Source organism: Doryrhamphus excisus, chromosome 4 (genome assembly GCF_030265055.1).
Source record: "Doryrhamphus excisus isolate RoL2022-K1 chromosome 4, RoL_Dexc_1.0, whole genome shotgun sequence".
NCBI classification, from domain to species: Eukaryota; Metazoa; Chordata; class Actinopteri; order Syngnathiformes; family Syngnathidae; genus Doryrhamphus; species Doryrhamphus excisus.
In genome coordinates, this window is record NC_080469.1 from 6647915 (window position 1) to 6706179 (window position 58265).

The 58265-nt window shown below is 40.6% G+C and overlaps 4 protein-coding genes across 8 annotated transcripts; 3 read left to right on the forward strand and 1 right to left on the reverse strand.

Moving 5' to 3' along the window:
• Window positions 1-4068: 4068 nt before the first annotated feature.
• asb6 (ankyrin repeat and SOCS box containing 6) lies at window positions 4069-8232 on the forward strand. The gene is made up of 7 exons (XM_058070781.1): window positions 4069-4204; window positions 4420-4539; window positions 4695-4870; window positions 5324-5430; window positions 5533-5641; window positions 5717-5803; window positions 6907-8232. Exons 2-7 carry the CDS (start codon window positions 4430-4432, stop codon window positions 7620-7622), a joined length of 1305 nt encoding a protein of 434 aa, XP_057926764.1. The 5' UTR covers window positions 4069-4204; window positions 4420-4429; the 3' UTR covers window positions 7623-8232.
• Window positions 8233-30738: 22506 nt separating this feature from the next.
• On the forward strand, window positions 30739-31793 carry LOC131128306 (immediate early response gene 5-like protein). Its single transcript, XM_058071020.1, has one exon. The coding sequence runs from the start codon at window positions 30871-30873 to the stop codon at window positions 31735-31737; it is 867 nt and encodes a 288-aa protein (XP_057927003.1). The 5' UTR covers window positions 30739-30870; the 3' UTR covers window positions 31738-31793.
• Window positions 31794-32031: 238 nt separating this feature from the next.
• Window positions 32032-40206, forward strand: LOC131128478 (carnitine O-acetyltransferase-like). 2 transcript variants are annotated; one of them, XM_058071364.1, is made up of 14 exons: window positions 32032-32411; window positions 34789-35058; window positions 35151-35269; window positions 35768-35821; window positions 37283-37448; window positions 37511-37685; window positions 37773-37951; window positions 38032-38132; window positions 38225-38344; window positions 38436-38558; window positions 38630-38765; window positions 38845-38907; window positions 38986-39123; window positions 39713-40206. In XM_058071364.1, exons 1-14 carry the CDS (start codon window positions 32385-32387, stop codon window positions 39926-39928), a joined length of 1887 nt encoding a protein of 628 aa, XP_057927347.1. In that variant the 5' UTR covers window positions 32032-32384; the 3' UTR covers window positions 39929-40206. The 2 variants fall into 2 exon arrangements, with proteins under 2 accessions (XP_057927347.1, XP_057927348.1); XM_058071365.1 differs by lacking the exon at window positions 32032-32411 and adding an exon at window positions 32489-33810.
• adamts13 (ADAM metallopeptidase with thrombospondin type 1 motif, 13) lies at window positions 38976-53546 on the reverse strand. 4 transcript variants are annotated; one of them, XM_058071361.1, is made up of 29 exons: window positions 53344-53545; window positions 53014-53077; window positions 52806-52936; window positions 52023-52106; window positions 51824-51948; window positions 51609-51755; window positions 51386-51520; window positions 50898-51048; window positions 50705-50809; window positions 50479-50630; window positions 48733-48796; window positions 48299-48425; window positions 48070-48218; window positions 47875-47995; window positions 47646-47726; window positions 47393-47574; window positions 46043-46199; window positions 44771-44900; window positions 44507-44686; window positions 44203-44401; window positions 44040-44142; window positions 43833-43962; window positions 43014-43190; window positions 42728-42932; window positions 42285-42612; window positions 42070-42213; window positions 41791-41970; window positions 40546-40721; window positions 38977-40464 (listed from the first exon to the last, which is right to left on the reverse strand). In XM_058071361.1, the coding sequence occupies exons 1-29, from the start codon at window positions 53419-53421 to the stop codon at window positions 40309-40311; spliced, it is 4161 nt and encodes a 1386-aa protein (XP_057927344.1). In that variant the 5' UTR covers window positions 53422-53545; the 3' UTR covers window positions 38977-40308. The 4 variants fall into 4 exon arrangements, 3 of the variants coding, with proteins under 3 accessions (XP_057927345.1, XP_057927344.1, XP_057927346.1); XR_009129645.1 differs by having other exon boundaries at window positions 40317-40464; window positions 40546-40693; window positions 53344-53546; XM_058071362.1 differs by lacking the exon at window positions 52023-52106 and having other exon boundaries at window positions 38976-40464.
• Window positions 53547-58265: the final 4719 nt, after the last annotated feature.

Here is a 58265-nt window from a genome sequence, read left to right on the forward strand (position 1 = left end):
TACCCCAGCTATCTTTGAGCAGACTACACATGAACCAAAGATGTACTCTAACATCTTAACCACCATTTCTCAATTCCGGCCTCTTCATTTGGCTCCATTTTTAACACATCTGTTTAGTGAGTTTACATTCAATTAGTTTCCAACATGAAACCAGGCTCTTTGTGAAATTTGATTATGGAACAAACTTCCCTGTGAAAAGCATTAGACGTGGGGCTAACAAAAAGTGTTGATGGAGGGAAGTCTTATTCCATGTTAGCCATCCAAAAGTTGTTTTTTTCCCCAGTCTGTCACTCAGATAAATCCCTTGAAACCCAGGCCATACTGACATCCACTGAAAAGCTGGAAAGCAAAGACAGCAACACGCAGAGTCCATGATATTGGTTACATGGTCTGTAGCTGGAAGTTGTTAAAATGAGGCGGAACTCCTTTAGGCTCTGCATATGGTAAATACATTTTTCAGGCCAAATTACCGAGAGTAAGGCCACTGTAAAAACACACACCTCATCAATCTCCTGTCCGAGTAGGGCCAAAACAGAGCTTGTATACTTTTGTAGAGGTGCTCTCGTCGGATGTGGCATTTAGACCGGCAGACCTGGCTGAGTCTACATCTTAAGACTTTGAAGTTTGAAGAAAGGTCTGGTCTGTGATGTTTTCATGCTTTCATGTTCACAAATTGAACCAGGACAGAAATACCATACGCATAAGGATGACATATAAGGAGACATATCTTCACACCTTTATATGACAATTCTTAAGTAAAAATTGTCTTTTTATGTGAAAATTCCCATTTGTGTTTGCTTGCCTTATATTATTTGGCAAAAACTCACATAGAACAAAATACTGCAGGGTTAATTTGAAGGTGCTGCATCTCACCCTTTGACCTTCAGTAACTCCCTGGGCTATACTATGCTATATGTCCTATACGTATTCAATCTAATGAATCATTCCATAAGTCTTTTTGGTAGGTATCCTTCATCTATGACCTTAACCAGCTGCAGTAGCTTTTCCTCATGTCATTTGGGGACGTCCCAGATTCATCATAACCTTTTATTCTCCTCCCTCGGTCTATCTGATCTATGATAGCATTAATAATAACTGCGGCGGAATACCCTGTTGCCCTCTGTTCCTTGCCCACCACCATCCAGCACACATCCCTACTGGCCATTCCTATGTCATTAAAACTGTATTTACTTATCGGGCTCTTTGGGGCCATCACTTCGTTTTGCAGCCTGAACCCAGAAGGGAATAAGCGAGTGACCTTCCTCTACCCTATAGTACTGTGAGTCACATGTCAAAATGGCCTGGTCTATCATTTGGTTGCCTTATTTCTTTGGAAAGACAATTGTGTTTACCATCAAATATAAATGTAGATAACAAAAGGATTATTGTCTTTGAATCAATAATTAACATTGTTCCATAAAGAATGCATCATGTCACTAATTGAAAGGAGGCACTTTTAGGTCTAAGTCTAATTTCAGTGATGAGATTATTAATCATTTTCTATGCCGCTTATCCTCACTATGGTTGTGGGTATGCTGGAATCTATCCCAGCTGTTTTCAGGCAGTCCACCCTGGACTGGTCGCCAGTCAATCACAGGGCACACATAGACAAACAGCCATTCACACTCACATTCATACCTATGGACAATTTGGAGTCGCCAGTTAATCTAGCATGTTTTTGGAATGTGGGAGAAAACCGGAGAACATGTAAACTCCACACAGAGATTCAGTCCAAGTTCACTTGGACTGGCACATCTTTACTTGAGACTTGAGATTAAAGACTTGTGACTTACTTGGGACTTGCAAAAAACTGGCTACGTTAACATGCAGTCAAATAACCCTATCATAATATAATAATAACCCGGTTGCGTAGGGCCATATAAACATCAATAACCCTTTTGAAAAACCCTGAATGTGCTCGTACTCCGGTTTAAAAAAAAAAACAAATATTACCCCTGGGTTACTCCTTTTCTAACCTGAAAATTGGGTCATGGATTCGCCTATTCGTGATTTGTGGTCTGTACATGTTCCATTTGAAAATAATCTTGGCGGCAGTATGCAATGAATTTAGGAGGAAACTAACCATCTAATTAATGTGGTGAAAGCCAGAAAAATGTTTCTGCCGTTTATAGACAAGTACTACCAGTCCCAGATTGTACATTATACTCCTGGTTGGTGTTGTTTTTGTACACAGGAAGAAGAAGCGGAAATGACACGCATTGTGCGGTGACGTCCTCCGTGCATTGCTGTTTTGATCCGGATATCCGGGTTGTTTACAATTATCATGTATACAGGAATAACCCTGTTTGCTCAGGCATGTAAACACGTTATTCCGAATGTTATGTTATGAAATCGGAATATTCACTATAATGTCACAATGTAACTGACTTGCACCCAATTCTGGTGTTTGGTGAACCATTGCTATGTTCACTATTAGATTGAGGTTTACTCTCATGTTATAGCATTGATGACAACAGTTTTGCTCTGTGTAACGGCACTGCTGTGTTTCATGAATTTTGTGTTGGAAAAAATATTTTAGAATTATTTTAGAAATGCAACACAAAATGCATTTGTATATCTAGTAATTTAAGTTGTGTATGTTTGTGTTAAGGTCTGACACCAATTCAAACAAACAAAAACAAACAATATATATTTCATGGCTATTTACCAGCATTCAAAGTGTAACTCCTGAGACAAAGTGAACTCTTGTCATTCTTCCCCACAGAGACAGTTATGCCTTATCAGCTAGATGTGCTGTGGTCTACTTTATGTGTCCTTAACTTTCACTGACCTCTAAAAGGTCTGATTATTTCCAGCCACAATCTTCACTCGGCAGATGCCTCCAGCACAAAAGGATATTAGGCCCAGACCTACTGTCTGATAATTCACACTCATAGTATGGAACTGAACCACAATGATCTCTGCTCTATTATCCTTTCGCTACGTCTACCTTCACCCTGCCATCTATTTCTGGCACCGTTTGTCCAAGTGAGCAGTTTTTTCAAAGGTTTCCGGATGTGTTACCGGATTTTACAGGTAGTTTCAATTTGAGGTAATTAAAGTCTTCTATCAGACAGATTACAAAGCATTTCTGCTTTAACTGTAAATCTTTGTGTTGAGGTGTTACTGTGCCTGTATCACCCTTGACAGCACAATTTGATTACAACACAGAGAAACCAAATGGGACCGACAGGTCTAAAGGTTTAAAAGATTCTTATGTGTGTTAATCTGATAAACAGAGTTGGAATGGGTGATATCTATCATCCAGAGAACAAATAAAAGTCTAATTGTGTCCTGCTTACTTCCACCTTGGGAGGAAATGTGAACCAGATAAGTGATGGCCTTGTTTCAAGGGTTGCTCATTCTATTGCCAACCATTTGTGGCCAACAAAGTAATTTTTGAAACTGGTCTTTATATTGATAGATGTGGGCTAAATTTAATAAAGAGTCTATTTACTGGTAAGGGAAATGGAGCACCACCATTTTCTCTTGGTCACATACAGTTAGTTTGCAGGGTGGGAGACAAATAGCAATACATTTAATTCCTCTTTTAGAAAGAAGCCCTTCCACCATATCTGTTGATCCCAGATCCCAGGTTTGTAATGCATACTTATTTCCATACTATTGAAAGACATTACATTATTTATTACAGTCCAAAACCTGAGTAAAATGGCAGGAATACACATTTTAGTAACTATTTAGTACCATATTGCAATGGCAGACGATTTTGTAAAAGTACATTTTCACCAGCATTTAATTCAAGAAAGCTGAATGAGGATAGGTTTCATACTTCTATCATCATCATTAAATCCAAGCTCACAGCAGTATGTTGGGTGTGGGTTGTTGCTGCCACCCAGAGGCCGTCTATGTATATGAAAATATTTCTTACAAACATGTACAGCATTTTTACATACCGATCACAAGAATTACTGACTCACAGCGTATTAAAATAAAATGTTCAATAAAAAGTTTAAAGAAATATTTTATTTCCAAAGACATGTAGTTATTATATACTTCAGTAAAAATTCCCGTCGCAAATAACATAACATACGGGGGAACCTTCTTTCGGGTTTTGGTTCGTTGGGGAACAAAATATGGATGTCGGACATTTCCGACATCAGCGGTTCGTTATTTAAACAGTGCAATCTCGTTGGCCAGTTTTTCATTAGAATACACACGACAGGAAGACGACACGCGGAATAAGGCAAGATTTTACTCATATTTGTTTAGTTAAAATTTGTAACGTATCATTAAACGCTAACATGAATGTAGCTAACTATGAAACGCTCTGCAATGTATGGATAAAGTTGAGCTGGCGTCTGTTTTCGCAAAAATCGAATCTGGTTTGACACTATATGTACTGTTTAGAATGTGGATTTTGACTTTCTATTCTATTACTTTCTATTTTGCTGTGAACAGTGAAGGAGCCATGCCTTTTCTCCATGGTTTCCGAAGAATCATTTATGAGTATCAGCCACTAGTGGATGCTATCATGAGTGTGATCGGGCCAGAAGAAACAGACGCAAGTCAAGAGGATAGGTAATAAGAAAAGACATTTTCAAAAATATAGAAATCATATTCTGGACTGTCCTTTTTTTTAGTATTGACTATAAATAAATAATGAATGAATTTAAATCACACAGAATTTCACATGTACAAATTATACTTTTTCCTCCTTTGGTATCCTGACACAGAAGTCCAGTAGATGAGAGAAGTATGTGCAGTTCTGTAGAAGAGTTGCTTGAGCTTGAGTCCCACTCTGAAGTATTCATGGCAGGGATCAGCTATGCTCTGTTCAAGGTGGCAGAGCGAGGGCTGGTGCATGTCGCTGAAGTCCTTCTACGGTACAGGGCAGATCTTAATTTTGAAGGTGGGTGAAATATGTCAGTTCAAGGTTTTACCTGTGATATCTCAGAAAATTTGACTTCCAACTTTAGCATTTAAATCCAATTTTATGAACAAACATTCACTGATGCATGACAACAACTTAAAGAGTATCCACAAAACAGTCAAAATTAATGTAACGTGTTAATGCATGATCACGGCGTGTATATCAAATCATGCAACGTTGTTAGAGGTTTTTTTTTAGAGGGCTTCATAGTAGGGGTTGTATCCCAATTGCAGCATTGTAAGCTAGCTGATATTAACTTGTTTTCTCTTGTTATAATGCACAGAAAAGGGAAATAAATGTGTTCATGCCCATGTTTGCCCACCATACTCCATAGTGTGCTTCACTATATTAGGATGTCCCTCACTGAGACACTTTTTACAGAAGACAAATTGTTCTGTTCTGTGATTTTTAAATTTTATTATTATTCCCCAGACCCAGTATCTTACTACAATCCACTGCATGTAGCTGTTCTGAAGAACAGATCAGACATGGTGAAACTTCTGGTTGAGCACGGAGCTGACATTGAAAAAAGGGACAGGGTGAGACAAATAAGACCAAATGATTTGTTGTCCTTGTTTATAGTTTACCATGTTTAATTGCTGAATTTTGCACTTACAAATGTTTCATTTCTGACCCGTAAGATCCATGAGAGCAGTCCATTGGATCTTGCAAGCGAAGAGTCAGACCGTCTGCCCTGCCTGCTCACATTGCTTGACCTTGGTGCTGGTGTGAATGCATGGGATAAAAGAGGTATATTTCCTTCCTAAGCAAAGTAATAGAGTTTGACTTTGTTCGGAAAGTGATTGTATTAATCTTGTCTCTAAGGAAAGACCCCTTTGCTGCATGCATTGGCAAGCAGTGATGGCCTCACTGTGAACAACACAGAGAACATCCAGCTGCTACTTGAAAGAGGTATTGACTGTGAAACACTGCTATCAGCACATAGCCTTTTGCTTATTATTAGACCATTTCCCGCTGACACAGGGACATAATATGTAAGCAGGCAGCAATAAACCAATCAGAAAACATTACGTAATTCATATAGCACATACGCTGGCAATGCTAAACCAATCCGAGAAGGTGACATAGCACGTACAGTACGTACGCTTGACTTCTGCCATGCCTCTGGGGCTGCAAAACAAAGAAAGACGGCGAACACAGGCGAGCCGAGTTACGCCATAAAATGTGAATGGATTGTGGATGCTTGGATTAAGGCAGGGGTCAGCATACAGTATGCATGAGGAATGAGAAGTCACCTCTTCCAAATTTTCAATTGAACCCGAGCAACAGGGCGAGTCTCTTAAAGTGGATATCTTAGCCCCAGGAATCCACAATCCATTCACATATGGTGATGTAATTCGTCAGACGCTGCCTTCGTGTTCACCGTCTTTCATCCATGGCTCTCATGCTGCTTGCAGCATCACTTTGAATGCCTTGTTTACACCAATGTCCAGTGGTTGGAGTTCTTTTGTTAATCCTCCTGAAATGATTGCAGGCATACTGTACATATTATATATTGTTCACTGATTGGTTTATCGCTGCAAGTGTAGTATTACATCCCCGTCAGTGGGAAATGTGATACCGAAGTAGTACAACAACATTTCTACAGATTTTGGAACTCAGTGCACACGTAAGATGCACTGATTATAAGGTGTCTCCTCGATTTTTGAGGAAGGCTTTAAGTGCGCCTTATAGTGTGGAAAATAAAAACAGTATAATAAAAGCTTTGGATCGGGACTCTGTATCGCCCAATACTCTAAATCAAATGACTCGGACTCAGTGTCAAAAAACCTGATCGGGGCATCTGTTGTTTTAGTATTTATTTCATGGAACCTTTGTACAAAGACACACAATGGAAGTGACAAACTTCTCTCTGCAAATAAAAAAGGTGATGTAACCTTTTGTTCAAGCAGCTTTGGAGTAGCAAATGTGAGAACAAGATTTAAAGCCTCTGAAGGCTCAATAATTAATAAAAGACAAAAATGTATATGAAAGAATGTGCTGCATCTGTCCAGGTGCTAACATCAAGGCTGCAACAGTAGATGGCGAAACAGTTGAGTCATCATTGGTGTTTCTGGTCAAGGAGGCGCTTGATGCCAACCCAGAGGACGCTGCAGAGATTGGAAAATTCTGCTTGAAGACCACACAGTTACTGCTGGCCCATGGCATGGATCCCAGCTGTGATCTCTCTGATGAGTCCACTCTGACCCAAACGAGCCTGGAGCACTTTGACCTTCTCTTCCCTCTGGCTGTGCTCATAATCCAAAGCGGAGCTTCTTTGGTTTGTGCCTATCACAGCGACTCCTGCTGGTCAGCTTCCAGTATTATTTTCCAGCGGCTCCACTCTGCTCTGGGGCAATGTTCAGATCCAAATCATGCATCAGAGCTCCTTGAGCAAGCTGAAGTTTTGCTGGACTTAATGAGGGTAAACAAACCGACACTGAGCCGGCATTACAGGTTGAAACATACTGTACTTGGGCAGGACCCTCACCCATATGTTCAGGATGTTGAACAGCTGTACAACAGAGTGGTCAAGGTTGATGCTTGCCCTCCTGCTCTGAAATGCCTTTGCAGGGCCTTTTTAAGGAACCACTCCCAGCCCTGGCCCCTCGAAAAAAGAATCAATGATTTGCCATTACCAGACCGACTGAAAGACTTCCTTCTCCCAGAACGCACATTTAAGACAAAGCCTGTTTGGGACTGCTTTAAGCCACAACAAAGCCAACGCTGATCATCTGTGTGATGCTTACAATTGATGCAAAGGCAGCATTTGTGTACCTAAGTGGAATAGAGGCACATTGCCCAGCAGTTATTTTGTTTCTGTGCCATTGTGTTTTTACATTTTCCATAAGACTCAAATGTCAAATATATGCCAGCTACACATTTGTCACTGGATTCACATTAAAAACATGTAATGTGAGGCTTTAGGATGTCATGTGGTTGGTTGTAATTCAATAGAAATGTCACCAGATGGCAGTGTGTACAAAAATAATTTTTTGTACCATGCCACGAAAGGCAAAATTAAATTGTTACAGTGGGACAAAAACAGTATTCAGCCACCAATTGTGCAGTTTCTCCCACTAGATGAGGGAGGTCTCCAACTTCCATCATAGGCATACCTCAACTGTGAGAGACAAAATCAGAAAAAAAAATCCAGAAGATCACTGCCTGATTTTAAAAATAAATAATTTATTTGTAAATGATGGTGGAAAATAAGTATTTGGTCACCTACAAATAAGCTAGATTTCTGGCTCTCAGACCTGTAACAACTTTAACAGGCTCCTCTGTCCTCCACTTTTTTTACCTGTATTAGTGTTTTAAGTCATTTACATATAAAATAAACCTGTCCACAACATCAATCAGTCAGATTCTGAACTCAACTATGGCCAAGACCAAAGAGCTGTCAAAGGACACCAGAAACAACGTTTTAGACCTGTGCCAGTCTGGAAATAGGTAAGCAGCTTGGTGTGCGCTCTGGGGACAATTATTAGAAAAAAGAAGCCATACAAGACCACTGATATAATCTCCCTCAGTCTGGGGCTCCATGCAAAATCCCGGAACCACACAGATCTGTAGAGAGCTGGGACCAAAGTAACAAAGGCTACCATGAGTAACACACTACGCCGCCAGGGACTCAAATCCTGCAGTGTCCTGTAAGTGTTCTCCTCCTTAAAGTCGGTACATATCCAGGATCGTCTGAAGTTTGCTAGAGAGCATTTGGATGATCCAGAAGGATTGGGAGAATGTCATATGGTCAGATGAAAACAAAATAGAACTCAAAGTAAAAACTCAACTTGTCGTGTTTGGAGGAGAAAGAATGCTTTGGAGCTGTTTTTCTGCAAAGGGACCAGGATGACTGATCCGTGTAAAGGAAAGCATGAATGGGGGTATGTATCGAACACACCACCCGGGCAACAAAGGAGTGGCTTCATAAGAAACAGCTCAAGGTCCTGGAGTGGCTTAGTCAGTCTCCAGATCTCAACTCCATAGAAAATCTTTGTAGGGAGTTGAGAGTCTGTGTTGCCCAGCAACAGCCCCAAAACATCACTGCTGTAGAGGAGATCTGCACGGAGGAATGGGCCAAAAGAACTTTTATTATTGACCAAATACTTCCCACCACAATTTACAAAGAAATTCTTTAAATTTTTCATTTTCTGGATTTTTCCCCCTCATTTTGTCTCTCGTAGAAATATACCAATGATGATTTTTTTTTCATCTTTTAAAGTGGGTGAAAGTGCACAATTGGTGGATGACTAAATACTTTTTTGCCCCGCTGTGTAATGGTTTTGAACATGAGTAAAAGAGCAGGCGTATACATTGTATCACATCAACAGCCAGACTGGGCCGGTGCCAGTTTGCGCCAATGCAATTTGCTGTGGCGCCTAGTGTCGCCAATAAGGTGCCTAGTGGCATGTAGTGGCTCAAACTGCCTCCCAACTGGCTCATGGTTGCCCGTAACGGTGGCAAAAATTTTGTTTGGCGGCAAATGTCGCAAATAATCCGCCTATTGGAATCCACTGGAATGTAATGGCACGAGTCAAGTTGCGCCAATGATGCTAGGAGTCCACTAGGCCGGCACCAGTTTGCGCCAAAGATTATATGATTGGCGCGTAGTGGCTCGTTTTGGCGTCGCAACAACAACATGGCACCATGCCGAGCGAACATAATTCGGTGCCACAGCGAGCCACTATGCGCCAATCACATAATCTTTGGTGCATACTGGCACCAACTGGCGTCGGCCCAGTGTACTCTTAGCATTACATTAACAAGTGTGCCCACAAGGCTTAAAAAAATGAGTGACTGATTTGTAAAAGTAGATTTTCATGAGCATGTGGTTTAAAAGAGCAGAGTTGAAGGGAATTACACAGAAACACTTGTACGTTTCGTTTGCGCGCTCCACATTTGTGCTTTCATTTTGGAGTTGCCACGGCAGTCTGAGCGTAGGTGGCACCACAACCTCTCTGCAATTCAGAGCGCTTCTTTTTATACCTGCCTCCTGGAGCTGCTACCATTAGCAAGTGTTAGCAGTAGGGCTGTCTTTGACAAAGGCGTTTCATAGTCAAACCTGATTTGTCAGATTTTGCCCATCTCCGACTAATAATCAAATATTGTTTTTAAGAGCATCAGTAATGGCGATTCCTACAAATAAGCAGACGTTTTCTACCTCAGCTAAAACACACGATAAATAATCGTAGGTGTGCAACAACAGTACCTGTATGTACTCTAGTATGTTTATATTATATTATTTAGTGACAAACAAAGCAGTTCACATAAATGTGATTTGAATGTGATGTGGCCCCATCCACTAAAGGTTGTTTGTCTATATGTGCCCTATGATTGGCTGGCGAACCAGTCCAAGATGTACCCCGCCTCTTGCCCAAAGACAGCTGGGATAGGCCCCAGCATACCCCAAGACCCTTGTTGAGGATAAGCAACATAGAAAATGGATGGATCTGGTTGTGAATGGATTGTGGATTCCTGGGGCTAAGATATCCACTTTTTTTCTTCCTTTTGTTTACGTTCACGACACCTTCACTTCCGCTCGGCTAAGGGGAATGTGTATACCACGGTACTCAGGGAAGAGTATGTGAACACACTTAACATCTTAAGTTAACTTAACTAGTAACTTAACAAGATGTTAAACCAGACCTGATATGAGCAAAATAATAACTACAAAACTGCAAATATGCAAGACATGGGGCTGTCCAGGTGGATATTGTGGTAATGTCCACTTCGTCACATAACCTAAAGTAGGTTTTGAGTTTTGGCCCCCGTGCAATTGAGTTTGACACACCTGCCGTAAAGTGTAATGCGGTTGGTTGTAATTCATTATATATGTCACCAGATGGCAGTGTTTCTCTTTCGCGTGTTATTTAGTGATTCACGTTGCAGTCTATTAAAGTTGTTGTAATACATTTGTGTATTACCGCCCCGAAGTGATTGTGATGTGATGTGAAATTAGTTTTCGTCCCACTTAAACCGAAGCTGGATCAATAAACAAGTCACACAGGCTTTCAGCATATTGCACAAATATGATGCTGATTTAATGTAATGCGGGATACCAAGCCTCACTGGCTTTATATGTTTACTTCCTCGTTAACCAGATATTGTAGTTGATGCTAAAATCATCATAGCCTTCTCTTGTGTTGACCGCAGAGCTACAGAAAGAGCGTTCCTATAGATGTTTGTACTTTAGTTGGTTTTACAGTGACATAATGTAGTTCCACTGGGTGCTGGCATGGAAAGTTTGACCAAGCATGCTTAATGCTTACGTTTGAATTCATAAGACTTTGCGGATGCTTCCTCTTTGCTCTTTCCTTTTATGCACATCTCCGCTTTGAGAACAGCAGTAACACATAGTGTATGTAACATATGTTACATACACTGCATGGCGCTAGCATCTATGCTTGTGACAGGCAAACTAAATAGGACATTGTGTTACACAACTAACCCCTTCCTGACATTGCTGAGGCTGGAGTGGCTCCAAGGCTTGCAGGCGCTCCAGCTCCTCTTGGTTATCTAGGTCACAGCCTCTGAGGAGAAGAGCCTCAGCAGCAGCAGCAGCAGCAGCAGCCCTACATGACACACGCTTCACTCTCCTGTCTGCCTCAATCTCCCTACATACTCTTGACAAAACCTCAACACGGCCCTCATTCGAGGATGGGAGGGGGTGAGGGAAGCAGGATAGTGGAAGAGAAGAAAAAAAAACCCTACATACTTTAAAGATACAGAGATGGTATATGTGGAGGACATATGGAAATAGCTGGACAACATTCTACAGGTATAGGTTATACAAGCTGTAGAAACATAATGCAGCCAATCAAGAATCACAAAGCTGTTTTAATAAATAAATTAAAAAAAAACATCCTCCTTGCCATGTCTCCATGCCAGCTTGAAGAAGGTGATAGAATCGAGATAGTGGGGTGAGGGGGCTAAGCCTGTACTCTCCATCCAGCATTTATTGGAAAACAGTGCGAGTGAAGCTTGGTACTGAAATTAGTTATTGATCTATTCTCTCCCTGAAGCCCATGGGTCTTTCCACCACACCTGCTCATTCTCTCACAGCCTTTTTCTTTCACTGCAGTCCGTGTCGTTCAACCTTTGGTTCAAACTCCTGCGTGTTTTCTACTGCCTTTATTTTCTTCAAATTACAGCTTTTTTTTACTGATGGAGTTTTCTATACCATTAGATCCTAATAATAAGCAAATGGTGTACAGTTTTCTAAGTCAAAGAATAGCCAAAAGACTTGTGCGGAAACGTACATATTTTATTGCCCACAATTCATCAGGGCAAGGTAACCTACACTAAATGTATTTTTTTCTTATCTAGATTCATAATGGCTCTCTGAGAAAAACTTCTAAAGAAAATAGCAGCTTGATTAATAAACGTGTTTCTTGGCATTTTGCTCAATTTAAGGCAATCCCATCCAAATACGATCCAATACAAAATCAAACTGTGCCTTTACAGTTTCCAGTATTTTGCAGCATACTGAGACATTTTTCTAATATCTATCCTATTGAACTACACAAGAGAGGACAGGTTATGATGCAATGCTTCGCTACACCACTCTTAACTAGAATGAAGTAAGTTAACACAACAGTTTTACCTGTATCTTCAACTTTGTCAGCCTCTGCACACATTGCTGCAAAATCTTCAACCAAGTGCGATGGCTATGCTTGTCATGAAGGAAGATGTAGTCACCCATGCAATTCTAACTGTATATGTAAAATATTTTTATGCCACTCTTGTTTTGTTTACGCAGACACGACATAATGAAAATATACTCATCGAGCATCGAGTCGTGCACACACACACAAACATTTAGCATGCTAAACTAAGCTAAACCCTGCCAGCTTCCATTCATGCTCTGAAAGAGGAGATTCAGACAACTTCCGCCAGCGTTTATCACTATTTCAACTAGTTCAGTTCAGGAGGTCCGCAGAATAAATACTTACCCACACGAACGCTCCTTCTCCTCACGATGACAGCATTTCATTCATCTTGCGTACAAACTTTATTCCGGTATACAGATATATAAAAAAATATCGGTCAACCCTAACCTTAAGCTAGTCATACTTTGGCCAAGGTTGAGTGGAAGTTAATTTTTTTGGCGGCTGAGTATTTCTATCTGGTAATAACACAAGAAAATGGTAAAAACACTGTAAAAATGTGTTATTTTATACATGTTGACACAATTATGACATGTTGACACTTTCAACACAAGCATATTCCATCTTTTAAATTTACAAATGAATCGACTGCTAAAGTATAGATGATGGTAGAAGTTGCCAGTATCCTTTCAATAAGTGCAAAAATTGTGTTTACTCACAATTGTCCGAAAGAATCAGCTCCCAAATTTTCAAAATGACACAAAATATTAATTCATTCATTTTCTACCACTTATCCTCACGAAGGTTGCGGGGGTGCTGGAGCCTATCCCAGCTGTCTTCAGGCGAGAGGCGGGGTACACCCTGGACTGGTCGCCAGCCAATCACAGGGCACATATAGACAAACAACCATTCACACTCACATTCGTGCAGCCCTCAATATAAAACAAAAAATGGCAAATATTTCTCAAAGTAAATTGCCACTTGCCCTGTGGTATTCCGAGAAGAAAGATAACTAGCCAACTGAAAGAGCCCTTGAACGTAACTGTATTTAAAAACTATTACAACACAAAATCATGACACACCTGACAACAAAAGTAACTTGTGGTACCAGTGTGTTACGGGGGTGTCCAAAGTGCCGCCCGGGGGCCATTTGGGGCCCGCAGTTCACTTTGTACTGGCCCCTGGCACATTGACGTAATCCTTATAAGGTGTAATGTTTCACTAAAATGTCACCCTACTACCTAATATTTGCTGTGTCACAAAGCCTATTTTTCCTTTAACAATATTACCTCCTTGACCATCTCTGTGTGGAGTTTGCATGTTCTCCCCGTGCATGCGTGGGTTTTCTCCGGGTACTCCAGTTTCCTCCCACATTCCAAAAACATGCTAGGTTAATTGGTGACTCCAAATTGTCCATCGGTATGAATGTGAGTGTGAATGGTTGTTTGTCTATATGTGCCCTGTGATTGGCTGGCGACCAGTCCAGGGTATACCCCGCTTATCGCCCAAAGACAGCTGGGATAGGCTCCAGCACGCCCCTGAATGGCTGAATAAATATTTACCTTTGTTGCATATTTTGACCAACAGTGGATTGCTTTTAGCCTGGTAAATGAAAAATTACCAGAAAAATTAAAGATTGTGGAGACTCCACAATCTTTAATTTTTCTGAGTGTGGCCGTCAGTGGATAAAGTTTGGACACACCTTGTTTATTAGGTAATATGAAATAAATGTTTTTCCAACAAAACCTCCAAATATAGTTTACTTTTGATGGAACTAAAGTGAAATCATGAATCAATGCAAATTCACAATACACTGTCATATAAAACAGAGTTGTGTCTTTACATCGATGCTAACAAGCATATAACCCAACAAATACAAACAATGATATTTGCAACATTTTAATTTCGAATCCCACCGACCTAAAAGTGAACACTGAAATCAGCCTTCTTTTGTTTTTTGTTGGTGTTTTCATGGCAGCATTCATAACCTGACACTGACCCTTTTTTTTTGACCACATCACCAGCTGAAAGACATTGTATGTTTTCCAACCCTGTTCTATAGAGCTGTGCCTGCATCACTAGACGTTGTCTAGACACGGGATAATTGCAGACATCACTGAACACTCAGCTGCTGCCTCAAACCTCATGGGAGTTGAGGTGGACTTTGGGAGAATCGGCCAGTGAAGGGGGTCACACTGCACACACCCCTTCAGCTTGAGTGCTTGTTTGCTTGTACCTTACAAACGTATGCATTTGCTGGTGTGAAGGCAAGTAAAGCTTCAGCCTTGTGTGGGAGAAGGGGGCCGAAGCAAGCGAAAGAGAGCGCAAGAGTTGAAGCACACAGTACTAAGTGTTCATAACCGCAGATGTGGTGACTTCATCAGTAAAAAATGTACCCCGTCGTATTGCTTCTCTGGTGTTGATGGAGCACACTAGAATGAATGGTTGCTAAAACCAAGAGGAAAACATGGACTTTTTTTCCGGATCTCAACACATTCCATACACATGTTCACGTATACGTTATTACTGTTGTCCTGAGATTATTCTGATTATAGGAAGTGGAGCCTGTGACTGTGCGTGCGCTCACTGTGGGGGATGTTGGTTGGTCTCTCAGCTCTGAGAGATGGTTGCAGGTCGACGGGTTCAACCAGGGTATAGGACTAATCTCAGTGGGGGTGGACAGGATGCAGGATGACTAAATCCTGTTGAGGCAGGCCACCTTTCTATTCCGACACAACATTAGGTGTTGGTCTTACCTTGAGTTCCAACATAGATTATAGATAACTACACTACTTTGTAGCAATATAAATATGATTTACAGGTAATAAACACATTATTGGGTTCAGATGCATAATCCAATACAAAATCCACAACTGTGCCAGACCCAATTAGTATTGTTTGTCTGTCTGTACAGTTGCATGCAGTAATATGTAGGAACTGTGCCATTTTTTTCAGGTATATCATTTGTCAAATGGCAACTAATCTCTCAAATAAAACAGAGAATATACAGAGCGCTGTGATTTGGGTTGTTTGTTTGTTCATTTACTATATAGCAGACTGCTTTTTGGTTAAAGGCGAAACTGTTCTACACTACATACAGCACTAAATTAATGCATAAATAAATTAATTGATTTAATTAATGAAATGATTAATACAGAACAGATTTTTTTGTGTGCAGGACCTCATGGTCGCAGTTTTACAGTAGAATATGTTAAATATGTGGGTAAAACATAACCAATTAAGATGGCAGGGTTCCTCCTAGGATTTTTTTGAAGCTGTGGTGGTGGGCTGCATGGGAGGCGGACTGCCGCCACTGTGTCATGCCACTGCTGCGTAGCTGTGGCAGCAATTATTTTTTTTAATATTTAATTTTAAAATTTAAGTTTACTGTCAGTATTTAATGTCAACATTAGGGTCTCTCCTTTCTTCCTCAGCTTATCTGTCAAGTGCCAACAGGGCAGTCAGGCAATTTCCGGTGCACATTTTTCAATATACAGCATATGAAAAGCATATGACATGTTTTTATGATATTTGATATTTTATTTCCGACAATTTGTAGTCAATGTGTAAATAATAGGCTATACATGTATCTGCAGGGGTGCTCATGCTTTTTCAGCCATTGGGTGACTTTTAAAATTACAATGTCCCAAAGTTGTACCTTGTACTATAAACACAGAGAAAATATATACTGTATTTAATATTTTTATGAATACAGTATTTGTGATTTTTTTTCCTTTATATATGTATATTGAGTATTTATGTACATTGTGCATGTATATCAGGGGTGCACACAATCAAAATGATTACTTGGTCTATAAAACTTGGCAACTACTACACTAAATACTTATACTTAGTATTGCATATTTACAGTTTGAATGTTTCCAGGTTGAAATCTTAATTAATGTCGACATCTGAAAAGTGACAGTTATGGTATGGGTGATGTGTGGCCCACACAACCATAAAGGGCCCCCATGATATGGCATATATGTACATTCATACACTATATTACTTACATTGTTTTCACGTAAAAATAAAACAAATTTCTAAGGTATGGCAGTTTTTATTTTACTGTGGCAGTGAACCACGAACCATTACACGTAGCAGAAAACCTGGATGGCTAAACCATAGATGACACGAATGCTTCATTAGATGTCAACATTCTAAGTACATTCTAAGTACATTCATACTTGTTTCTTCCATGGCCGATGTGAGGTAATAATAATTTAGGAAATGTATTCAATGCATTCCCAGATGTTGCGGCGGTACTATTCCGAGCCAATCAGCAAATGATGCAAAGTAGTTGATACACCCATAAGAATGTCTATTTTTAATGCAAGGCTCGCTCCCTCTAAACCCTTCTACTTGCAAAATATTGACATTCTCCTCCAATTTTGATCAACATTTTCAATAAAAGTGACTGATGGAAACATTAGATTAGATTTAGCTCCAAAACCCTCTCTTCATTTGCCATTGTTAACAAGCTAAAAGCTAAATGCGCAATCAAGGTTCAAGCCCTAAATATGCCTCACACTTATATAAATATAATATTAGCGGCATCTCTGTGTGGAGTGTGCATGTTCTACCCGTGCATGCGTGGGTTTTCCCTGGGTACTCCGGTTCCCTCCCACATTCCAAAAACATGCTAGGTTAATTGGTGACTCCAAATTGTCCATAGGTATGAATGTGAGTGTGAATGGTTGTTTGTCTATTTGTGCCCTGCGACCAACCCAGGGTGTGCCTGGACAGCTGGGATAGGCTCCAGCATGCCCCCGCTACCCTAGTAAGGATAAGCGGCATAGAAAATGGATGGAATTGTAATGGAGTCAAATTCACTGGCTGGATGTACAACCGTGCTTAAACCTGTTGTGGGGCCGCCTCCACCTCACGCTAAAGAGGCTCGCTGAGGTTGTTGGGTTGTCCCAGCTAGCTGCAGGAAAAGGCATTTCTTCAATCCACGTTTATATAATTACTTCTAGAAACAACTTACAATCATATACACACCTGATCCAAATTTTAAGAGCAGTTTGCACTGTTTGATCTTAAGGAGGTCATAAGCAGAACTTCAAAATGCAAAAGAAGGAATGGGAGTGAGTCAAAAACAAGCAATTAAGCAATTTATTACAAACAACTATTAAAGTGAAATAGGCACAGCCTTTAAAAGCAAAAATCTGTTTGTCAATAAACGTGACGATCCTTGGCCCAATTAAAGATTGTTACTGGTGCAGAATGCTGATTTCCATCAGAGTGCATGTGAAAGAGAACGGTCTTAAGAAGAAAAACATCTACAAAGGCCTTGTCTCCAAAGCCACACAACTGCCCGTACAGGAGCACCAAACATGGGACATTGAAGGGTGGAAGAAAGTTTTAGTCTATGATGAGAAAAAATGTCATCAAGCATGCACAAACCATTTTTAAGGTGGTTAACAGCCATGGTGCAGCTACTCATTACTGGGTCCTTTTTTCAATATTTTATTTCTATTTTAGGGTTGTTGTTTTTTTTTAGCTTGATGGACTGCCTGTTTCAGTTGAATGGTGGTTTGCAAAAAAAAAAAAGTTCTCACTCCAATTTCTTATTGTGTTAATAACACACTGTGTGAGTCCAACTGTGTTTTTATGTATTTTCTCAACACAAAACATCCTTGTTAGAATCATTTTAGGTTGCAAACAAAATAGCAACCTGAACCGAAAGTCTGCACAGTCATCCGTCTATGATGTCACCAGCGGTTGACTCTCAAAACACGTTTTTATAGTTGCACATGCATACAACAATTCTTCATTCATATAAATAGCAAATAAAAGAGATTAATGAACATTTAAAGGGGACCTGTAATGCTTTTTCCACTTTTATGACCGATAAATGTAGTTACAATGTTGTATTCTTGTGTTAAACAATGCTAAAGTTTCAGATAAGATAGATAGATCTGTCAACAGCATTTCACACGAGGACTGTTTTTGTGAACATGAATGTGAAATATTCGCCAAATTGTTGCTGCAGCAAGAAGCAGCTTGATGCATTGATTTCAGACACGCTGTGCGCCACGCGTTGCCCTAATGTCCAGCTTCTGAGCTCCACTGCACCAACGCCGCCTCTGACAAAGTTTGTCCCACAATGGACGCTCTTCCTTGGGCAGGCAATGTTGCCAACATTCGGCTTCTCTTGAGCTCCACCGCACCAGTAGTGCTACATTACCACTCTGAGTTCATACACAGTAAGCCAGGGGTCTCCAGCCAATAGATCATAAGCTGCCAGTACCTCCTAAAGACTTTTCCTTTGGCTCTCCAAATACTTTATTCATATTCAGGAGGCGGGCTGTGGGTGAAATTAAAATGAGGGTTTTGCAGAGAAGCACAAATCCAAGCAAATACAGCTGGAATAGGTGCAGATTGTGCAAAATCTAAAAAGTTTTCTGTGCAGGTTATTGTGTGTAGCTGCTCTATAGCAGTCCACAACTCAATACAAAGGGTAAAAAAATTTGCATAATGGGTCCCGTTTAGGGGTACTTTTATCTTCACTGAAGACGGAACTGTTCCCAAAGACATGATGTGGCAGTGATGAATGTGAACACCACCTTCCTATTTTCTTCCTAGCCGTACATTTTTTATGCCGTCTATCCCAACTGACTTTGGGTCAGAAAGTACACCTAGACTGGTCACCAGCCAATCACAGGGCACATATAGACAAACAACCATCTACACTCTCATTCATACCTATGGACAATTTAAAATCTCGAATTTCCCTAACATGCATATTTCATTCATTCATTCATTTTCTACCGCTTTTCCTCACGAGGGTTGCGGGGGGTGCTGGAGCCTATCCCAGCTGTATTCGGGCAAGAGGCGGGGTACACCCTGGACTGGTCGCCAGCCAATCACAGGGCACATATAGACAAACAACCATCTACACTCTCATTCATACTTATGGAAAATTTAGAGTCTCCAATTTTCCTAACATGCATATTTTTCATCAAAAAATTATTACCGACTTAGAGGGAATTAAATGTGTTTTCTATTTTAGAAAAATGACCAAAACATTTGTGGGGATCCACTCTACATGTTAAAAGTTACAGTTATGCACATATATCACAAACAGCAGGATGTCTGGTTGGATACATTGTGTTCCTCTACACCACCGCCTTGTCTTTTTCAGGCTTTTTAAGGGAGTTTTTCTGTTTTCCATTATTATTTTAGTCTTAGTTAATCTTTACTTGTGGAAACAAAGTAACGGCAGCATATAAAGTAACTATAGGCTTTACAAGCAAGACTTAGTTTTAAGGGGGAACGATTTCAAAGAGTTGTGCACCCAAAAGTTGCTGCTCCAACTCCTGTTTTAGAAGCACACAAATCTACCACCCTCTACAGTCCTACAACTGACGCCATTTCACAAATTCCAGACAACTGGCGCCGGAGCTCTGCCTCCAAGAAGGACATGATGAATAGGACACACCCTTGGTATGCTAGTGAATGCTGGAATATAAGGCACACTGCAGTGTTACAGCCTAGATTCATTACAGTCTCTAATCGTAGCTCCCAGCTCTTTTTTAGTCTCATTTTCGTAGCTTTTCTTTTCTAGTTTCATGCTGCTTGCCTATTTTTAATAGCCTGAATTTGAGTGAAATGCACGCAGGCACCAGCAAGGCGAGTCACAGCTCTTTCCAGTGCTGGTTCCTGATCCACCTCTTTGTTGTGGTCTATGCATGCCTGCTCCAGTCACATGACTGCGTTTCTATGGCAACCCGGGTTTGAGTAATCATTTGCGTTACGACCTTTATTCCCTTGAGGAAAGGGGAGGGGGAGGTTAGACTGAGCCTGTAGAAAGAGGGAGCAAGAGGGAAAAGAAAAGACAGGCAGAAGGGGAGCGGCGTAGAAGCGCACAGAAAGAAAACAGGCAAAAGCAACGGCTGCAGAGGGAAAATATGGTCTCTTCTTGCCTTTATATTTTTTGTTTTATGTCTTCATAGTGCACGCCAGCTTCTACCTCAAACCGTTCTGCAATTGGAAACAAAGACAAAGAGCTGCCACTGAAAGAGGCTGAGCGCCTCAGTTGCACCACAAATGTCTGTGACTCACTCGGCGAATAAAACAGACGAACGTTTGGGTTGGAGAGGCAGCCGGCATGTATGTTTCATAAGGCACACACACACACACACACACACACACACACACACACACACACACCTCCCTTCTACTTCTTCTCAGAGGAAAGGCAGCACTGTGCCACATGTGCAAGTCTCAGCAGAAACAGATTCTGTATGTTCCTGTTTCTTGCTCTCTCGGCTGTGTTGTCATGGTTACCGAGCTAGTCCACCAAGGCAAGCTCGCTCTTGCTCTCGCTGTCTCTCTTTCTCTATCTCTCCCTGGTCCACTCTGGGGTGACTCAACCCATCAGTTGGGTTGTGTCACCGCCTAGGTGAAGATTCAAGCTGCACATCTCTTAAATGTAGTGTGGGCCAGAATTCCATGGAAAGACTGAATACTGCAATTCTATCCTATAGGGAGGGGTATTTTCCAGTAGTGTGTATGTGGGGGGGGGGGGGGGGGGGGCATTGACAGGAGGTGGGCTCGACTGAAGAGGTTGGTGATAGACACTGTGGGGGTTGCAGGGAGGTGTTTGTGGTGGTGGTGTGGCTGCTTCCAGGTGCTTGTGACTGGGGCTGAATATGAATGAAGGGCCCCGGTTCTCCAGAGATGGTGGTTGGGGAGAGAGCAGCTCAAACCAAAGACCAGAGGAGTCTGGCTGTTTGAGAGGCCCCCACAAGCTGCTGACAGGCGCTAGAGCTAGCCATCACGTTAATTAGCGTTTTTTTTTTTTTCCAACTCCAGCAGCACCAAATAGGGGGAGTGGGTCAGAGGGATGTGGGGGTGGTATATGACTCATAGACACAGTATGGTTTATTCATGATGGAGGAAGGGTGTGTGTGAGAGAGAGAGAGAGCGAGAGAACATTTGATTTGCACACAGTTCTGCATGCGTGTGTGTGGTGCTTTAGTAGATTACTGAGTGGCACCAAGCCAAGGTATTATTATGGTTTGAATATAATAACATGTGAGCAAGTTGTATGAGCTTTTTCTATAATTTTACATCATACACCTCTGCATTGGTGTATGATCAAAAACCCACTGAAAAATGAAGGCACAAATAGTGTTGAACAGTTATGTACTTTATACAGTTCGAGAAAGTTATTCAAACCAAGGCTTGCATGCTGTCTGGAAATCATCAGATTGATAAAATGGGTTGAAGGTGCTGCTCTCATAGGTGACCTGACCTTGTCTTCTCTGTCTCTGCCCCTGACAGTGATCCCCCCCTCCCCACGGGAATCAAGGGATCAATAGTTTTGTCTTTTACTCACACCAATTATCCAGGATTTCCCATCCAAGTCCAGCACAAAATGAAGACCCTCGGTAGTATTCATGAAAAGGCATCTCTTCCTCAGCCTGTTTTTGCTTTGTTCTTCTTGTCAGAGCAGCGATTCGTGGGCTCCCGCTCCTCCTTGTTTGTGTGTATGCAAAGAGTGTATAGGGGAGGTTACATTACAGCTTTACTACAGTCTAATTGTCTCTTCTTATCATTAGTGACAAGCATGACCTCTGTTATTGGCATATCTGCATTCTGCCTGCACTGCAGAGCCTCCACCACACTATGCGCTGCATTTTTCTCCCAAGAGCGGCAGGGCCCATGCCTCATAAATACAAACACAATCTCTCCTACACCTCCTGACTGCAGGACAGGGCTCCACACATATCTGCCCGTGGAGCGGAGCCCATTTGCATACATATTAAAGTGACGCCTCAGAAAAAAGGAAGAGAGAGAAAGCAGGGGAGGGGGAAGAGAGAGAGCGGGTATATGCAAACAAGGCTTTCATCTAATATGCAAGAACCAGCATTGCTCTGGCATAAATCTGCATCTCAGCTCCGGCTAAGGGTGCAGAGCCTGTTTGACAATGAATGAGCCTGGAATGGCTGACAGATGTAGAGGGAACACTGCGCCCCTCAGAGGCCTAGTTGATTGATCAGTATATGGCATGAAGCATATACCAGGAACACTGCACGTGTAGGAATAGAACATTGGCTTAAAGCTATCAATGTGATTGCAAGGACACAAATGCATAGATGTGTTCTTTACATTTTTGGGATTGTGGTTGCTTGGTTATGTGGGTGAATTGTAACATGATATACATATTATAAATGTAATGCTTTTACAAAGACAATATTATTCTGTGAATATTAACATGTATTCTCAGGGAATTCAGTCTACTGCGTCTAGAATGTTTAGATTATTTTAGACGTTTCACCTCTTCTTTGACCAGGCATTTCATCAGTTCATGCTCACGACTATATAGAACAGATATAGACTAGACTAGAGGTGTTAGTGCAGGATCCATGTATTTATTTTGTAATACAGACACCTTTCCACCAAAAATGGTTTAACTCTTTTGTGGTGCAAAACAACAGCCATGGAAGATTTTTTTGTTAATTTAGCATCTAACAAATAATAAACCTGAGGCAGCCACTTCTGGTTTTAGGTGGGTCTGTGACCATTGTTAGAAATGAATGGATTACGAACAACCCATATGACTGTCGTTGGCTGGCAGAGGCCTCACCAGTGGGACTGTTGTTCCAGGTGGTGAAGATGGCTTCACGGAGGGCTTCCACTGTCTGCAACTGATGTCCATTATTGTGAACTTCCCTTGCCATCCATCCCCAATTGTTATCAACTGGATTTAGATAAGGGTAACACGAAGCATGGTGCAATTGTGTGAGCTTATTCTTCTGGCAGAAGTCCTTTAGCAGGCAGGCATTGTGAACTGCATTGTTATCCTGTTGAAAAACCCAGTCATTACCACACAGATGAGGACCCTTAGCCAGCAGCCGTTTGATGCCCATGCACAACCTGAATCTCCATTGTTCCAAGGAAAAGTCAACATGGCTCCCCCTACAATAGGTGGGATCTCCTTGTCATACCAGTAATGTTGGAAGCCATTTTTTTCATCAGAGAATAAAACTTTCTTCCACCTTCCAATTTCCCATCTTTGGTGTTCTTGTGCAAATTCCCAACAGGCAATTTTGTGGCGTTGAAGGAGACGAGGCCTTTGAAGAAGTACTTTGTTCTTAAAACCCTTCTCTTGCAGATGCCATCTGATGATAATTGGGACTGCACTATGTACCAGTAACAACCTTCATTTGGGCTTTAAAAGCCAAAATCTGTTCAAAATTCTCATCTTCTGTCAGGCATTGACACGGTCATGCATTCCTGATGGCTAAAGCTAAGAAGCTTTCTCCTCTTGAACGTGGTCAATTCATCGAGCTGCATAAGCAAGGCCTCTCGCATCGTACCATTGCTGCTAAGGTTGGACGCAGTAAGAGACTCATTAAAAAATGTTTTGAAAGATCCTGAGCATTACGGAATAAGTCAAGTGGTAGACCCCCAAAAATACACATCTGCTGAGCTTAGGATCCGACTGACTGTCCGTCAAGACACAGGGCGGTCCTCGACCCAAATGAAGACACTTACTGGTGACGACTGCAGCACAATAACCATCAGACGACCTCTGCAGGAAAAGGGTTTCAAAAACAAAAAACAAATTCAAAGACCTCGTCACCTTCAACGCCACAAAACTTCCCGTTTAGACTTAGCCAAGGAGCATCAAACATGGGACAATGAAAGGTGGAAAAAAATATCTGATGAAAAAATGTAACCTTGACAGTTCATATGGTTTCCAACGTTACTGGCATGAGAAGGAGATCCCACCTGACATGTTTTCTACCCGGCACAGTGGAGGGGGGTCCGTCATGATCTGGGGTGCTTTTTCATTCAGTGGAACATTGGAGCTTCAGATGGTGCAGGGTCGTCAAACGGTCGTTGATGTTGCAGCGGGCATCCCTCATGACTGAGGGCCCTTGTGTGGTTGTTCAACAGGACATCGCTGCAGTTCACAATGCTCGCTTGACCAAAGGACTTCTTCAGGGAGAATAATATCACTCTTTTGTACCATCCCGCATGTTCACCTGATTTAAATTCCATAGAGAACATTTAGGGATGGATGGCAAGTGAAGTTTAGAAAAAGTTTCAGACAGTTGATGTCCTTCGCAAAGCCATTTTCACCACTTGGAAAATTCTATTTTCCAAATGGTTCTGCAGGCTGGATGAAATTGCAAATTAATAAAAATATATAATGGAGCAAAATAAGGTCATCTTTCTGTATTATACATTTCTGTAGTTCTACAGCATCCCCAAACCACAACCACAATAAAGACTGTATAAAGCAGGTGTGAGGATTTGTTTTATTTTTTTATGTTACAGCACTACACTGGATTGTGTGAGTATACCTAATGTTGTGATCTGCTTGTGTATATGAATTTGGGCCCCTCCGATCCAGTAAAAAAATATTTTTTTAAATAATGAGATAATTTCTGATACTGCAAACCAACACCCAGACCTGTTCTTTATTTTTTTATCCATCCATCTATTCTCTATGCCACTTATCCTCACAAGGGCCGTGGATATTCTGGAGCCTATCCCAGCTGTCTTTTGGGCAGGAGGCGGGGTACACAAAGATGCCCAAGCGAAGATTCAAACCCAAGTCTTCCCGATCTCCATGCTGTGGCCTACATGCTAACCACTCGGCCACCATATTTCTTTATTTCTACAAAATATATCTGTGGGGCAATTTAAAAAAAGGCAGCCACAGGCCGAAAATGGTCCCCTTTTCGCACCCTTGGGCATTCAAAGCAAAATGTACGTTGTATGAATGCTGCTGCTCTCCAGGCAGCTGCAGAAATCTGCTGCATAAAGTCCCTTTAAAGGAATTTATATAGAAACACAAAAATAAAGATATATATACATGTATGTCATGGCTGCAAAAGAGGTTATCAAAGTTATAAACCACAATGTACAATATTTAATCATGTCTAAATGCTACTTTTGAAGTTATTAGTAAGTCATGATCGCATTATTTGGCTCTAAAAGTCTATTCTATCTGTTAAAACATATTTTCACAAGCTAAAGTAAAACACAAGTGAAACTTTACTTTTCTTCAGAAACTGGAGTGCTGCCATGAGCACCGGGTTTCCCCTAACTCTGTGCGCATTTCATGTTGGACACCCTTGAACTCCCTTTCCTGTTTTCCTGCCTGAGCATGTCACACTGAAGCACGCCATTCTGTCTGCACAGGTGATCATACAAGCGGGAAACGGTAACTCTGAATGTGCGATCGAACATGTTGTTTTGTGTGTATGTTTGTGTGTGTGCAGGGTATATATATAAGTGTAAAAAGCGTTCTGGGATGGGGGAGGGGGGGGCAGGTGGGGGAGCCTGAAACATGATATGGTGGGAATAACACAAAGCTCAAAAAGTGTCACATGATCTGAAACACAGAGTTGATTTATTTGGATTCAGAAAGAATCTGTTGCATGTGGTTTGGAGGAGACTATGTTTTGCTTCTTAGCTCTCTATGTGCTCAGACACAACACATGGAAACATTTTTCGAGAGGCCACGGGTCTGTGTGAGTGAAGGGAGAAAAAAAAGCTCAAGACGTTTTATTTCTTTCCCCTCTTTTCATTGCGATTAAATAGCATACATGTGTGCGCCATATGTAGAAATACCTCCATTATGAATATATGCGATGCATTCTGGCTGGTAGAGAGCAATTATTAGATATGTTAAGAGTTAAAAATAATTCCAAATGGGCTTTTCACTGTGAAAGTATAGCAGAGATGTATCAATAAACACGTTATTTACAGCCTCGGTTTCAGCATGTAATAAATAGACTCCCACTCAAATGAGACAGTTGCATGTCTGTTCTATTGTCTGCCATAAATATGCTGGAAGGGTTGGTTAAATATTGATAACACCAATTTTCTGCCTACCCCACACACCTCTCTCCATCACCATCACATACCAAACCCCTCCCTCTTTCCCTCTGTCTATCTCGCTGTTATTTCACCCTCACAGTAACCTTGCTTATGCATATTGCATATGTAAATAAAGCAACCCGCCACTGAAGTAATTGTGTGCATCCTCTACAGAGCTGCATGTTTCAGCTCGATGTTAAAGAGGCAAAACGCTGGAATCTTTGTTTAGCGGGCATGATTGTCTTTAAGGACTTATTCGACTAAAAGCTATCCATTATGAAGTGTGTAAAAAAATCATTAGATCAGGGATCCTCAGTTCCATGTGTCCAAGGGCAAGATGGTAAATAATAATAGAAAAATGGAGCTGGGCCGTGAGAAATGTTCAGGCGCAATGATAAAAAAAAAAAATATATATATATATATAAAAGTAAGATTTGATGACCCTATTGAGTGCTAATATGTGAGACGATACTCATGGATAAAGGGTCTGTATTAATTTAGTGTTTTTAATTTGATGTTGTTCCGGTCATAGTTTTACACAATACATAATAAATAAAAAATTAGATCGCTATGTTAGTTGTATGTTTTACTGATTTCCAGTAGCGAGCACGCTACTAATGCAAGCGCTGTCAAATTGACACAAAATAGCCCCCAAGCGTCATTATGCTAATTATGTCTTGTCCTCAAAACACTATTTGTAATATGATATGATGATAATATCTGATAGTATCACCATCTAAATAACATTTTTTTTTGGCACACGACTTGGTCCTCCCCCTCTTCACCCTTCTATTGGCTTGACATTTACATTCTCCTCCGATTTAGCATTGGCAATAAAAAAATGTTTTAGAATTCAGCTCCTGAACCCACCTTGTCTCTCTTTAATTGCCATTGTTTAAGCCCTAAGTATGCCTCACACACTTATTAAATACATTTAATATATAAAAGGTATATCAGGTAATCACCACTAACGAATGAGAATATGAGATGATAAGATATATGGTGCATTCAAAAACTGTTAAACAAAGTTCCAAATCTCAACACTTGATGAAAAAGCATCAGGTAAGCATAAAGACATATAAAAACTGTGAGCTTTCGAGCAGTGTTACATGTATGATGTATGCTTTTAAGGGAATTATCCCAGTTTTGTAGTATTATGAACTTACAGTGAGTGAGATGTGTTTTCTCTGGGAAATAAGGGAAAGAAAATCTGACACAACAAAAAACACATATTTGTGAAAGTAGAAAATAAATGAAAATTTGAAGTATTAACTTAATACTGATACTGCCTTTGGTATCAATTGTGTCAAATTTGGATCAGTCCGCCCACCCCGATACAGTGCTGTGCCATACATTTGTATCAATCTGCTCAGTGCATTTTAAATGAGAGTCTTGAGGTAGACCTCACACACACACACGCACACACACACACGCCAGGCTCAAGTTCAGACTATTATCAGAGCATGATAACCATAATAGCGGCTGTCCTCCTCATTCACCTATTTGGCAGCAAATCAAAGTAATATCCAGGTGTTCAGTATGATGTCAGCCATCTGCGTATGCACACAAACAGATGCGGGATGACAGATAATCTCTCTACTAAGAGCTTTTACCTCATACCTTTTAGTGTTGGGACGATTTTTCTATTATGAGAGGCCGTCCTAATGACGTCATTGACAGCCCCTGACAACACATTTGTGATTTACTTTATGATTTGCTAAATGTATGCTTTAAGTTACCTACAATCAAACTTCTACTTTACCAGGTACATATGGACAGTGTAATAACACCCACTTCAAGAACTGTACCAAAAACAGTACTAATACTCCAGTAATTAAGATAAGATTAGAAACACTTCACAGCATGATGTGCAGTTGTGCAATATCTCAAATACAATGTGATATTACAATAAACAATATGCAGTAATGCAAATGTTATTGTTGAATTATTAAATCTTAACCCATCCCCAACTGTTCTCAGTTGGATTTAAATTAGGGGAATGCGCAGGATACTCCAAGACAGTGACGTTGTTCCTCTGGAAGAAGTCATTTGTCAAGCGGACATTGTCAACTGCAGCATCCTAAAAAACCCTGCCATTACCAGGCTGCCCCCTGCAACATCTTCACATACGCCAGTTGCCGTTTGACACCCCTGCACAATATAAAACTTCATTGTTCCATTGAAGGAAAAAGCACCCCAGATCATGATGTTACCCCCTCCGCTGTCCCATGTGGAAAACATCTCAGGTGGGATCTCCTTGCCATGCCAATAATGTTGGAAACCATCAGACCATCAAGGGTACATTTTTTTCTCATCATTGAAAAAACATTTCTTCCACTTTTCATTGTCCCATGTTTGGTGCCCCGTGTAAATTAAATGGGCATCTTTTTTTAGATGCCATTTTATGGTTATTGGACTGCACTCGACACCAGTAACAACCTTAAATTGGGCCAAGGACCGTACCGTCTTGATGAATATCTAATCGGATCCTCAGGGTCTGTGAAATGTTTTCGGGGTCTACTACTTCCTGTGCCCAACCTCAGCAGCAATGGCATGCTATGAGAGGACATCCTTATGCACTTCATTAATCTGTGTTCAAAGAAAGAACTTTTTTTTTTTTGCCTTTGCCATTAAGAGACGATGACAGTGTGGATACCTGACGAAAGAAGACATTGAATCCAAATTTTTTTCAAGTATTTTGGCTTTTACAGGTTGTGGTTTTAAACTTTTTCATCAGCTGATTTTGAAATAAATTGCATACTTTTTTTCCTCACCCCCATTTTTTGTAAATGTAAAACCTATCCAACAGTGCAAATGTAAATTATTCAAATTTTTCAACTAGTTTTAAATTTCTGACCATGAGTGTATGTAAATTTCACTTATAGACACACTGCAAAAATGGTGTGTTCAAGGACCACACAAAAAGTGTAAAATCTCACTGCTTTTACTAAAAAAAATTAGTGAAGCATAAAGAAAAAATTAAAATTGTGTTTTTTTGGTTCACATATGAGAAAACCCACGCATGCATGGGGAGAACATGCAAACTCTGAGATGTCCAAGCGGAGATTCGAACTCAGGTCTTCCCGATACCTGACTGTGTGGCCTACATGCTAACCACTTGTCCAACGTGCAGCCCAAATTGTCTACATATGCTGTAATTAATTGTTAACGGGTGACCGGCCGAAAGTTAGCCTGCTCCAGCTCAACTATGACCCTGAACAGGTTAAGCGGTAGAACACGGATTGATGGATGGATGGATAGAAGGAAGTAAAACAAAATGTTAAGACACTTCTTCATAGAGACCGACGTACAACCATACTGTACTACCATATTCACACTCTCAATGTGTATGGAATGGATATGCACTAATGCTGGTTGTCAGCATGAGGGGGAGCGACCTAAGCAGTTGAAGGTTCAGTACCTTGCTCAAGGGCACCTCTGCAGTTTTTCTAAGCTGGCACCTCTCCAGAAAGCAATTACGCGGTCCATAATGGGAGTGATTTGAAACAGCAGCCCTCTATTCTACCATACCTCTGCACTGTATTCTACCTTCTCCTGCTCGATGCTGAGTGCTACAACTCTTTCTCGTTGTATTGGTTGTATTATTCCTTTATATTTTACTCAATTTTTCTACTGTATTATATAAACCACACACACACTTCTCGGAAGGTAAAATAAATGGTAGAGCAGTACAAGGACCGTGTCAATTACTTTCAATCATTTTACTGATGGAGACATGATAATTTAATAGGATGATTAATTGTGGCTTACGGTGCAGTACAGCAACACTGCATCATACTGAGAGGTAGTTTTTCTGTATCGCTTGCACTCCAACCATAATAAACAGTTTCAAATTGATACCTCTGAAAGTACCAATTACATCTGTTATTATTAGCTTAGTAGATATCATTTGGATCTCATTAGAATGTGAAATTATACCAAAGAAGTGACACTATAACACCACTAGTGGATAACTAACTATGCTTTTAATGCCCCCCCCCCCCATTATACTATACTAATGCTGTATTACATGAGAGTATACCATACTATACTGTGTTATTATATACAATATTGTTGTTGCTGTGTATTCTAGTGATATGTTGTTGCTCTATGAGGTGCCTTCTCTGTGTGCAGTATATGAGTTGTGGTCTTATCGATTCTGTGCTATTCTATCCCATTCAATGGCCAGTGAAGTTAGGTGCACTGCTATTTAAAAAAGCCCGGAACACATTTAGTGAAATGCAGCATGGCATCTCGCTTCTATGTGCATTCTGAATGAGGCAAGTAGTGATATTTGCGTATAACAGAAGCACCGCCTCCCTCCCATTGGACAATGTCTGCGTGAGGGCGTGGCAAGGAAATATGAGAGTTGCAAACCCATGCCCTGACCGAGTAGACATGGAGCGCCATGTACATGGTCTGCTCGAACCAAACACAAATCTCTCATAGAGACGCTTTTATTTCTTGTGCTAAAAGGCAAGCCGTTTGAGAGACCGGAAGACAAGTGTGGCCCGGTTGAGGATGGAGTGTGCTTTTGACGCACAGAATCTGATCTCCATTTCTTTGAGGAAAATCCAGAGCTCCAGGACGCAGAGAGGAGGCATCAAGCTTCACAAGAACTTGCTGGTAACGTACGTGCTGAGAAACGCCAGGCAGTTTTATATGAGCAAGAACTTGTCGCCAACGCCAAGGACGCACCAGTATGAGGATGTTACCACAGCCAGAGAGACCCACGAATACCTCGAACTGACCGGGAGCTTTACGGAGTTGGCCAATGACTTCTACTGCAACTTTAGCGGGGTGGAATCGGACACTTGGCACTGCGGAGCACACCAGCCTGCAGAGGTGGCGCACCAAGACGCTTCCCCGTGCGCAATGGTTCCTCCAAGTGACTCGGACCTCATGGTTTCGGAAACCTTTTGGACTTGTGCGGACAAGCCTGCGTGGGAGTTGCATATCCCGAGCACTCAAACCAACCACAAAACTGTCCTGGACTTGGACACGCATGTGGTGACCACTGTCACCAATGGATACTTCCACTCAGACTGTTGCGCGCAGCCGAAACAGTCTCAAGGCGCGCAGTGCTATGCTAAAAAGAGACGCATGGACACAAGTTATCACATTGTTGACCCAGAGTTCTACTTGTCTGACTTTGTGCCAGTGCCGTGGAAACGAATGAGGACTGATGATGATGCACACTCAGACTCAGAGCAGCTGGATTCCACGAACATCTCCAACCTGATCTCGGTTCTGGGTTCGGGTGGACTATCTGAGTTTGTGAGTTGGCAGCACGCAGACCTGGAGCAGATATTTGCCTCTCAAACTCTGTGTTTAAAACATACATTGTTATCAGGCAGCGGCTGGACGCGAGCGATCGAAGCGTTTTGATTTGTGTGATTGTTTCCTTTGTACCATTTTATTTCAAAATAAACCATGACACCACCTCTGCTCTGTTACTGAAACACGTGACAAACATATACACAATGATTGTATATTATACTCAAAACATACGCTGCTTATTTTTTGTGGATTCCATGTTAGTTTCTAAGAGTCCTTGGGTTGTGTTTACCGGTGAGATCATATTTTTTGCAGAGATGTTGGACGAGCGCCATCATGTGGGCAGTGGAGAGATGTGCAATGCTCACTCCACACACTGGTGCGCAGTTATTTTTGAACATATAGCATTTATACTCTGCCAAATTCAATGTAAAATTTGACGTCAGACTGTTTTTTATAACTAAATAATAGACATAAGTCGTACACAATAATACTGGTGCACTAGCAATGAATGGTTCGCTCAGGTATTGTGGTTATTTTAGATTTTATTTTTAAAAAATCGATCAAATGAGTCATTTATTTTGCTAAAACAGTATTGTTAGTCACAAGTTGGTATCAAAGTTTAAAACCGGGTATTTAAAGGGCTCGCAGTTGCTCACTGGTTCAGGGGGGGTGGGCCGCTCAGAATAGACGCGGTGTTTGTCCTTGAGACATGACTGCTCGAAGCTTTGGCATCTTTAGCGCGTCTACCTGACAAGATGTTGGGTGTTTTTGTCAGAGCTGCGGTAAGTGTGTTGTACATTTATTATTATGCATTAACATAGCATTGGCGTCTGTTGCGTCTGTTTGGGTTGACAGCTCCAGGACGTTTGACTGGGGGTGGGGCTCTAGCAGCTCGGGACAGCAGGGACATTCGAATATGTAGTTATATCATATTAGGTTAAACGTATTTTAGTTCGTCTGACAGATTGTGTTCAGTTATTTGCTATGGTGGAATAACAATCAAAGCGTTTTTGATCATCTCCTTATCATTAGCTTGCGGTTTTAGCATGTCATGACCTAACGTTAGCTTAAAATGGGCATGCTAATAACACAGCCCTCAACACTGCATAACTCATAAATACTAATTTATTTCAATATAAACGCGTATTTCGACGACATTCGCTAAGGTTGATCCCCAAACGCACCGTAGCTAAAATCACACATGTTGTTAAAACGTGTAAGTAAATAATGTCTTATTTCGAAAAGACGAACCAAACCGGAAGCTTTCGCTTATTTTAGTAAACATAAAAGACTGTAGTTGAGGATGATTCTTATTAGTGCCGTGTAATAATGACTTATGAGACAAGTCTTTTAAAAATCGCCAACACAGATAGTGGTCTAAAAACTAAATAGTAAGAAATTTTATTTCATTTTTTAAATGTAATTTTGATGGCCAATGTAGTTCAGGGTGCAAACTTTCTACAACGAGGGCCCCATATTACATTTGATTTTGTCAGGCTATATACTGAAAGACAATGTTTGGTTATTGACAGTTGTTAGTATCAACATTTCACCATTTTCTCACTACATTATGTGGCTCATTCTCCTGAATGGGGAGCCAAAGGCTTAACATAGGACGCAAAAATTTGAGCAATTTTACAATTTGAACTAATTTGCATATTACAATAAAAAAACAATTGTTCTGTTTCAGTTTATGAAGAAAAAAATCCAATCCATCCATTATACCGCTTATCCTCATTAGGGTTGCAGAGATATGCTGGAGCCTATCCCAGCTGACTTCAGACGAGAAGCAAGGTACACCCTGGACTGGTTGCCAGCCAATCACAGGGCACATATAGACAAACAACCATTCACACTCACATTCATACCTATGGACAATTTGGAGTCGCCAATTAGCCAATTAACATGCATGTTTGTGGAATGTGGGAGGAAACCGGAGTACCCGGAGAAAACCCACACATGCACGGGGAGAACATGCAAAATCCACACAAACCCAAGCGGAGAATCAAGCCCAAGTCTTCCTGATCTCGAGACTGTGTGGCCAACATGCTAACCACTCACCCCATGATTTATACTTTGTATGAGTAAATAATTAAGTCAACAGGTTAGATTTTTTTTTTACAAAATACATGTTTTGAATGTCGGGAAATACGTTTGGAATGCAATCAGAGCAGCGTAAACGTAAGTTCCAATGTTTGGTATTACTGTTTTTCATCATATTTATGACACACTTTTGCATGTCACAAAGTGGCGATGCACAAACGGACTGAAATTGACATCAGATCCTATGTTTTATACATGACAGACCTGATGGGAATATTTGACAGTTTCCCCTGTTTATTCAATATGTTTGCAATATATTTTTCTTCGTAATAGCTTGAAATCACTGTACTCTGTGCATCATTCCCCTCTAACTGACGACACAGTTTTTTTTGGTAAATACTTTGTTCCTACAATCTGAAATGAAAAACGAGGCCCTCGGGCCACACTTTGAACATCCCTGGTGTAAACGATTACCATAATTGGGTTGGACAGACATTTCTCGGACACACCAGTATTTGTTTAAGATACCGTTCCAAAGGTTCAACTATGTTGGCCTTCTTTTTTAAGTTGGCAAGTTGCGTACAAACAAATGAGTTTTTCCCAGTTGTTTAGTTGTCGGCTGTCACAAGCCACAAGCCAAGGCATGCTCATGGAAGTGGTTTTAAATGTTGTTCACAGCAATAAACCAGTTTCTTCCTTCAGGTTTCTCTAGCACCTCCTCTTCAATTCAGTTCATATTTAACAACATGACGCCATTTATGTGCTGATTTCTGTACTTACTTACATAAATTGTTAGAAAGCATTATTGATTCCAGAGGAAAGTCATACTTTCCGATGTCAGTCGTGGGGAATAATGTTTGTATGTTAGAGATTCAGCAGAAGTGATAATTACATCTTTGTTAGCAAGATTATGTATTTCCACAAAACTTTATAGTCTTTAGATGCAGTGTGAATACAGATACATTTGTAGATCCAATACATTTTCCACTTTGTTTTTACATTTAAATCTTAAAAATCACGAATTAACAGTAAAGTGCTTTGAAGGTGAACCATTTGATGATTGCTCAGCCTTGGTAAATGTTTTTCTAGTTCTAATCCAAACATGTGTTTTTTTAGTTGCGGCCTGGCATGGTGAAACCATGTCGCCTTCTCAGGCCAGTCACGCAGATCCAGGAAAGGTCCCTGGTTCACCAGGACGGTTTACCCAAACTGCCTGTGCCGCCCTTGAAGCAGACATGTGATCACTACCTGGCCGCTTTGGAACCTATTGTCAGTGAAGAGGAGCTGGAACACACCCGAAAGCTGCTGGAGGAGTTCCTCAAGGGTGGGGTTGGAGAACGTCTGCAGAAGGGACTGCAGCGACGAGCCCGAAAGACGGACAATTGGGTAGACATTTTGATGTCTTTTACCTTTATCATAGCATAAGCTAACCATTATAATTTGAGGAAATATGCCATTCTAATTCAAATCTCTGGCAGTTGTCTGACTGGTGGATGCAGTCAGCCTATTTGGACTGTCGGATGCCAGTGGCTGTGTACACGAGTCCTGGTGTGGTCCTGCCTCGCATGCACTTTCAAGATCGCCAAGGACAGATGAGGTGAACCACTAGCCGCAAACCAATGTTACATTTCCACTGTTGTAAACACAAGCCCCAATACCTAATGCAGGCTTTAAATGTGCTGTGTTGCCAAGTTCTTTCCACTCTGTGAGAATTAATATCATGATAATTAAGGAGGCTGTTTCCATGCAAGACTAACTGTACATAAAAAATGTGAGTAAACAAGTTCATATTCAGCTGGAGCTTCATGGCGACCTTTACACAAGCTTCCTTCGCCATGCTAGCTATTTAAAGCACGCTGCTCTTAGCATTGCTCAGCTGTTTTTGACTGCTGTGACCCGTGGGATATGCTGGGAACATGCCCACCACATGCAGAAAGAGTCGAACTCGTCATGCTCTTAGTAAATGCTTTGGCTTTACATTGCCTTTAGTACATTAGATAGCTGAATTTTGTGTCCGTCGGATGGGCATAAGTGCACACATAATGTGTCATCCGAGTAGAGTACGTGTCATAACCCGGTGATGTCTTCTTTGCAGGTTTGCAGCTAAACTGATTGCAGGAGTGTTGCAGTTTAAAAAAATGATTGACAGGTGAGTTTAATCAGGCATATTGCAAATACAGTAACATTTTAAAAAAAAGTCAAGTCATTCAAAAACAGACAGCCTCCATCATCAAAGCTGTGCATAGTAGCAAGTCTCTCTCATCTTAATCAAAGTTACGGCAGAGTTTTGTAGTTTTTAAGTTTCACAGTGGTTAATTGCTTTTGACAGTTGGGTGACATGAATGGATATAAAAAAATATTCCTAATTTAAGTTAAAAGTCATGTATTTATCGTACTTGTTTTTAGTGTGTCTTAATATTAACAGTGTAATATTATAAAGGTTTCCATAATGGTAACAGTTTGGAATGGGTTCCATCACCTCTGCAACCCTCGTGGGGACAAGCGATGGCAATTGAAGAGAGAATGGGAGGGTTTGGGATGCTTAATCTAATAAATGCAAGTAACTTTTATTACTAAGGGGACCTATTTCCACTTTTCAGACCTATAAATGTAGTTAGAATGTTTTATTCTCATGTTAAACAATGGCAAAGTTTCGGCCAATGACGTTTGCGCAGTTGGAAGGGAAACCTGAAAGAAGGTTGGAATGGCTCCAAACTCTTGGTTTCAGTAGGACCAGTCGACAAACTTTCTGAAACCCTACGCCTTTCCGATGTCACCTTTCATGTCGAATAGTCAAAAGAGCAAGCAGTAAGTTACAATTGATCAGTGTCCTAATTGTGTCATGGAGCAAAAGCGCTTGTCTCTGTAGCATTATAGAGTGTGCATACTGGTAGTCCCGTAAAACACATTAGACATACGTATGTTGTAGAAAACGCTAAAACGCTACTTACCATTGAAGTAACCTCTTTTCTTGCGAAACTTTGGACTGTCCAGTCTCTACTTCCGGATAGGATTCGGGATCCAACACATATGGTTGTATGTTAAAAGCGGACATTTTAAAAAGATAAATCACTGTTTATTATCAACCCCTATACCATTTTTTCAACTTTTATAAAGTTGGGTTTGCATCTAACGACACAAAGAGGTGGGCCATGGGTGGAATAAACTAAAAACAGACCATTTTTGTGGGAAGCATGAAATCCAAAGAAATATAGCTGAATAGGTACAGATTCTGAAAGAACTAGAAAGCTTTCTGTGCTGGGTGTAGCTGCTCTATAGAGAGTCCACAGTTCAATACAAAGGGCCGGAAAATGAGCATAATAGGTCCCCTTGAACCAAAATGGTAGGAGAACATTAATGTCAAGCTAGCAGGAGAATAGACAATTTTGTGGCGTGTTTTTTCACCATTCGCTGGTGGTCCCGAAATACTGTTATAACCTGCGTTATTTCCTGTGAGACAAATAGTTTCAAAAACCACAGTAATCGAAAATCAGTAGGTGTCAAGAATGGATTCCATTCAACCAGAGAGGCTCTACTGTATCATACTCTTAAACCAAACCAATAGTGATAGTCTTGAAACATTGTGAAATAATGTGTCCGTGTGTCACAGTGAGACGCTACCCGTCGAGTATCTGAGCAAGAAGCCACTTTGCATGGACCAGTATTACCAGATCCTGTCCTCCTGCCGTATCCCTGGACCAAAGAGAGACACTGTTGTAAATCACGCCATGGGGAAAACGCCTCCCACGCACATCACTGTAGTTCATAACTTCCAGGTACTCTAGATGGCACTGTTGTTCTATTTTACGCAGATAAAGCATTCTGTTTTGCTTTCCAGTTTTTTGTCCTGGATGTGTACAACAGCGACGGTAGTCCTCTGACAGTGGATCAGATTTACATGCAACTGGAAAAAATTTGGAACACCTCTTTACAGACCAACAAGGAGCCTATTGGTATCCTAACATCACAGCACCGCAACACTTGGGGAAAAGCATACAATAATCTGATTAAGGGTAAGAAGACACAAAGGATGTCAGTAACGTTAATTTATTCTACTCGTATTCAGGCCTACTCTTATTCTGTTTTTCTCGATTCCTCAGATAAAACAAATAAGGAGTCAGTACGTGCAATCCAAAAAAGTATTTTCACTGTATGTTTGGATGCGCCCATGCCCCGCGTGTCAGATGAGCTGTACCAGAGCCGCGTGGCTGCACAGATGCTGCATGGAGGCGGGGCTCGCTGGAACAGTGGCAACCGCTGGTTTGACAAGACGTTACAGGTGAGTGAAAGTCCATTTAGATCAAACATGAGATATGCAGCATTCATTGAAAATGTAGTTTTCATGTGAATCCTCCACAGTTTATTGTTGGTGAAGACGGTACATGTGGACTGGTGTATGAGCATGCACCCGCAGAAGGCCCACCTATTGTGTTTCTCATTGATTACGTTGTTAAGTATATGTAAGGTCACTTTTTATTTTTTTTTTAGATACATTTCTTCACCATTTTTAAACAGCCTGGGAATGACTGATAATGTTATTGTTTCGTCACAGGCAGAAGACTGAAATAGTCCGCTCCCCAATGGTGCCTCTGGTCATGCCTCAGAAGCTGCGTTTCAACATTACACCTGAGGTCAAGCGAGACATTGAAAAAGCAAAACAAAATATGAATATGTAAGTCAAGTGGAGTTGAAAATGTAATATTTAACTCTCTGCTTTGATGTCCAGCCTTTTACATAACGTCTTCTTTCTTTGCATTTGCCAGAATGGTGCACGACCTAGATGTTAATGTGCTTTTGTTCTCTCATTATGGAAAAAATGTGCCAAAACAACATAAAGTGAGTCCAGATGCTTTCATTCAAATGGCACTTCAGCTTGCCTATTTTAGGTGAGAAATATCATTTGACATCCAGATATTGTCTTGATATCATAGTCATTTGTCTCATTTTTGCATTTAAGGATGTACAATGCATGTTGCCCGACGTATGAGAGTGCGTCGTTACGAATGTTCAAATATGGACGAACTGACGCAATACGTGTGACTACCATGGACTCGTTAAAATTTGTCCAAGCCATGGAGGACCCAACGAAACAGGTATAGTTAAAGTACTTCTAGAAAGATAGTCTTTACTATAATTATATTGTCAGACTGAGCATTAAAATGTTGTCTACAGAACACAGAGAGGCTGGCACTGTTGCAGAAGGCCGCTGAGACACATAAGGAGAACACATACAATGTGAGGGCTCATTTTATTCCTAGAAATATGTAAGTCGCCACGCGTTTGTTTCATGACACACACATTCTCTTTTTTTAGGCCATTCATGGACAAGCCGTAGACAGACATCTTCTGGGATTGAAGATGCAGGGTATTGAAGATCTGACTTCTATGCCTGAGATTTTCATGGACACCTCTTTTGCTGTGGCTCACCATTACAATCTTTCCACAAGCCAGGTATGTTCACTTAGATACAGTGCATTCAAGAATGTACAGGTGTATCTCTGTTCGGCATAGGTATTGGCGTATCTCATCAAACTGCTGGGTGTATGTCGGCAGAGTGGAAATATTTCCTAGTTTCTCCTTTGAGTTGAAAATATGCAATGTAAATAAAGGTAATGCAAAATAGGGAAAAAAACAAAAATAGGAGCACACAACAGGAAGCTGAAGGCAAACCCTAAAGCCCAACATGTTCGGTGGAGCATAACATAAAGGAAGAGTCACTTAGTCACATGCAGCATTTTGACACATTTTCTGTAACTTACATTGCATATTGCAGTATTTGTCTTTTTGGGCAAAGTCATAGGTTGACCGGTGCACATCTTGTGCTTCTGAGTGGATGCTGTGAGCGTTATTGGGAGCATATTTGTATTTCTTCTGAAGGTTACTCTAACATGCTGAGTCCTTGATTAATTTCCTTGTCAAGCATTTCAGCTCGATAATAGCATTTCTCAGCATTTAGACCCAACTTTTTGAGGAAATTGTCACTACTAGCTTCTTTTTTTTAACTCATGTCTGATTCCTCATTGGTGTGTGTCCTTTCCAGGTTGGTTCCAAGACCGACTGTGTGATGTGCTTCGGTCCAATGGTGCCAGATGGCTATGGAGTGTGTTACAATCCCATGGATGAGCACATCAACATCGCTATCACAGCCTTCAACAGCTGTGAGGAGACAAACGCAGCCAAGTTTGCACAAACTGTAAATGGTGCTCTGTTGGACATGAGAGCTCTTCTGGAAGACACAGCAACAGCCAAGCAGTGAACCCTTGCATGAGACCCTGGTGTTTTATATGGGAACTGGAAATCAACCAGCACCGACGTTGTGCCAGTACTTTATGCCTCACTGACATGGACAGGCAATGAATGCACTGAGGGTGTTGGTGTAAACTACTACTACTGCTGTATGTAAAGTTTCCAAGGATCGGACACTTGACTGTTGATGCAGGGACTTTGAAATGAAACACCTCTTGCTGCATGTAAATTCTATATTTTGTTACATGGTGTTGAATACATATATAAAAAACACTACATGAACAAAAATTGCAAAGTGTACTTATTAAATGTAACATTAAGTCTATCACATTTCTATTCTATTGCCATTGCTTATTGTTGAAAGAAATATTTGCTCAGTAATCAAAAAGCTCAAAGCTGTACAAAGGAATATTCTGCCCTAAAGCTCTCTGCTGTGTGCAGGTAGTCTCCATGGAATTCAATTTCAGCCATAGATCCAGAGGAGTGCCACAAAAACAGCTGCGGGCCTTTAAACACGTTGGTTGTCAAAACATTCTTGTCCCGGATCTGAAGAACACATAAAACGAGTTGTTGCACATATTGATTTTGCATGGTATATCATACAATATAACAGCAAAAAGTCCCCACCATAATATATGTAGACTGTAAATTTGTAGTGTTGAAGACCAATCCTATGTGCACTGCTTGAATTCGGATCTTCACTGAGGGAGGGGCGTTGATGAGGACCCGGCAGGTGTGGTTAATATCAGGTGTTGTTGGATTCTCAAAGACTCCACTGGAGGAAAACAGCTGCTTGTCACAATCTTTAGGGCAGAATAATCATGGTGAGAGTCGTGGTGCTGTTGATTTCAGATGAATTTCAATAGTTCTGCTGCCACCACCCTGCATGACGGTACTGTTGAGTTTTAACTCACATTTTATGTGGGAAGCTACAAGTCTCATTTGCGCTTGATGCTGATTTCAGAGCAGGTATTCTTTTTCACCCTTTCTGCACATGGTGATGTGGGCTTCTGACTGTCACAGAAGTTTCCATTCTATGGCAAACTTGAGCTTTGGTGGTTCCCCGTTATTCCCTGTATTACCTTTCAATCACACCCAGCGACCCAAATTCTGAAGATTTTTTAAAGCAAACCTCTCAAATATTGCATTTATGTGTCTCGGTTAAATGGCTATATGGCAAAATAATGTGAGTATGCCATACTAGAAGCATTTAACATTGTAATTGGAACAGTAGCTTTTAAATAAAACAAACAACATAAAACAAAGAAACAAAAAAGAAAATAATAATTCTCAGTCTCTAATAAAAATGAACTCAAATGAAAATCACAACATTTGGAACTTGGCAAAGTGCTGATATGTACAAATCTAGTCCATATGTACAATTATTTGAACTGATGGACTGTTTAGGTTGTCTTAGAAGATGTTTCGCCTCTCATCTGAGCAGTTCATGCTCGACTAGGTGGAACACCTCTAGTCTGACTGGAGACTAGACTAGGGACTAGACCTCATGCGAGAATGAGCGGCGAAACATCTTGAACAGTCCAGTTGTGATCGATTGTGATCGATCCGTGGAAAAAAAGGGTAATTAAGGCCGGACCTCGACAATTTAAAAAACATTCTAGAAAGTATTCATGTGAATGTATGTACTGTATATAGTATGTCAGCCCATATGTACAATTTTGACACTGAGTAAATTAGAGAGATAAATAAAAAAAATTCAAGAATTTACTTTGAAGATGAAGCAGTACCTATAATAATAATTCGACCTTGGAAATAGAACTATTGAAATGTATAAAGTTAACATATTACAACAAGTTAACAATATTTATGCCTACGGTGAGTGTATGTAAACTACAGTATATGTTCTCATACCTTGATAATGGCTCTTTTTTGTGTTTCTTTGCGAGCTGTAGGTGAACACAACCCCATTCCGAGAAGCGTACACACGTTGGCCCACAAGAAGTACATTGGTTCTGGTTGTCAGCACGCTACCTGCTGCCTGGTCGCACTTCTTCACAAGTGCCAGTTGGTCAAAAAAAACAGCATACTCTCCTGCAGAGACACAGTTTTGTTCCTGGAACTAGTACATCTAGTACTATCATCTTCTTTTTCTTGTATGACATAAAATCCTGCGTTCTGGATAATACTCACTTTTTTTGCAGTTTAAGGAGCTTGACTCAATTTTGATATGAATGACTTCACCCAAGGGTCGACCTATGGCGACAGTGCAGTGACCACTAACATCTCTCAAGTCCACTGTGCCTGACTCCTGCAAGAGGAGCTGACCACACGCATCTGTTGAGGATCATTAAACCGCTTTTAACTCCAAATGGGGATGATTGAGGAGAGTGTTCAAACATTATTACTTTGTTTAGGTGATGGACTGGCTGGAGTGGTGGACTGCAGGATGGTGACTGTACCAGTTGGAGTTGGAGGTAGATATCTTACGCTGTACCAATTTCTAATTGAATTTTGTGGGGTGGGAGAAGGTCCTCCATCACTCGCTGCAGGATGCATAGTTGGCATAACAACTGAAGTTGGTGGAACATCTGTGCAGCTGCCCATGCTGCAGCCCTGAATGGTGATCGGCTTGGGTATGTGCATGCAAAGTAGAGGGCTGATGGGTTCCGGCTGAGAGGGCCCCATGCATGACACTGCTCTGGACTGGATGCCATATCCACAAGACACTGAACACTACAATGCAAGAAGTATTAAAACACATATAGATGCATCAATTAGGTGAACATCATTTGACATGGCTGGTATTGGAGCATTTTATTTTATTTGACTCAATCTGGAAAGGATGTACCTGGCTCCATTGTTTTGCGTCCCACCTAAAGGTGCACAACTGCACAAGGCAGGGCACGGTGGTGGCTGGTTTGATTGACGCATGGCAGCTGTCCTCCTGTACTACGCTCTCCTTGCCTTGGACAAACTGGACACAGGACACATTTCTGTGGGCTACACCCAGATTACAAGACACAGAGCATGGTGACGTGCTCAGAATCTTCCATCTGTACAAAGAAAAAGTGATGGTGAGGTAATATTTGCATTGGCTAAACTGAGTATCATAATGTGTGTAATTTGCGTGTTACCGTGCAGGGCATTCAATCATGTTACATGACACCACTGCTGTGGGTCTAGGAAAGTCCCTGCATTCAGAATCATCCACCACTTTCTCTTCATCGTCTGTCTCCTTAGCACAGTACAGCACCCTGTTGGCAACGCCTCCTCCACATGTTGTGCTGCAGATTCCTATCTTAGACCGCCACCTGGTGGTAGAACATATAGAACAACACCTACTTCTGAACTCAAAACTAAAAACATCCAACGAAAAAACTAATTAGCCACAAAGAGAGTTGAGAAGTTTGTCTTAAAAAATGAGCAATTAATTACGTTTGTACGTGACCGTATGGCGGACCTACAAGGCTGTGAAAAGTCTTTAAATTCTCGTTTTTTCTCTGCTATGTGGTGTTTCTAAAAATAGAACAGTTGTACCTAATCTAGTTGCCCATTTTTGAACGTTTTCGTTAATAGCGTTTCCATGGTTACACGAACCTTTCCAAAAAATAAATACCCGACCTAGTCCCTAATGTCATGGTTCCATATGTTTTGAATACTAATACGAATACGAATTCGACCACAAAACGCATTTAATAATTTAATTTATATAAACAATAATTAAAATAGTAATAATAAATAATAATAGTAATAATGAAAATAATTTAATATAATAATTAATATATTTTTGAAAAAACGTGCTAAATTGCAAAGTGATGAGGGATGACTGTATTGGTTAAGGTGCAAGCTAACTGGTGCTTACATTTAATTTACATTGTTGAGAAGCACTACTTTTTTTTTTTACTATTGTGTTAATACTTTCCAGTAGCTATGTTCCTCTCATAGGGTCTCACATGGGAGGGCAAGGTGATGTGTTGCAGTTCTCAGATTTAGGAGATGGTTTGGTTGAAGGATCGCAATGGAAGTCAGGGAAGCTCCGTGTGGTCTGATGTTCCACACAGGAGAACCACACTTGCATTGTTCCTGTGGGGAGAACAGACTTTGTTGAGTGATGTGGACTTGCTACTTGCAAGTAGGAGTCCTTGCACATTTTTGCATACCATTGCCACAGCTTTTTGAGCACTGACTGGTAACAGGACTCCACACATATACAGGATCCTGTCTAGAGTGTGGCATCAAACCAGACTTCACAGCAAGCTGGCTCTGTTAAAGAAATGTCCTTGCACACTTTGAAATGAAATACAACAATATAGTCTTTTTTACCTCTCTCTTTGCTTCCCAACCAACAGGACAGACGTCCACCACACAGGCAACAAATTCAGGAGGTCTTATTTGATATGAGCACAAGCTTTGATCAACTTCAACCTCATGGCCGTCTTCTTGCCATGCACATGACACGCTTCTTTTCACTTCTCCGAGCCCACACACTGCTGAACAGCCCCCTACCTCTGATACGCGCCATCTTGAAACACACACACAGTACTGCTTTGTGTATCCCACGTATCACAAATGCTTCTGGCATTGGTTGTAATGTTTTCTAAAGAGCTGTTCAGTGTACACCAACTACCTGGCAGGACAATGTTGACGATTGCATGCTTCAACAGCATTTGGAGCTGAATCAGCTGGACATTTCGAATCTAAAACGTTCACAACATCATCGCCATTTTTCTGAACACATCTCACAGGACGGATTCTCTCTCCTCCACCACAGGAAGCACTACAGGGTCCAAATGGTCCTGTGGTCCAGCTGTAAAACAATCAACCAAATAAGGATTTCATTTCCACGGGACAGAATACACTTGTTCCAGTTCCATAAGTTTATAATACAGGCCTTGGTGGACAGGCTGGAAGTTGACAGGGTGTATGCAGTGGTAAAGGTGGAGGGTGTGTATCACATAAGTGTTCCTCCAGATGTGTGTTGCTTTCTTTGTCCACACACACGTAATGATGCTTCTGCACACCTTTAAGAGAAGTTCACATGGATTACAGCTGTTCATTCACTTCAGTCAGCTACATTTCAAAGGTTTCTGCATACAGTTCTGATACATACAAAATGAAATGTTTTCTTGTTAAGTGAAATACTCAATAGATTATACAAGTACCATAATCAATCGTTTATTGCTGTTAATCACTTCTAACCTCATTAACATTATTAGAGCCCTCCAGAAATTAAATAACACCCCCTATAGTCTCTTTTAAAATCACATTACCCACTATACCAGTGGTTCCTAAAGTGGAGTGCGTGTACCCCCAGGGGTACGTCAATTGCCATAGGCAGTATGTGAATAAAGATTAGAGCCTAATACTCAAAATTATGAGTGTGTCTGAACACCTCAAAGTGCGAGACCTCAGCAGGAAGAAGACATACATCAACAATCATATCAACAAATACGTAAGTCTGAATGATTACTGTCAGATTGTTGCAACGTCTATGCTCAATCATTTCCTTGTGTTGTGCAACCTTGTTTCTAGCTCTCTGTCACATTTACTCTCTTTAGTGTTTTTGTGAGTACCATGGGTGTTCTCCGGGTATTCTGGTTTGCTCCCACATTCCAAAAACATGCATGTTAGGTTAATTGGTGACCCCAAATTGTCCATAGCTATGAATCGAAATGATCAGTCAAAAAAGGGATCAATCAAAATTATTGTGCCAAATCACAACAACAGTTATCTCATGGTACTTTATGCATGAAAGTGACACTCATAAATGAAAGCAAGAAAAACTCCCTCTAGGGAAGAAACCTTGAACAGAACCCAGGCTCTGTGGGGCGCCAATCTGTCTTGACCAGTTGGGTTGAGATAGAAAATAGGGTAAAAGGATAGATGATACATGAAGCCAGAAAAGTCCAAGCAACATAGAGTTAGTATAGTAAGTATATGCAGGAAGTATATGCTTTAGCAAAAAGGTGAAAAAAAAATGTCATAAAGTTGCTCATTTCCTCACTATAATCCATTCTATAGTCAACATACACTACTTTTTAACAGTCTTTGGTATTTCAGCACTAATTTAGTGAAAAATATATTGACTTTATTGATAATATCATTGCATTTCTATCTGCTAACAGAAGAATGGATAAAGTGATTTTGTGTAAAAGTGACATACCTGAGCCACAGGAAACGGAGCAGGGTGATGTAATAACACTCCATTTGCCTTTAAATTTGATTTCTGGCAAGTTGCTGTTTGCAGTGGGCACATAAAACTGGTAGCTAATGTTGGGATTTGTCTTCTCGCCATATTCCTTTCCATATTTACGATAAACCTGGAATGTGAATACAGTTTTCAATATCAGGGGTTTCTCTTAAAGTCTATATTTACTTTATTTCGTTTATTAATGTTGCATTCACACTTGTCATACATGCAAGTCTGGACCATTTTTTTTTACTTTATACAGTAAAGTCATTTAATGTGTACTTTGGAGTGTTTTGTTAACCTAAAGACCATCAGCATCTGTGGAGTATACCCACATTCATGACAGCCATGTCACAAAGAGGGCACGGAACATTATAAGAGACGGCACACATCCACAGCACACACAGCTTCTATCCACAGGCCGTCTTGAACAAAGGACATAACTAAGAGTTGTGAACCACATTGTGCAATATTTGGTTACAGACCCAACCATGATAAGTGAATTTTCACAAAGTAGGATTAACTTCTTATCAATTAAATGTTTTCATATCAGAGCCCTCTAGGCATTAAATAACACCCCTATAATCACCTTTATACCCAATATAGTAGACATAATAAGAGTAAAGTTATAAGTAAATAAGCTAATTTCTCCACTGAGGGACAAATAAGGGTTTAAAAAAAGACATATACAAGACTTCTGCCCGTATGTGTTGCTGTAAATGTCTTCCAGTGGTGTACTTTCAGGAAGTGATGTTTGGTTTGAGTTTCAGTTTTGGCTGATTTACGTTGTGAGATCATTAAAGTCTGCCATAAAAGCCTGTTGTTCCAAATGTGGTCTTTGCGTCTAACCAAACACTACAGTAACATTATTGACACCTAGTGACCAGTGTAGAATGCTACATATCACATTGTTGAATGTGTCTTCTGAATGCCTTATATTTGTATTTTGCAAGGTTTTTGCAAGGTTTCCAGGTTACACATCTCACATATTATAAGTGATATGTTGCAACTTTTGACCAAGCATTGAGAAATTGACGAAGAGGTGGTACATCAAAACTCGCTTTATCGAAATCAACATCCACAGAAAATGTCCAGTTCAGCCTACAACCTAAAGTAGGCTTTAATTTTTGCCCCCCTGTTCGATTGAGTTTGACACCCCTACCTAGACCCATCTCTCAAGCGGCCTCAGTCTACTTGTTTCATGTGCAACAGGTTTTGGATGATTGGGATTTAATTACCGTACTAGCAGACGTAGTCATTTGTTTTAACCAAACCAAATATGACAAGTGTGAACCCACCCTAAAAGCAAGATGCTGCTCTGACCTGGATGTTTATCTGCTTCTTCACTGGTCCTGGCAGCAGTAGCTCCTCCATCTTGGGCAAAAAGTCAGCGGTCAGATGGAGGCGGTACTCTAACTTGTTATCCTCCAGTGGTGAAGGATGGGTCATATTTAGCACCATTCTGCCCGCCCCAGACACAATATATTGATCTTCGTACATTACAGCTGCGGAAGCAAATGGCCAAAAATGTAACTCTCAATCTACGTGATCCTTAAGCTGAAGTGATGACACTCACCCATATGAGTGAACAGAGGTGACCTGTTGACAATGTAAACCTCTGTGGCATTTAATGGCAAAGACAGGAAAGTGGTGTACTCTGAAACAGAAAATAAGACCTTATAAATGGATGACAATTCATCAAATAGGGCTGTCACAAGATACAACTGTATTATTCATACTTGTGCATAATTTATCTCATTTTCTCCAATAGTTTTCAATATAAATAAGACTATATTGTTTATTACCTCTGGCCTGACCTCCATTATAGGAGTCAGAGTTCATCATGCAGGAAAATCCATCCCCACCACACACACCACACACATCCCTCACTTTCCCAGAGTGCAGTACGCCATCACAGCCAAACACCTGATTAGAGGCAAATGTTTAATGTGGAAATCTAACATTGCTATTCTTTTGTTTTTGATGCTAAGCATTTCTACCTGGCATTTCCCTTGCAGACAAGCAGCCGTTGCACCAGAAGGAAGTTGGCCATCGGGTTCGCACCGTGTTCCATCAGCAAACTGAGATCCACGGCTCACCATGAAGGCTTCTCCCTTTGACTGACACATGTATCTACATTGCTCATCACCTGATTATAACCAGAAGCAGAACATTTTTAGAAATTATGAGTTAATAGTTGGTGAATGTTCCCATTTCCTTGAAGCCCACCTTGTGAGAAGCCTACTGCAGGGACCCAGGTGTAGAAGTAGGCCTGACCTGGATGCAGATAAAGGGGTTGGAGATCTGTTTTGGAACACTGCTCAGCCATGAAATCCAGCTGGGTCCGCTGACATGGCTGCAACAGAAAAGCCATAGAGTTATATTTAAAGACCTTTCTGGTTTGATGATGAGGTCATAGATTTGCATCACCAGCTGTTTGCAAGTTATTTTCATGTAAATCACTGGCGTGCAGATTACCTCACTTTGCCCCAAGCACCCTCACAGGTTTTTCCATCAATACTAAAACACTTTTCACCTTTTTATTAGGACACATGCTTTGCAGACACAAAGAAAAGAATAATTCTTTGTACAATGATCCACTGAACAAACAGTTCTGACCTACTGTATAGATCCTTATGTAAACATAAGCAGTGAGCACTCACCTGCTGGTTACAAAGTTCACCCACAATATCCCGACCCGCACAATCATCTCCTCCAAAAGCAGGTCTGGAAAATGGTAAAGTTGAGATATCATGAGAGATAAGCAGATCTTGTGAGTCTTTTTCATTTCTCCAACCAGCTGATGACTATTAATAACTAGGAGTGTCACAATACACTCAGCTAACGAGACAAGGTGATATTTGGTTCAGAAGAGTCAGACGATATTCTAACATTATATTAGAAAGAAAACAATGGGACTGGACAAACGGATTTTCACAAAACAGTCACAAAGCAATGCATGTATATTGTGTTGAAATGTTTTGTTGCTTGTCATTCACGATCTAATCATGATGCTTAACTGTTGAGCTTATTTCCACTAATTGAAACCATACATCCCTCTTCCGCTTATCCTTTGTGGTTTGGCTGGTGATATAAAGTCATTTGGAAAACTGTTTGTAATACTGAACGCAGTGCTTTTTCAGAAAAATTCTCCAAAATCTAATAAGTTTTCTGTGTGGGTTATTGTATGTAGCTGCTCTATAGGAGACCACAACTCAATACAAAGGGTTGAATTATGAGCATAATAGGTCCCCTTTAAATACACAACGGCCAATTAGAGGCAGGTGTGTTTAACTAAGATTGTAAAGGCTAGAACAAACAGAATGGAACAACACAGGAAGTGACTACAAACATTGAAACAGGAACTGAGGCACAGAAGGTAACCTAAACAAACTGTCACACAGGCGACAAAGCAGATCGTGACAGTTTGGGTTGGAAACATTGGGAGAGAGCTGGCAGGCCCCTTTATGGGACCATAAAGGGACCTGAAGGTGTGAAAAAGACCTCAGCAAAGTATGCAGTAGTATATAGATTCTGACTGACCACTTTCTTCCATGGTACAAAATGAAGAACCGTATCTTCCATAGCAAAACAACACAATGACAACATCATCTCCTGATGCAAAAACTACCTCTATCATTGGCTGTTATGGGTATAAGAAGAGAAACTCATGGTGTGCCCCCCTTTTTCTCTAACCCCAACCAAATTCAGAACCTTGGGAACATCATCATGCAAAAAATCTAAGAGGGTAGGAGGCAGTTTACAACATGTTGCAAAGAAAGTCTAGCAGAAACTCCAAAAACTCACACGTTCAATGGATACTAGAACTGTAAAGGTTATAATATCAAAGAAGGGGTCTTATACTAACATGTAACTTGGACTGTTAATGGTTTTGATTGAAATAGCCTCCTAATACCTCCTGATGCTGCAAATTCAATAAATGGCCATTTCCATCTTGACCAACCTCAATTTTTGCAGAACAGCTTTAAATTGCTGACCCAATTTATGGTTCTTTTTGTATTATTCAGAAATACACATTATTTTTCAGTTTTAGGTAACCTTGTTTTTAACCACTGGCACTTTGCTGAAGGAACAAACAACTTATTAGCTCCAGCTATACTTAGAAAACACCACTGCAAACACCATCCTGCCTCATCTATCTTATGGTGTATTTTTAAAATAAGTAAGTTCTTACCATATTTCAATGATGCTAAAATGTCACTTAAAACATTGCATGAAAAAGTAATACAAGTTTCATGATGATGACAATTTAAGCCTGGAAATAATTAATTCATGCACCTTACATTACATCCTAATGCAGTCGATCACAATTACCATTGCCATAGTCATTAAGTTATTACTCCTTTGTTCAACATTACATATTAGCATTGATCGTGACATTTGTTTACCTTGGGTTGTTGCACTGGCGTGTGCGGTAAGTGACGCCCCCTCCACATGTCCGTGAGCATGGGGAGAACCCAGACCAACTGGACCAAGTGCCATGCACTACTGCAGAGGTGCTGAGCTGGTCGGGGAACACGCAACGTCCTTTCAGACACCACTGCAAAAGAAAGCAGATTGGTTTATGGAAATCATTTTCGGCCTCATTTGACCACTAAAATCCTGAAACTATACTTGATTAGGTGCACACTGGGTCCCATCTAGCAGTGGTACCAGAAGACGTTTGCAGGAGCTGTCATCGTTAGGCTCTGTGTGACAAGAAAGAACTCTACACACCGGCTGATGGAGACAGAAAACAATATATGTCAAATGTCAAGATGCATTGTTGTGACTTGCTATCTAGTCGTAAGCTATATGTTCTTTTTACCAGATCTGGACTGGTAAAAGTGCAACTTCTTGCAGTGCTCCCAAAAGCTATTCGACACTGGTCATCACCCCCATAATATAGGCCAGGCTTCCAGTCCTGCAGGGAGCCTTCGAGGGCTGGTAGATCCTTTACGCACTCAGCTTTCCCTTCTCTGGAAGCATATTTGCATGGGATTTATACTGTTTTAAATTTCACAGGCATGACATGATATTAAACAAATAACTCCACAATGACAGCTATTCAGGGGTAAAAGGTGTACTAAAGTCAGTAAAGTACCCCTTAATGTTTTCTGCTAAAATGTCAACAGTATTGGATTTTGTGCATGAGAAAAAACACTGTTGGCAGATGGAAAATTTAAGATTTTCACAGGATTTAATATGTAGACATTTAAGTCTTGTGAAAACATAATCAGAAACCAGAACCAAAAGTTAAAAAAAAAATCATGTCAAAGTGTGTTTGAATGGTTACTGGAAGTGTATCAGCTTCACCTGTAGAAAGTTAACAGCTGCTGTCTGCTGCAGCGGGACCAAGTCAGATCCACACTGTTGTAACCTCCATTGGAGGCCATCATGAAGCCACTCCCGCTGCATGTGTTCCCAACTCCATCATGGTTGATGCCAAAACTGTATGAACAGTATCATATATCTTCCTTTTCAACTACTTTAATTGACTTTATTTTCATAGTTGGTGGTATGGCCTGTTCTGCATTACCTGTGTGCAATCTCATGAGCGATAGTGATCCCCAGGTCAAAGCCAGTGTCCTCTGTGATGACACAACTCCATTCACTGGAGCAAACCCCTCCTAACTGTGTTACTCCCCTGACCTGCTTGTTCCCATCAGGTAACACCAGGTCATACCTTTGTCATGAGAGACAGACAGCAATAAACACCTCATTCTGTGACATGTCACATTAACAGCTGCAAACCTTGTAATGTACAAGAGCAGGTCTGCGTGCAGTGGGTCTGTGTCATTCGACGGATTTATCCTTCTGCCCCAGTCGCACACACTTCGAAGAGAAGCAGTGATGTTGGAAGACATTTGGATCTCTGGCTGGAAGAGGGGAAACAACAGGAATCTATAAAGCGGGAAAAGCAAGGATTGGATGATGTGAAGGGTTTGCTAACCTCTGGTTCTGACACAATGATCATGCGGACCAAGTGCACCCTCATGTTGGCACCCAAACTTTGGTCTCTCAACAATTCTGAGGCCTGTGTGTCAAAAAAATAATTGATTGGCTGTGACAGCAAAGGCTGGATGTTACTTTAGTTTGATAATGTACCATTATTTGAATGTTGTTTTTATCCATTGTCTTTTCCCATCATGGGTCCCCACTGCCAGTTTATTGCATGATTTGTTAATGCTAATACGAATAAGAAAGTGGTTGTGTTTCCCAGCCTTCATTCAGCCAAGGCACATGTTTTACATTTCACTGCACACCATTAAGTATGGCATGCCCGTCTGTTGTATGAATGATGACAGTTGAGTGCAGGTCAGGAAAGAGTCGTTCAAAACAAAACAAGTTTTTATTGAATCACAAATACTCATCTCTGTTAACTTGTTAATTTACTCGACAAAATTAATGATTCAGATGCTCAGCATGAGAGTTTCACAGAAGACTCAAGTTTCACTGACTCATGGGTTGATGAAGGCTGGAGTTTTACTGACTCATTGGTACTTGACAAAGACTCAAGTTTCACTGATTCACTGATTGATGAACACTGGAGTTTCACTGACTCATGTGTTGGTGAAGACTCCACTCGAGTTCACAGGTGCTTGACAAAGATTCAAGTTTCACCGACTCAAAGGTGCAACATATCGTTAGTGTGTGTTAGCCCTATGGTTCTCTTCAAATGTCCAATGATAAACTCAAGTAAAAAACATATTATTTGTGTTGGGCTCCCACTTACTATGTTGAGGTTGGTGAGGACGTAACGTTCCGTATCCTGCTTGTGGAGCTGCTGGACGTCAGGTCCAACCACCACCAGCAGTTCCAAGTGTGTGACATCAGGCTGAGTGAACCGACGAGGCCGACTCCTCACTGTGCACAGTAAATTATATTTGTATTATTTGTATAGCCTTGATACTTTATTTTCAAGCTCAGCTAGAAAGTCATACCTGTAACATCAGAAGAAAGAGCATAGGAAAACATGTCTGTTTGGCTGCTGTGAAAATGAAAAAACTGTGGGACAAATCAAACAAATACACATTTTAGATCTTATGGAAACAACAGACAACTGCTGTGAATATCGGCACATATTTCAAGGTCTCTGTTTATTTAGAATCCTGTTGTAAATCTAGGAAAATATAGTTACAGCTATGCAGGTTGTGGGTGTTTCACAGATGATAAACAGTTTAAAGTTGAAAAGTCCAATGTACTTTGCAGAGGCCCAGAGCAGTGGAAACGTAAGCCACAACGCTCCTGGTCGCCGTTAGTTTTCCTCCTACCTCAGCCAATGGATATCTCATTAGGGCGATGAAGCCAGGCGGTTGTAGCAGCAGACAGAGCAGAGTCATGAGCACCATGTTGCCCACCTTCCTGTGCACATACCTGGCCTGCTCTGGTGCTAGGGCAATAGGTGATTGTCCCACTAGTGGGTTGTGTGGGAATGACTAGTGGGTTTAGGCAAACAGCAGGGACAAAGTTAATAGACGTGACGTCTTATTTGCTGGTTGTCCCATCTGTGGGATGACCGAGAGGACCCTCATTGGTTGCCTCTCTTGTGTGTATACTGTACGATGACTAGATTGCTGCTGCAAACTCCTTGCTGCTGCAATTTATTTATTTTTTTAATTATTTTCTTCTTTATTTTTCTTATCTCTCTTATCTTGCATTGTTGTTTTATCTTCTGCAGTATCTATCTGCCTTGTCTGGCTATCTATCTAGTTTTACTACTCATTATTACCAACAGAGGGCAGAAATGATCCTAAAAATAGTCTGGAATATTCTTATCACAGGGAAAATAAATTACACCTTAGCAGCATTTTTGTACATGTGCTATGACATACAATTTCACAAAATGATAATTTATGAGATGAGCTTATAAAATGGGATCATGTAAATATATATTTTCTTTTTGATGTATGAAGAAGAAGATGAATAAATTCTGTGCTTCAGATTCTATGATCATACAATAAGTATTAGGACATCTGGCCAGTACACCTCCTGGAACTGAAAAGAATACAGAGTTAAGAGTCTTTGCAGATAATAGCCTTTTGGAATTTATCTGTGGGAATCTTTGTCCGTTTATGACATTTGCGAGATCAGTTTGATGTTGGATGAGAGGGCCTGTCTCACATTCTTTATTTGAGTTTATCCCAAAGGCATAGTACATCAATGCTTTTCACAGGGATTACATTCCATGATGAGTAACACCCATAAAATGTACAGTATATTGTTGACACTCTAATCAAGCCCGGGCTATGCGGCTGTGTTTAGACATTACTGTATACAGCATTACATATTACATTGAGCTTGACCTTTATGTCGTTACTCACACAATGCAAACTAACAGGAGGACATCAATCCAAGCGCCTCCTTCACTCACTGTGCAACCGAAGCTTCCCAGCATGCCTTGCGGGTTGTATATTAGTGTGTAAGCATTTACAGTATTTTCATACCCACATATTATTATGGTGAGTGATGTGAACATTTGGGTTGATTTTGTGATATGTGAGTAAGGGTGTAAAGCTCAAACTTTACATGCAATGCTGCCGTTATATAATTTGTAAACACATGATTGTATCTTGTATCATCAGGTTAGGGCATCCATCCATTTTTTGTACCGCTTATCCTCACGAGCTTATCCCAGCTGACTTCGGGCGAGAGGCGGGGTACACCCAGGACCGGTCGCCGGCCAATCACAGAGCACATACAACCATTCACACTCACATGGACAATTTGGAGTCGCCAATTAACCTAGCATGTTTTTGGAATGTGGGAGGAAACTGGAGCACCCGGAGAAAATCCACACTTGCACAGGGAGAACATGCAAACTCCACACAGAGATACCCGTACGGGGAATCAAACGCACTCTCCTCGCTGTGTGGCTTGCGGGCAAACCACTGTTTCATTGTGCAGCCTCAGTTTAGGGCAGTGGTTCTCATTTATTTTCTGTCCTGCCTTGATTGGGAGACCTTGATTCCTCAACTTGAAATACTATTGAGAAACTGATCATATCTACTTATTTAAAACTGAAACCAGCAAAATGCAACAAAATATTAATATGTTGGCAGGTCTGCATTAATATTAAAAGTCCTTCCTGCCTCCCACTATTTGAGAAGCACTGGTTTAGGGTAAATCAGTTGAGTTTCCAACCAGAAAATGTCCTAATTATAAAACTAAAAGCCTATAAGGGCAGGAATTCTCAGAATCCACTGTATCTCACTGTTTTAAGTCAAGGTCTTTCACACCAAAATCACCCAACCCACACCCTGCTTTGTGCACTCATGCTGACATATCATCGCATTATGCGAAACACTTTTTGATACCAAACAGAAAAAATATTTAGCAACACTAATCCTCCCTTCCTGTTCTCTCTGCTCTGTCCATCCTGAGTGAGAATATGGTTTATCTTGGATTGGAGCCCCATGTGACATCACTGAGCTTTGTCAGTCTGAATTAACAGCTGCAAGTCAAAGGCATTACACCAGCGTTGCTTCTCCAATAAGACCTTAGTGCCCTCCTGGATTCACATGGCACAGTTGTCTGCAATAAGTCTTGCCGTACTCTCATGTCCATGTCTGAGGGGAGGGTGGGAGATTGTATATTTATAATGTAATAAATTATATATCTGTAGCCATATGGGATACTCAAATGGGCACAACAGATGATGCCTCAGGACAATTCCGGCTTATTAGCAACAAAGAGAGAGTTCTTTAGTGAGTTAATGCAGTACTAGTTACCTGTTCTACTGACATGGGGATTTTTAAACTATGTAATGGCAATTATTGAAGAAGCTTCTTCTTATTATACAACACACATACAGTATATAAAAAATCTTATTGCCAAATTGTATATTACTCATCATCATCTCTACAGACCGATGAAAGTTTGCACTGTGAAGTCTGTGAAGTCCAACCTTCAGTATTTCATTCTGAGATGATTTTAAGTAAAGTGGCTTTGGCTTGAACATGAAAGGATTCTCATTTATCTGCTGCTCACTGCTGATCCTTCCATCTGTCACTGCTGTAAAAGATTCATGTGTTCATTTCAAGTTTGCTATTACTGTAGATCAGGGGTGTCCAAACTTTTTTCCAGCAATGGGCACATACTGAAAAATGAAAGGGTACTTTTTTGTAGGTGACTCCAAATTGTCCATAGGTATGAATGTGAGTGTGAATGGTTGCTTGTCTGTATGTGCCCTGTGATTGGCTAGCGACCAGTCCAGGGTGTACCCCACCTCTCGCCCGAAGACAGCTGGGATAGGCTCCAGCATACCTGCGAATGGCATTGAAGATTTACCAATTTCCCACAATATTATATGTTTTCCTTCAATCTATTTTTTAATTACAACTTGATTTTTTTGTTTGTTTCTCATAATTTTCTTCCTTTTCAAAAATATTTTTTATAATAATATATCATAATAATAATATTTATAATAATATTTTTTTCTCATAATATTACAACTTTACTCTCTTAAAATTGTCACTTTTCTCTTGTTAGAAGACAACTTTTTTATATTAATATTTTGACTTCATTCTCATACAATTACGGCCGTATTCCATTTCTGCTGTTGTTTTTTTTCCCAAAAATGTTGTTTGTTTGTTCTTTTGTTTTCTCATAAAATTATGACTTAAAAAACGTATTTTCTTTCGTATTTCATCTATGTACTATTTTTCTCATAATATTGCAATGTTATTTTCATAAAAATACAACATTTTCTTTCTAAATTATATTTTTAAAATGTGCAATAACAAAAAGAGCCGCGGGCCGTAAATTACCTCAAGGCCCACACTTTGGACACCACTGCTGGAGATGGTGAGGACTCCCTTATCACAAAGTTGTAATGCAAAGCTGTAATGTTCTGTATAAGGGAGGGTATAACAGACTCCAGTAAAGTGATCACTGAATCTGGCCCTGCTATTTTCTTATCTTGTCAGAAAAATCTTATCAGAAGCTGTTGCTAAAATCTAGCACATCTTTCATCTTTTGCAGACTTTATGTTCAAAGTTGGGCAAGTGTTTATTTATAAAACTGTCATTGTGATGAATCAGATGTTGAATCAAGGGAGCAACCGTTTAAAAGAAATAAAAGAAAAATCGTCACATTAGGTCACACAACATATATTTTTTTAATTTATAGGGGTTTATTACAGTTGTGCTTATTTAAACGTATATATTTCACACATTCTCCAAACTTGCAGATATCTTTACAAGGATCTTTTATTCTATGTATATACAAATACTTAATTTGGGATATAAAGTTAAGCAATTCTGAAGTTATTTTGAACTAAAAGTGTAAACGTAAATATCTGTCACATCTTATTCATGTGACGCAAATTCACGAGAATCCCACTGATCTCAGCATGAGAGAGATTAGTAGTCTCACATTCATTTAACTCATCTCAAACGCTGTGTTAGCAGCCTTGCTCGCTGCAGTTGATTGCAATCAGGCATTGCAGTTAAGTGAATTCCCACACAATCTGGATGCAAGTCTCCTTTGCGTGGGTAGAAAAGGTCCTGTTGGGAGACAGTCTGTTAGCATACTGCTTCAGGGAACTACGTTTTGATGAGCTGCACTTTACAGTTTACAGCACGAGAATAAGGTCACTATTTGGTAAGATTCGGAGAAGTGATTCATCCTTTCCTTTTTATTACTGTCTATTAATAAACCACTATACTGTATGGTAAGATTATTATTATGTTTTGTGCAGGGTGTATAGATACATAGTGAATGTCCCTGCCGCCTTGCAAAACACTAGATAATAAACAACATGAAATCTTATTAGTAAATAAACCCAGCTCTGTTTTGTGATATAGCAGCTAACAAAAATACTTATATCAAGAAGACATTTAACTAAACTAAACCCGCTCATTAATCAATCAGAGAACCTTCAGCAATCATTGTAGCAACGAGCACAGTGCCAGATTACTCTTCTCTTTTCTTCTCTGCTTGTCGTACAGCAGCAATGCACATCCTTTGCACAGTTGCCGAGAATGCGCCCCCTTGTGCAAAATGGGGTCTTTCTTGGGGACCTATACACAGCGTGTGTACTACGTGTAGGCAGAGGAAGTCCCATACAAGGAGTGAGCCAGTAGTCCTGTTCTCAGGTCCAACCTCTGACCTCACCAATATACTTCTTGATGACTGGACAACAATTCAACAGATGCACTCCATCTATTGCTGCAAATACGTGACCATATCCATA

What these genes read in the sequence shown, in the direction of transcription:
- asb6 (XM_058070781.1), top strand. Translation starts at nt 4,430, where the DNA reads ATGCCTTTTCTCCATGGTTTCCGAAGAATCATTTATGAGTATCAGCCA. An exon ending in ACATTGAAAAAAGGGACAGG is followed by an intron (nt 5,431 to 5,532) that starts GTGAGACAAATA and finishes CTGACCCGTAAG; the next exon opens with ATCCATGAGAGCAGTCCATT. An exon ending in GAATGCATGGGATAAAAGAG is followed by an intron (nt 5,642 to 5,716) that starts GTATATTTCCTT and finishes CTTGTCTCTAAG; the next exon opens with GAAAGACCCCTTTGCTGCAT.
- LOC131128306 (XM_058071020.1), top strand. Translation starts at nt 30,871, where the DNA reads ATGGAGTGTGCTTTTGACGCACAGAATCTGATCTCCATTTCTTTGAGG.
- LOC131128478 (XM_058071364.1), top strand. Translation starts at nt 32,385, where the DNA reads ATGTTGGGTGTTTTTGTCAGAGCTGCG. An exon ending in CCCGAAAGACGGACAATTGG is followed by an intron (nt 35,059 to 35,150) that starts GTAGACATTTTG and finishes AATCTCTGGCAG; the next exon opens with TTGTCTGACTGGTGGATGCA. An exon ending in GATTACGTTGTTAAGTATAT is followed by an intron (nt 38,133 to 38,224) that starts GTAAGGTCACTT and finishes GTTTCGTCACAG; the next exon opens with GCAGAAGACTGAAATAGTCC.
- adamts13 (XM_058071361.1), bottom strand. Translation starts at nt 53,421, where the DNA reads ATGGTGCTCATGACTCTGCTCTGTCTGCTGCTACAACCGCCTGGCTTC. An exon ending in CAGCTGTTAACTTTCTACAG is followed by an intron (nt 51,049 to 51,385) that starts GTGAAGCTGATA and finishes ATATGCTTCCAG; the next exon opens with AGAAGGGAAAGCTGAGTGCG. An exon ending in AAAAAAGAGCCATTATCAAG is followed by an intron (nt 40,722 to 41,790) that starts GTATGAGAACAT and finishes TCTGCCCTAAAG; the next exon opens with ATTGTGACAAGCAGCTGTTT.